Source organism: Schistocerca piceifrons, chromosome 2 (genome assembly GCF_021461385.2).
Source record: "Schistocerca piceifrons isolate TAMUIC-IGC-003096 chromosome 2, iqSchPice1.1, whole genome shotgun sequence".
In the NCBI taxonomy this organism is placed as follows: domain Eukaryota; kingdom Metazoa; phylum Arthropoda; class Insecta; order Orthoptera; family Acrididae; genus Schistocerca; species Schistocerca piceifrons.
Window position 1 is genome coordinate 501474370 of NC_060139.1, and position 72089 is coordinate 501546458.

Here is a 72089-nt window from a genome sequence, read left to right on the forward strand (position 1 = left end):
ACAATTTAGGAGAATTGCTTTACACCGCACGGCAGCGGTTTCATAGCGTTGAAACTTAGTTTTATTTATTTCTGTCCGTGAGTTAATTAGGTAATATTTCTTCGTGAGTCTTCACATTCAGGTTAAATGGCAGCAGAAGTCCATTTGACAGCCTTCCTGTACTAAGTATATCAGATAAGTACAACTGTATTTTAATATAAAGGCCTAAACCTGGCGTTGACGAAATGCTGGATCAGTTCACGAAAGCTGTGTATCACAATCTTAAAACTATGACGTGTATCCTATGGGCATACTAATTGTTTAGAAGCGTATGGCGAGAATGTCTGGGACTGAATTACGCTGTATGACGTCTCTGGCACAGGTGTTGCTGGTCCACTATGACTTCTATGTCCGTAAAATTTTTAATTAGTCACTTTACACACAGGTGTCCTTAGTAAAAATACATTTTCCATGGTAAATTTGTAACTTATTGTTTTAAGTCTTTTTTTCCAACACTCAACCTTGTGAGCCACTTTGTACAGTCACTGTGATGAGAGGTAGCACCATATTAACCCTGTTAGCCGACGTAGTATGTTTGATAACACCTGTTCTCATTTGTAAACTATTTTAACAAATACCATGTTCTTTAACGGCACTACTACAGTAAGATCCACAAAACAGCGTCTAGGTGACGTGAAACATGGTCAGGACACACAAAAGAACGGCACATGATCAAAGCACTAGTGCTGTAATGTCATTACATTACAGTCACAAATATAGTACGTACGAGTACAAGAATGGTGTATCTCGTCTTGCGCATAGGAATGATACTGACTCAATCAACATAAGGTAATTTTTGCATGGTTCATTTATACTGGTTCTTCATCCAATAATAGTGACACCAAACAAAATGTAACAATTCTTCCACAATTTATTATGTCCAGCGATGTTCAAGTTAACATCGACGTACCTGCCAGACAGTGACGGCTAGCACAAGGGCGTAATTCCCTTGGAAACACCGGAAGAGAAATTATGTGTCATGTAGAGGATACAGATGCTAAACAGCCTCACGAGACAACAGGAGGAGGCAGCGTCAGAGCGACTATTGTCAAAAACACGTGTGGGGTAGTTAATTCAGGTTCACTGGCTGAAACGGATTTGGTCCACGCCGAATAGTCAGCCAGCTGTAGGTACAGATTCTTTCGGGACGCCAAACACCACCAGTAGACGAACAAGGGCTCTTGAGAGGACTGTTGTCGCTCCCCCAAAAGACGACGGCACAGATAAAACTGACGCAGTTTCGTGTCACTTTGACAGCTGAAAGTGACGTCCACCTCTCACTGATCTTCCTAGGGTCTTCAGTTGCTGTCTAAAAAACAGCTGTCCGCAGCGGTCCCTACGTTTTGCAGCCGTCGCCTGCACCACCGCCAGCACCGACACCGCCGTTCATGAAGGTGGTGACGGTGATGTCATCGGTGTGGTGGGGCTGGGTACCCACGACCTGGCCGCTGAGCTGCCGCAGGCTGCCGAAGTTGGCGAGGGATGTGGTCGTGTCCCAGGTGGACTTGCAGTAGTAGCGCTCCTTGCGGGACGATCCTAGTGAGGTCGTGAAGGTGCCGCCGTGCTGCAGGCGGCTGCGGCCCGACGCGCTCGTTGTCGTGGTCGTGCCCCTGACGACAGATGAACGAATAGCTCAGTACCCTGGCATGCTATGGTATCCAGTGGTCGTGCCACAGAAGTAGAACACACACCTTATGTACACACATCAAAAAAAGTTTTGCATCACACCGGTTCCCAGAACTCCTAAAGATATACGTTGACTGGGGATACTATATCACACAGTCTCCTTCACTGTCCAGAGATGTCACTAAACCCGTCCAATGAGCAACGCCTCTTAGACGGAGGGTGTCTAACAGCCAATCAGTTCCAGTCATTCCACCACGAAGGAGGTACACGGCTCGTGTTGTCTGTAGTTCAACTGTGCCTAGACGGTCAACACCGCGTTTCGATCGCGTCTGCATTGTTACTTTGCGCCAAGAAGGGCTCTCAACAAGGGAAATGTCCAGGCGTCTCCGAGCGAACCAAAGCGATGTAGTTCGGACATGGAGGAGATACAGAGAGACAGGAACTGTCGATGACATGCCTCGCTCAGGCGCCCAAGTGCTACTACTGCAGTGGAACACTGCTACCTACGGATTACGGCTCGGAGGAACCCCGGCAGCAACACCGCCGTGTTGAATAATGCTTTCCGTGAAGCCACAGGACGTCATGTTAGACTCAAACTGTGCGCAATAGGCTGCACGATACCCAACTTTACTCCCTTCTTTGCAACCACGACACTATGCAGCGCGGTACAGAAGAGCCCAACAACATGCTGAATGGCAACACGTTCTCTTCACCGATGAGTGTCGCATATGCCTTCAACCAGACATCCTCGGAGACGTGTTTGAAGGCAACCTGGTCACGTTGAACGCCTTAGACACACAGCCAGCGAGTGCGGCAAGATGGAGGTTTCCTGGTGTTTTGGGGTGGCATTATGTGGGGCCGACGTACGTCGCTGGTGGTCATGGAAGGGGCCGTAACGGTTATACGATACGTAGATGCTATCCTCCGTCAGATAGTGCAACCATATTGGCAACATGTTGACGGGGCATTCGTTTTCATGGACGAAATTTCGCGCCCCCGTCGTTTGTGAATGACTTCCTTCAGGATAACGACATCTCTCGACTAGAGTGGTTAGCACGTTCTCCTGACATGACACCTATCGAACATATCTGGGATAGATTGAAAAGGCCTGTTTATGGGGACGACGTGACCCACCAACCACACTGAGGAATCACCGTTGAGGAGTGGGACAATCTGGACCAAAAGTGCCTTGATGAAGTTGTGGATACTATGCCACGACGGATACAGGCATGCATCAATGCAAAAGGACGTTGTACTGGGTACTAGAGGTACCGGTGTTTACAGCAAGCTGGACCACCACCTTTGAAAGTCTCGCTGTATGGTGGTACACAATGCAATGTGTGGTTTTCATGAGCAATAAAAAGGCTGGAATGATGTTTATGTTGATTTCTATTCCAATTTTCCGTACGGGTTCCGGAACTGTCGGAACCGAGGTGATGCAAAACTTTTTTTGATGTGTGTAGTTTGTGACACTTGCAACTGCGCTATGAGGTAACCACTGTAATCTGCTCATCGCGTGAGGGGTCATTAGAAGTTAGGTGTGCTTTACAGCTACCTTAACGTCTTACATTATTCACCAGATGAAGGCAAGTCAAATTTTTTTAGGTGAACTTCAGCGTGGCTCATCACCACACATACGAAAAGGAAAGTGTTGGCTTATGCCCATAGGAGCAGGTTCAGCTGCCTCATTTGTAAGACTTTTTCTATCATTTGTGCACACTGGTATTTTTGCTTCTTGAAATGTAAGACTTGGGTTAAGTGTATAGAACACATGTAGGTGACTGTGTGTGTGTGTGTGTGTGTGTGTGTGTGTGTGTGTGTGTGTGTGTGTGTGTGCGTGCCATAAAGCCTACTTTTCTAGAATAGCAACAAGGGGGCCGGCGGACTTAAAGTCCCTATCTGACGGATGGATCACCACCAACAGTCACATGCGCTCACTCCACGAGACATTGGGAAAGCTGCCAACAGCGTGTACCGTACCAGGGCAACACCATCCATGCATGAACAGTCCGTGCACGCCCTTGCTTAACACCACTGATCTGACGGGGATCAATATATTGCACAAGGCATAACCGTTTGTGCTCACACAAAAAATACGATACACTAAGGGTGTTTCCCACTTAATAGCAATGAATGTCACGAATCATCTAATAAACCATTACATCTTTGGTGATTTTTTGTTCCATGCACATTAGGCCGTGTTTTAAGGCATGTTTCTGTGCCGAAACTTTCGCCACCTGAAGCTGATATCATAATCAGTAGCTATTACATTGCAGTTAGTATTTTCAAACTTAAATATGCTCAGAAAGCCGAATCCGCACATATTAGAAAACAGGATGTACGTATATCTGTACATAAGTATGTACTCATATAGCTATTTCTATGCAGTTAGTATTTTTAAACTTAAATAAGCTCAGAAAGCGGAATCCGCACATATTAGAAAACTGGATGTACGTGTATGTGTGCATATGTATGTATGTATGTATCTTGCACGTCTCCTCGCAAACCACTGGTCAGATTTCAACGAAACTTGATTCACATATCACTTACTGTCTGGAAAAAATCGGTTACAAACTAAATATGAAAAAGCAGGCGGTGAAAAAGCAGTGTAGCCCAAGTCGTGCGAATGCGGACACTACAGTCATCAAGAATTTGAGAATCAAAACACTTAGTGACTTGCCGGCCGCGGTGGTCTAGAGGTTCTAGGCGCTCAGTCCGGAACCGCGCGACTGCCACGGTCGCAGGTTCGAATCCTGCTTTGGGCATGGATGTGTGTGATATCCTTAGCTTAGTTAGGTTTAAGTAGTTCTAAGTTCTAGGGAACTGATGACCACAGCTGTAAAGTCCCATAGTGCTCAGAGCCATTTGAACCATTTTGAACTTAGTGACTTGCAACAAACTTTACACATACTAGACTTCTTATTGCTGGTAACCGCCGCAAAATGATGAAAGGAGGAACGTTTATCGCTTATTTCGTTTTCACTGTTTACGCAGTAATGTTGTTGTTGTTGGGGTCTTCAGTCCTGAGACTGGTTTGATGCAGCTCTCCATGCTAATCTATCATGTGCAAGCTCCTTCATCTCCCAGTACCTACTGCAACCTACATCCTTCTGAATCTGCTTAGTGTATCCATCTCTTGGTCTCCCTCTACGATTTTTACCCTCCACGCTGCCCTCCAATGCTAAATTTGTGATCCCCTGATGCCTCAGGATATGTCCTGTCAACCGATCCCTTCTTCTAGTCAAGTCGTGCCACAAATTTCTCTTCTCCCCAATCCTATTCAACATCTCCTCATTAGTTACGTGATCTACCCACCTAATCTTCAAAATTCTTCTGTAGCACCACATTTCGAAAGCTTCTATTCTCTTCCTGTCCTAACTATTTATTGTCCATGTTTCACTTCCATGCATGGCTACACTCCATACAAATACTTTCAGAAACGACTTCCTGACACTTAAATCTATACTCGATGTTAACAAATACCTCTTCTTCAGAAACGCTTTCCTTGTCATTGCTAGTCAACATTTTATATCCTCTCTACTTCGACCATCATCAGTTATTTTGCTCCCCAAATAGCAAAACTCCTTTACTGCTTTAAGTGTCTCATTTCCTAATCTAATTCCCTCAGCATCACCCGACTTAATTCGACTACATTCCATTATCCTCTTTTTGCTTTTGTTGATGTTCATCTTATATCCTCCTTTCAAGACACTGTCCATTCCGTTAAACTGCTCTTCCAAGTCCTTTGCTGTCTCTGACAGAATTACAATGTCATCAGCGAACCTCAAAAATTTTATTTCTTCTCTATGGATTCTAATATCTACTCCGAACATTTCTTTTATTTCCTTTATTGCTTGCTCAATATAACATTGAATAACATCGGGGATAGGCTACAACCCTGTCTCACTCCCTTCCCAACGACACCTTCCCTTTCATACTCCTCGCCTCATATAACTGCCATCTGGTTTCTGTACAAATTGTAAATAGCCTTTCGCTCCCTGTCTTTTACCCCTGCCACCTTTAGAATTTGAAAGAGAGTATTCCAGTCAACATTGTCAAAAGCTTTCTCTAAGTCTACAAATGCTAGAAACGTAGGTTTGCCTTTCATTAATCTTCCTTCTACGATAAGTCGTAAGGTCAGTATTGCCTCACGTGTTCCAACATTTCTACGGAATCAAAACTGATCTTCCCCGAGGTCGGCTTCTACCAGTTTTTCCATTCCTCTGTAAATAATTTGCGTTAGTATTTTGCAGCTGTAGCATATTAAACTCATAGTTCGGTAATTGTCACATCTGTCAACACCTGCTTTCTTGGGATTGGAATTATTATATTCTTCTTGAAGTCTGAGGGTATTTCGCCTGTCTCATACATCTTGCTCACCAGATGATAGAGTTTTGTTAGGACTGGCTCTCCCAAGGCTGTTAGTAGTTCTAATGGAATGTTGTCTATTCTGGGGGCATTGATTCGACTCAGGTCCTTCAGTGCTCTGTCAAACTCTTCACGCAGTATCATATCTCCCATTTCATCTTCATCTACATCCTTTTCCATTTCCATAATATTGTCCACAAGTACATCGCCCTTGTATAGACCCTCTATATACTCCTTCCACCTTTCTGCTTTCCCTTCTTTGCTTAGAACTTGGTTTCCATCTGAGCTCTTGATATTCATACAAGTGGCTCTCTTTTCTCCATAGGTCTCTTTAATTTTCCTGTAGGCTGTATCTATCTTACCCCTAGTGAGATAAGCCTCTACATCCTTACATCTATCCTCTAGCCATGCCTGCCTAACAATTTTGCACTTCCTGTAGATCTCATTTTTGAGACGTTTGTATTCCTTTTTGCCTGCTTCATTTACTGCATTTTTATATTTTGTCCTTTCATCAATTAAATTCAGTATCTCTTCTGTTACCCAAGGATTTCTACTATACCTCGTCTTTTTACCTACTTGATCCTCTGCTGCCTTCACTACTTCATCCCTCAGAGCTACCCATTCGCCTTGTACTGTATTTCCTTCCCCCAATCCGGTCAATTGTTCCCTTATGCTCTCCCTGAAACTCTGTACAACCTCTGGTTTAGTCAGTTTTTCCAAGTCCCATCTCCTTAAATTCCCACCTTTTTGCAATTTCTTCAGTTTTAATCTACAGTTCATAACCAATAGACTGTGGTCAGAGTCCACATCTGCCCCTGGAAATGTCCTACAATTTAAATCCTGGTTCCTAATTCTCTGTCTTACCATTATATAATCTATCTGATACCTTCTAGTATCTCCAGGATTCTTCCATGTATACAACCTTTTTTTAATATTCTTGAGCCAAGTGTTAGCTATGATTAAGTAATGCTCTGTGCAAAATTCTACCAGACGGCTTCCTCTTTCATTTCTTAGCCCCAATCCATATTCACCTACTATGTTTCCTTCTCTCCCTTTTCCTACTCTCGGATTCCAATTACCCATGACTACTAAATTTTCGTCTCCCTTCACTACCTAAATAATTTCTTTTATCTCATCATACATTTCTTCAATTTCTTCGTCATCTGCAGAGCTAGTTGGCATATAAACTTGTACTACCGTAGTAGGCAGGGGCCTCGTGTCTACACTCCTGGAAATTGAAATAAGAACACCGTGTATTCATTGTCCCAGGAAGGGGAAACTTTATTGACACATTCCTGGGGTCAGATACATCACATGATCACACTGACAGAACCACAGGCACATAGACACAGGCAACAGAGCATGCACAATGTCGGCACTAGTACAGTGTATATCCACCTTTCGCAGCAATGCAGGCTGCTATTCTCCCATGGAGACGATCGTAGAGATGCTGGATGTAGTCTTGTGGAACGGCTTGCCGTGCCATTTCCACCTGGCGCCTCAGTTGGACCAGCGTTCGTGCTGGACATGCAGACCGCGTGAGACGACGCTTCATCCAGTCCCAAACATGCTCAATGGGGGACAGATCCGGAGATCTTGCTGGCCAGGGTAGTTGACTTACACCTTCTAGGGCACGTTGGGTGGCACGGGATACATGCGGACGTGCATTGTCCTGTTGGAACAGCAAGTTCCCTTGCCGGTCTAGGAATGGTAGAACGATGGGTTCGATGACGGTTTGGATGTACCGTGCACTATTCAGTGTCCCCTCGACGATCACCAGTGGTGTACGGCCAGTGTAGGAGATCGCTCCCCACACCATGATGCCGGGTGTTGGCCCTGTGTGCCTCGGTCGTATGCAGTCCTGATTGTGGCGCTCACCTGCACGGCGCCAAACACGCATACGACCATCATTGGCACCAAGGCAGAAGCGACTCTCATCGCTGAAGACGACACGTCTCCATTCGGTTCTCCATTCACGCCTGTCGTGACACCACTGGAGGCGGGCTGCACGATGTTGGGGCGTGAGCGGAAGACGGCCTAACGGTGTGCGGGACCGTAGCCCAGCTTCATAGAGGCGGTTGCGAATGGTCCTCGCCGATACCCCAGGAGCAACAGTGTCCCTAATTTGCTGGGAAGTGGCGGTGCGGTCCCCTACGGCACTGCGTAGGATCCTACGGTCTTGGCGTGCATCCGTGCGTCGCTGCGGTCCGGTCCCAGGTCGACGGGCACGTGCACCTTCCGCCGACCCCTGGCGACAACATCGATGTACTGTGGAGACCTCACGCCCCACGTGTTGAGCAATTCGGCGGTACGTCCACCCGGCCTCCCGCATGCCCACTATACGCCCTCGCTCAAAGTCCGTCAACTGCACATACGGTTCACGTCCACGCTGTCGCGCCATGCTACCAGTGTTAAAGACTGCGATGGAGCTCCGTATGCCACGGCAAACTGGCTGACACTGACGGCGGCGGTGCACAAATGCTGCGCAGCTAGCGCCATTCGACGGCCGCGGTTCCTGGTGTGTCCGCTGTGCCGTGCGTGTGATCATTGCTTGTACAGCCCTCTCGCAGTGTCCGGAGCAAGTATGGTGGGTCTGACACACCGGTGTCAATGTGTTCTTTTTTCCATTTCCAGGAGTGTATCTTGCCCACTATAATACGTTCACTATGCTGTTTGTAGTAGCTTACCCGCACTCCTATTTTTTTATTCATTATTAAACCTACTCCTGCATTACCCCTATTTAATTTTGTATTTATAACCCTGTATTTACCTGCCAGAAGTCTTGTTCCTTTTGCCACCGAACTTCACTAATTCCCACTATATCTAACTTTAACCTATCCCTTTTTCTTTTGAAATTTTCTAATCTACCTGCCCGATTAAGGGATCTGACATTCCACGCTCCGATCCGTAGAATGCCAGTTTTCTTTCTCCTGATAACGACGTCCTCCTGAGTAGTCCCCGCCCGGAGATCCGAATGGGGGACTATTTTACCTCCGGACTATTTTACCCAAGAGGACGCCATCATCATTTAACCATACGGTAAAGCTGCATGCCCTCGGGAAAAATTACGGCTGTAGTTTCCCCTTGCTTTCAGCCGTTCGCAGTACCACAACAGCAAGGCCGTTTTGGTTAGTGTTACAAGGCCAGATCAGTCAATCATCCAGACTGTCGCCCCTGCAACTACTGAAAAGGCTGCTGCTCCTCTTCAGGAACCACACGTTTGTCTGGCCTCTCAACAGATACCCCTCCGTTGTGGTTGCACCTACGGTACGGCTATCTGTATCGTTGAGGCACGCAAGCCTCCCCGCCACGTGCAAGGTCCATGGTTCATGGGGGGGGGGGGGGGGTGGAGCATAAAACGTGACGTTTTAATTCATTACTGCCTTAGTACTAACTGTCACAACACATTTTTTAGACAATATTAACATACACCACTGACTGTACCAGCGAAATTATTTTATTGTACGACACATAGTTTAGGAGATTTGATGTCATAAACACTGAAATGCGTGAAAAACTGCCGCATCATGCATGACGTTTTACTTTATGACTTCTTTACTACTATTCTGTAACACCCAAAATGCAGATAAAATACCTTCTGCATTATCCAAATTTTTCGCCGTTTAATATTCGTTGATAACTTGTACTGTACTGCTAATTATGAATCTCTAAGCTTTCTTACAGAAACTATATGTAATATGTAATAGATGTAGTGTAACTGATTGTTATTATAATGTAAATATTGTAAATTGCTTGCTAATTGCCAAGGGATCTTTATTTAAATGTAACGATAGCAACGATGGAATGACAGTAGCTGTGCCGTTGTTTATATTTACGTATGGAGAGTCTCTGTCTCTCTGCGAGCAGAGGGGAGGCAGAACAGCTTGAGTCATTAGAGTGCGCAAGTGTTCGTTGGGCGCTCCTGCAGGCGTGGTGTGCAGCTTTGATCGCGCCAGTTTGGGTGCTACTTTGTTAACCCGCGAGTATTGAGAGAACGGTAGGAGTGAACCGGCGGAGTAAGCCGCATCTCTAACTACTGCCAGTCCAACATTTATCCGTGGCTCTGGAGACGGCTTGTGGTTCTCAATAAGCAGCAGCAACAGCGGCAGCTCAGAATTGTCGTCGGCAACTTTTTTCGTTGTCCGGACAGCTATAACAACGTAAGACTGTTAACTGACAAGGTGTGATTAATATTGTACAGGTACTACGTCTGCTAACTTTCTTGAATAATGACCTGCAATTGTTAAAACTTATAGGGAACGTGTGTCGTCATTTTCCTCATACATTATTACCAAGAAGAGTCTCTTTCCTTTCCATGCAATCATCAAGTGTCGTAAAAATATGAAAATTGATTAACTACTTAGTGGCAGTTTTGTTTGTTTGCTAATGACGAGCTTCATTCTAAATTTTACTGCCTTAGTAACTGTTTACTCTGCTGTTGCATTGCAGAGGCTTAAAGAATTTGCTGTTTTAAGTATTAACTTCACTCACTTAAAGTAACGTAAAATCTCACAGGCAAAACTAAAAACTAAAGATACAGCACAGATTAAGAAAGCGCAATTTCATTTATTCAGTATTTAGCTTCGCGAGTGACTTCTTCCAGCTTGTCAAGTGCCATATTTACTTAAATTCAATTCAATCTTTCAATAATTAATAGTAAATTACTTGCTGTTTTCCAAATTTTACATTAGGTTACGCTGAGGGTTCTAAAAATAACTTTTTTTACGCAAAAGGGTGTCACTTGCAATCAGTCATTTATTTAACCAGCAACTTCATTTAACTTTGCTTTCAAAACTTAGTATTTCAAACTAAGTAACTGCGAACTCAGTGCTATTCGATTCATTTATTTTCTTGTGAACTGTTCTATTGTGGAAAAGCGTGACAACCTGCTGTTGTCACGCCACTAATTATTTGCTTGATTTTCTTTGCCATTAGCTTTCTTACGATTCTGGATATTCATTGCCCTAGTAGGGTGGCGACCGTTTAATTGTCCTTTTTTTGCTAATCAGTATTTTTGTATTAAATATTACGTGGTACCCTGTTTCCTCTGTGTGGTTAGTGAGTGTTGCACTAAATTTCATTCATTTCAAAATTACACTGAACCACAAAAGAAACTGTTCTAAGCATGCGTGTTCAAGTACAGAGATGTTTAAACAGGTAGAATACGGCACTGCACGTATGTAAGATAACAAGTGTCTGGTGCAGTTGTTAGATCAGTTACTGCTGCTACAATGGCGGGTTACCAAGATTTAAGTGAGTTTGAACATAGTCGGCGCACGAGCAAAGGTACACAGTGTCTTCGGGATAGCGATGAAGTAGGGATTTTCCCGTATACCATTTCACGAGTGAACCGTGAATGTAAGGAATCCGGTAATACATCTAATCTCCGACATCCCTGCGGCCGGAAAAAGATCCAGCAAGAACGGGACCAACGACAACTGACAGAAGTGCAACCATTCCGTAAGTTGCAGCAGATTTCAATGGTGGGCCATCAACATGTAGCTTTACGCCTCGCCGGGGTCCTTCAACTCCAATACTATACTGTTGAAGACTGGAAACATGTTGCCTGCCATGCAACGTGCTGTTCAGAAGAAATCTTCACTCCCTCGACTCTTACGGATTTATGAACAGCCCTGCAGGATTCATGGTGTCGATTCTCTCCAGCAGTGCTTCAGACATTAGTCGAGCCCATGTCACGTTGTGTTGCGGGGGCGTCACACGATATCCAGCAGGTATACGAGATTCTTTGGCTCTTCAGTTTATCTAAGCATGATCATTGCCTGCACAACGTTACAAGTTTCACCATGTACACCATAGTCAGCTGAAGTCACTCACTGACGATACAGACCCGCGGGGCTACCAAATTGCTGATATTTTGTTTGCTACGTATCAAGAGCGGGCTTAAGATTCATGGTATCTTTACGCTAGCCCTGGGACCGTCAACACCGACATTGGGCTTTTGGATGACTGAAAGCATGTTAAGTGGTCGGACGAGTCTCGTTTCAGATTGTGTCGAGTGGATGGACGCGTACGGGTATGGAGACGTTGCATGTCAGTAGGACTGTTCAAGCTGGTGGAGGCTCTATAATGACGTGGAGCGCGTGCAGTTAGAGTGATCTGGAACCCCTGATACCTCTAGATACGACTCTGACAGGTGACACGAACGTAAACATCCCGTTTGATCAGTTGCATACATTCATCTCCATTCTGCATTCCGACGGACTTGGGCAATTTCAGCGGGACAATGCGACACTCCACACGTGCAGAATTACTACAGAGTTGCTCCAGAAACACTCTTCTGAGTTTCAATACTTCCGCTGGCCACCTAACCCCCAGACGTGAACGTTATTGAGCGTATCTGGGATGCCTTGCAAGGTCCTGTTCAGAAGAGATCTCCATCCCCCCCCTGTCTTACTCTTACGGACTCAGGGACAGCTCTGTAGGATTCCTGATGTCAGTTTCCTCCAGAACTACTTCAGACATTAGTCGAGTCCACACCACGTCACGCTGCGGCACTTCCGCGTGCTCACTTCTTCTTAACGTCTGAGGTCATCAGTCCACTAGAAGTTGGAACTACTTAATCCTAACTAACCTAAGTCCGCAGCTCGTGGTCGTGCGGTAGCGTTCTCGCTCCCCGCGACCGGATTCCCGGGTTCGATTCCCGGCGGGATCAGGGATTTTCTCTGCTTCGTGACGACTGGGTGTTGTGTGATGTCCTTAGGTTAGTTAGGTTTAAGTAGTTCTAAGTTTTTGGGGACTGATGACCATAGCTGTTAAGTCCCATAGTGTTCAGAGCCATTTTTTTAAACTAACCTAAGGACATCACACGCATCCATGCCAGAGGCATGAGACGTACCTGCGACCGTAGCGGTCGCGCGGTTCCAGACTGTAGCGCCTAGAACCGCTCGGCCACCTCGGCCGGCTTCTCATTTGTCACATTCGGTTAACCAATACTGTTTCTCGAAAACGGTAACTTTCAGAGTTCCCTAATTTTCTTTTTTTGCATTTTCATTATGACTTTACTGACAAGTCACGATCTTAGCCGCCACCCTTAACATTAATTCTACATCAGCTGCTCCGTACTTTTAATAAGGTCCCTAAACAATTGAGCCGCTTACGGCAATGGATTGCCTTAGCATTTCTGTAACATAAGCACTGCGATTTTCCAGTACACTTCCAACAAATCTGTCCTCCGTCCACGACCCAATTACTTGTTTCATATGTTCGGTCTGTTTCATATTGCTCGAACCTGTTTCGGCCAGAGTACTACATTATTTTTAAAGGATTATTACTATCGTCACCATTTTGTAAGACTGTAATACTGACTACGTAAGATGATTTCATTTAACAAAAAATAGCTTGTCGCGCAATGAGGTGCAAGTTATATCTTGTGAAAGTCATGTCGGAACATCTTCTTCCTCACATAGTCCACCCACTACACATACACTTGGTACTTCGTACCATGCATCTGTGACAGTAAAACTGAGATGCACGTTCTTAAATATCTCGTGAAAATGACTTCTACGAGTTGTAGGTAGGTCCCACAATTGACCGGGAATTACTTCATTATTCACTTCGCAGTGAATGATCAAATGATTGACAACATAACATATCGGTCACTACTTAATGACTACTACACTGCTGTGGTTACTACATACTATCATTATTATTATTATTACTGGTACACCTCCCCAGGTGGCACCAACTTAACAAAGCACTGTCAGTGCGGGTGGAGAAGTTTGCGTGCTCCGATGAGGCTGGGGTCAAAGTCGGCAGTAGTTTAGCTGCTGATATGGTCACCCTTGCTGAACAGGCCCTGGCTGAGGAGCCAGACGAAGTGCGTCCTGCAACGACCTGTAATTCCTTTTCCTTCCCTCTCCTTTCCTTAAACGCAAGAGCGGATGGTTGAATTGAGTAACTCAGAATCTGTTGCTATCCTTAGTTATTCCATTCCCATCTTCTTCATCAGAGGATAGGAAAAACTCTGACGCGTGATGAAGTCAATCTCCCTTGGGGAAGGAAGCACTGATGACAAATATTCTGGTCCTCCAAACTGAAGGTTGTGCGATGGACCAGTCACCCTTCCCCCCCCCCCCCCCCCCCCTCCATCCATAGAAAAAGACAGCCAACTAAAGAACCTAATAATATGCCTCGGCTTTCGGATAGTTTTAAAGGAATTCCACAATGGTAGTGAAAATGGACCTTGCACAGGACATCCAAACAAGAAGAAGATCTAATGGATATAACACATCACATGTAGCAGTACTTAAAGGTACTGTTTGTGAATATATGCTAGAGTTCATGCATTATTTTAGTAAAAAGGGTGAGCTTATGAGTATCTATCATTCTAAACTCACAGCCGTCAAACTATGTAACTTCGTGAAAAGCAGTTAATGAAATGTTCATAAAGCTCAGTCTAAGAACTAAAGCCATCAATATAGAGATAGTGGGACTGTATGAAACTACTGAAGTAAAAGAAGATTTAAAATAGGTGCTGATAGAGACTACAGAAGCTGTACCAGGTGGCCAAGAAGTGATACTGGAACAAGATTTTAATAGCAGAATGGGGAAAGAGAGGAATAGTAAGGGTATTGGAACGTATGGGGAGGATGTTAAGAATGAGAATGAGAAAAGACTGGTGATTTATTGGAGCAGTATGAATTATGAATAGAAAATACATTCTTTGCTCACAAAGATATACATAAATTTATATGGTATAACTATAAAAGATCGTTGAAATCAGTTATTATCTAATCTTGAGTCAAAAGGCCAATTTAAAAAATTCTGGATATCAGAGTTAAAAGAGGGGCGGATTGTGGCAGTGACCATCGTTTGGTGGAATGTAAAATTTATATTCTCTATACTTTCTGAAGTAGTGGCGAAGAGAAGAGGAGGCAACATGTTGACCTGCCTGAGAGCAAAAGGTATAACTTGCACAGCTTAAAAGTACGTATACCACTAGCGGCTGGAGTATTAACTGCAGAGCCCAGAGAGAACACATAAATGAAGCAGCGAAAGAAGCCCTTTGAGAATATGAGGAGAAGATGATATCAGTTTGGTGCAATGCAGAAATCGCAGATATGATTCGAAGGACAAAAAAATAAGCTTATTTGACGTTCCTGAATAGAAGTGGCAGTCATAGTACATATACGTCACTAAACAGAGAAGTATTAAAAGGAATGAATAGGGCCTGGTAAGAAAGATGTGAATATATAGAGACGGTGACTGGTGGGGTTCGTAGTGCTGAAGCATGGAGAACAATCACGTCAATGGGAGTGTTAACTAGTGATCAGTATCTTATGGATTTATTCCAGGAAAATCGACATTTTTCACGTAGTCGTGAGGTGAGGATGCAATAGGACGAGTAAGCCGTTCAGACGTAAAAGTTCTTCAGAAGCTGTGAGGGCTCTAAGATGAAACAGGCACTAGGATACGGATCAATATATCCAGCGCTGGTGAAGCTTGTTGGAGATGCTAATGCGGCTGTATGAAAGAGTATTAAATGGAAAATGGAAAACATGTTACATATACCAGTGCATAAGAAAGAGTTATGTAATTACAGAAATAATTGTAGTGGACTGGCACTGATCCCTTTCGTTGGTAGACTAGTTGAAGGCACTGAAAGATCTGGTACATAAAGAAACAACTAAAAAGCAGCAAGAGTAGGAAGCTGGATTCCAGACAGGAAAATCAGTAATGGACAACATCTTCACAATGGAGCTAATATGTAAAAAACTCACAAACACCGGACTAGAGACGCGTGTTGCATTGACTGACCTCCAGAAATCATATGTATCCACCAAGAAACCGTCGGAAAAGTTGAAATCGTTAAAGTTTGATCAAAGCTTGCTAAAGTCCGTTATGAAATTATGTGAAACTTACACAGTGAGAGTAAGGATTTGAAACAGTTGGGCAGAAGAATTCGGAGTGAATAAAGGTCTGCAGCAGGGATGAGGGCTGTCACCGACCCTCTTTAGGCTGTATCTAGGAGCAGTCGTACAGTCTTGGCATAGAAAATATTAGATTACGGTAGTGACAGTAGAGGGCAGCAAAATATTTAGTCTGTATTTTGCAGATGATCAGATTGTACTAACAGAAGCTGAACATGATCTGAGCTGTGTGATACGGAAGATTGAAGAGGAGTACAGTAAGGATAGCCTAAAAATGAACATGAAAGGAATGAGTACTTGGCTGTTTGAACGGAAAACGTAAATAATTTGGAGGTAGATGGAGATGTAATGGTAGGTATGGAAAACGCAAAGTATCTTGGGATATTATTGAATAAACAGGGCACAAGTAATGACGAAATCAGTAGTAGGATTAATAAAGGATGAGCTGTAACAAGGGCAATAAATTCTGTTCTATGGAACAAAAGGATAAGAACAACGAAACATGGAATATATAAGACTATGGCACAGAGTGTAGTTTTGTATGGAGCAGAAGCCTGGGACGTTAACAAAAGAAATAAGAATAAACTGCTTGCCTCTGGGATGGATTACTTAAGACGAAGCGCAAGCTGTACAGGGGTGGATAAAATACAAAATGGTGTAACCCGATAAAGGATGAAAATGGATAGGGATATCTGTGACGACATCCAACAAGAATAGCTGATATCGTTTGGCCATGTGAATAGGATGAATGAAGACAGAATACGAAATTGGATACTACGATAGATACCATCCTAGCGAAGAAAAGGGGGCGCCCATTATGCAACTGCCAAAATGATGTAGATAGAAGAGGCAAGGGAAGATAGGAGTATGAACGTCCAGGAAAGCCAAGAGAGAAGAAGGTGGTGACTGGTGGCGGAGAAGCGGCTCCAGCGGTGCATAATCCGCAAGAATTATGTTACTGCCACAATGCATTTGCAACCTGAAATTTCCGTCAGTTCAGAAATAAAGAATCAAGGAATCAAGTGATTTACAAGAGAGGTACAGTGCACATCATTTTACTTGGATAATTTTAAGCTGAGGTGCTGGGTGTGGGTCGCTAAGGAGACTGCCGGTGCAGAAGACGTATGTTTTGTAACAAATGTCTACCCTCATAATTGGTAGCTAGCTTTCTTTTGCGAGAAGGTGTTGTAGGTAGCACTCGTTAAGCACTCAGAATTCCTTCATTTTTCCGTAGTTAGAAATCAATAGTCTCATTGACTCATCATTTCATGGTTTAATAAAAGACCTGCAAAAACTTAATATTTATCTTTCATCATTTTAAAAATAAAAATATTCAACGAAAATCCGTTCTCATTCTAAACTTTAGTTTAGTTACGTGCAAACGTTCATGGCAGCGCGCGGGGAGTGTACTAATATCTAAATCTCACTGTACTTAGTGCTAATGGTCTTGGAAAAGCTGATAACCAATGATCCAGATATTTAAACAACCTGGAAATTAAAAAAATATTCTGTTAAATGGGAAAACTGGTAAAATATACGTAAGTGTATCTACACTAATGGGAAATGAAAGTGGTACACCAAAACACCTTGACCGAATGATATGAAATCGTTTCTCCAGTATTTAGATGCCTGCAAGATATGTGCTTGTGCCAAGTTACTGCTCAGTACAGAAACTATCCATTTGTCTAGGTGTGAGTTCATGGCGACTATACAGTGTATCTAATGTTATTGGAACTCTTCACATGGAGTGTTGTTATAGAACTGTATTGTAAGGAGTAGAGATCAGAAAAAATCATTGAAACTCATTCACATAGACATAGATAAACTCAAGTCATGCCTGAGACAGAGACAGAAGCAGGAAGCGAGCCATCATGTATGACATAAGTGGGTCAGGTTTTCTACACATTTCAGCACTGTCAGTCGATTGGGGATATGCTTTCAGAAGAAAGGAGACGGTGACAGGAAACCAAAGAAAGCGAGACAAACATATTCATTAGCTCGTAAGACATTGCAAGAAACTCTATCTCTTTCACAAGAGCAGATAGCAAGACACAGATAAGTGAATGTACCAGAATAAGAAGGACACATGTGGTCATTACAAACTGAGCCTCACTTTATGGTCTCACACCAACTTTCCACTGATTACAGTATTGTAATCATGTACTCAAGTGGTATTACTGATAAAGTCATTGATCCCAATGATCAACTCACGACAGGAGCCAGCTCTCCAACTCCTGTAATGAGCTGACAATTGGGATCAATGATATTATCAGTAATACCACTTCATTCCATGATTACAATACTGTAATGAACCTATGTCCTTCATGCTGTGTGAACTAGCCAAATACGCACTCCACGTGATGGCCTTCCTGCTTCTCACTGCCTACCATCTACTGATAGAAAAATTGTCGTCTTCTGACATCACATTGTAGATTACTGCTAGCACTGAACTTCAACGTGAAAACCACAAACACAACCTCTTGGAGTCCTCATTCACGTTCAATACTCAGGTGCCTTCAGGTGCTAAAACCTACTAGGGGTTCACAGGAGATCAACTGACCACATGATTACCGACACCACATATGTTACAGGTGGGTCATTAAAGGTCATCGTAGAATTCAGAGTGAGACTGAAGAGACTCCAGCAGCCATCCTGAGTACACTTTGCATTTGTTAACGGAAATACCTACTCGCCAGCAACTTGCCCTGGCACGGGATCGCTAAACCTCACCAGAGCGTGCAGTCTTGTAGCTACTGGACAGACACCAGCTAGAATTCAACATCCAGCTGAATGAGCAACAACCAAAGGTGGTGCAGAAGAACGACGATTTGTAAACATTGGCACTAAATGATTGCAATATAATCTTATATCAACTGTAGTTGACACTTCACGGGTTCCCAAAAGCTATCCTGACTTCACACAGAGGTGTCTCCATTGAGCCCTCTGTAGTATACAATACTGCCCGCTCAGAGGACGTGCATGGGTGAGTCGTTATCTTTTGGAGTCTCCTAAAGGTCGAAACACGGGCATGAGGGACATAGGAGCAAAATAATGGCAGATCGAACAGAAACTGTGGGGCAATGAGTGCGGAATGAGTCGTGTCGTGAGGGACTACGGACGACAGTGTGGCAAAGAAAATAGGCAAAGACACTTCTGTAAAGACTACACCATGAAGGTGATTCGACTGGCTCTCACCAACAGAAGGCGACAGCTGAACACCAGGTAGAAGCTACAGGCAGAATGTAACCACGAACCGTCGAGGTTTACTGAAAGCTGAGTTGAGATCTCGACTTGCTATGCGTTGTTTAGCATAATCACAATACTATATACAATGGATACTTGCATGATGAAAACTAGATGTAAGTTTGACCCTGAGTGGCATTATGTTATGTTCGGTGCTGAGTTTCGCTTCAGTTTGTGGCTTTCACACGGACGCCATCGTGTCCGTAGAAAACCTGCTGAAAGGTCACAGGAAGCAGCGATTGTCAAGATGCACACTTACCAAACTTTTGGAATTGTATTGCCAAAACATTCTGTGGTTTACGTAGCTTTCATCATGTTTTAGGAAGGAAAAAAACACTGATAATGCTGTAATTAAAATGGTTCAAATGGCTCTGAGCACTATGGGACTCAACTGCTGAGGTCATTAGTCCCCTAGAACTTAGAACTAGTTAAACCTAACTAACCTAAGGACATCACAGACATCCATGCCCGAGGCAGGGTTCGAACCTGCGACCGTAGCGGTCTTGCGGGTCCAGACTGCAGCGCCTTTAACCGCACGGCCACTTCGGCCGGCTGCTGTAACTCCAGCTGAACATGTCTGGCTAGAAAGAATAAAAATTGGGTTTGCTCAAGAGATATTTGTAGGGAAATACAGACAAAAGAGTAAACTTCAACCTCAAGATGAGTAAACAACAGGAGTGATTCCGTAGTTGTTGAACGCTTGCTAGTATGTTGTAAGAATGGTGAAACCTATTCTTATAATTTTCTTGATCTGTGTACCAAAGAGGATATTATAGCAGGATTAAAGAAATCTCCACACTCTAATTCGCACGACAAACGCACTGAGTAATATGGAGATTCTTGTCTGACCTGTCCAGCACCTTAATTTGTCACTTACTGAGCACGCCTCAAATGGGATGGAGGACGTATAAGAGGGGCGTTCAGTAAGTAATGCAGCACTTTTCTTTCACGGCTAGTTTCGGTCGAAAAAATGTAGAATTTTTCAGGGACATCGTGGAATATTCCCGCTTCACCTTCTACAGTTTCATGAAGTTCCGAAACATGACGACGCTATACCTATACTTCAAATGCTTCAAAATGCCGCCTTTAAGGCAGGTGCGTTCCGAGCAGCGAGCTGTCATTGAGTTTCTTTTGGCGGTAAACCAGTGCATCCCAGATATTCATAGACCCTTTTAGAATGTCTAGGGTGACCTGGCATTCAGCAAAAGCATTGTGATTCGTTGGACGAGGCGTCTGTCTTAATTGCAAGGACCACTAAGCTGTCCTATCTCTGACGTGCAGGCCGACCGCACATGGCTGTGACTCTAATTTGAGGTAATCGACGGATCACAATCAAACGCCTCGCTGCCCAACAGGACCCAAGAGGAACGCACAAATCTTCATTGGATTGTTCTTCTTCATCGGCCCTACAGCCTGGTTCTTGCATCTTCCGATTTCTGTCTGTTTTGTCCAATGAAGCAGTACATTGACAACCGGTAGAATGGTACTGTACCGACGTACAATCCCTGCCAGTAAGGAGGCGTATGGGTGCCGCATTGAATGGATATTGTGTTGAAAAATGCTGTTTTTAGCGAAAAGAAAAAATGGTTCAAGTGGCTCTGAGCACTATGGGACTTAAGTTCTGAGGTCATCAGTCCCCTAGAACTTAGAACTACTTAAACCTAACTAACCTAAGGACATCACACACATCCATGCCCGAGGCAGGCTTCGAACCTGCGACCGTAGCGGTCGCACGGTTCCAGACTGTAGCCCCTAGAACCGTTCGGCCACCTCGGCCGACCCGTAGCGAAAAGAATGGGGAATAATATGGTGAATAAAATCAAACTGCTATCAGAAAACAAAGATGTGTAGCATTACTTCAACGCACCTCGTACTTCTGGTCCAGCCTGCAATCTTTATAGCATGACACAGAATTTGTACGTGGAAAGGTGTGAAATTCCTTAAGATGACATGTCACTTCGAATATAAGAGTGTATATGGGTCCAGGAGTGTCACGCCTAATAGAGTCGTTGATAACTGACATCATATCCGTAGGTAATGAAAGTTAAATAATTTAATGACCATTGTGTGATGAACATCTCTAGAGAGTTTGATAAATATCGGCAGTGTTTCACGGTGTAACACTTTTCGTTTCCCTTAGTATATATCTCTCGCTATTTTGACAACATTAGTTAGAATGCCTTGGAAGCACCACCCATTTAGTAATGATACCGGGATCGGAGCACTTTGTGCCCAAGGAAGATTAATCGAAGACGAAAACATGCGACCTATTTGAAGCTTGTTTGGTGTCCTCGGTTAAACTAAATATACATGCAACAGAATATCCAGACGAGGGACCACAAAGACCGTACCTGCGGTGGTAGTAGCCGGAGAGACCGATGCTCCTACTGACGCTTCCCCCACTTGCCGGGGCGCGGCGCCACCGGCACATAAGGTAGCGGCGGAAGTGCTTCCGGAAGGCTCCCGACACGCAGTACAGAGCCACCGGGTTCACGCACGAGTTGGCGAACGACAGGCAGAAGCCCAGGATGCGCAGCGTGTGCCACCAGTCGTTGTACTTTTTGTCCGCGTCCTCCGTCATGTAGAACCTGGAATGATAGAACAACTAATGAGTTTCTTCCGTGAGGTACCAGTTCCCTCGTAAATCCATGATGTCCGTAAGACTAAATGATTTACAGCAACACAATAGTGAATAGTTGCTGTAAATATGTCCTCAGTAATTCACATGTATGTTTTTACAAACAATATTCAACGCCTGATTTGCCACAACTTTTAAAACACATGCTAAAATCGTGACAATGCGAAAATGTTCGCTCCTTACGTTACCCAGTCAACTAGTAGGACTATTCACAGATTTGAAAAATAAAGTGTCCGTCCTAAGGCTACGCACATTTTCCGTAAATCTCTTGTGTATCAATCATGGTTAAATTTGGAAAACATACCTCTATGTAAATGATAAAGCGTTATAAATACCTGTACACTTAGGGTCAAAATTCATGGAATACGTACTAATATCGTGTCGGACTTCCTTTAGCCCGGAATAATGAAGAAATTCTATGTTGCATAGTTTCAGGAAGTCGATGGAAGTCCCCTGTAGAAATATGACACTCTGTCTTCAGGTCACAAGTGGCCTACCGGGACCATCCGTCCGCCGTGTCATCCTCAGATGAGGATGAGGATGTGAGGGGCGTGGGGTCAGCACACCGCTCTCCCGGTCGTTACGATGGTATTCTTGACCGAATCCGCTACTAATCGGTCGAGTAGCTCCTCAATTAGCATCACGAGGCTGAGTGCACCCCGAAAAATGGCAACAGTGCATGGCGGCCTGGATGGTGCCAACTTCGGTGATCTGACGGGAACCGGTGTATCCACTGCCGCAAGGCCGTTGCCCAGAAATATGATACAGTGCTTCTAAGGCTGTCCATAATTGCGAAAGTGTTGCCGGTGCTGGACTCTGTGCACGAACTGACCTCTTGGTGAAATGAAGTTCTACGACATTCATGTCAGACGATCTGGGTGACCAAATCATTCACTCGAACCGTCCAGAATGTTGTTCGAGCCACTCGCGATTAATTGTGGCCCGGTGACATGGCGTATTTTCATCCATTGTCTCCAAGTGAACGATCGAATCAGTTGCAGCAGTGGACCCAGTTCAGTGCACTATGGAGCTACTACCAGCTTGCACAGTGCCATGTTGACAACTTGGTTCCATGACTTCTTTTGGTCTGAACCATATTCGAGCTATACTATCAGCACTTACCAACTGAAATTGGGACTAATTAGACCTAGCCACGATTTTTCCGTCATCTAGGATCGAAGCGATGTGTTGACGATCTAGGAGAGGCGCTGCAGGCCGTGTTATGCTGTTAGCAAAGTTACTTGCGTCGGTCGTCTGCTGCCACATCCCATTCACGTCAAAATTCGCCACGCTCTCCTAACGGACATGTTCGTCGTACGGCCCACACTGATTTCTGAAGTTATTTCACGCAATATTCTTGGCACATTCTTGACACTGTATATATCGGAATATTGAATTCCCTAACGATTTCCAATATGGAATATCCCTAGCGTGTAGTTCCAACTATTATATCATTCACTGTTGGAAGTCTGTTAACTCCTTTTATTCCGCCACAATCATGTCGGCAATATTTTCAAACAAATCACCTGGATACAAATGACAGCACCGCCTATGCACTGTGTACACATTGCTATCTTACGGCTTTTGTCACCTGAGTGTGTATCACTTGCACATGAAAAAAGAACTATCAAGATCCACCACAGGAACATAGAACACACTCATCGGAAACGGAATTTGCCTGATGTCCCATAGGTGCAGTGGGTGTCGCAGCTAGCGCCACAGAACAACACTTAAACATCATGTTCGAAATAATGGAAAGCCACGAGATTTTGTGAAGTGCCCGTATAACAGAAGCTGTGAGAAGTGCTTAGAACCGATGTAAATCCGTGCGAGAACGAAAGGTAACGGTTGGTGTTACGCTATGTTTGGCGCTGTGAACAATCGCGAAGAAAGATTAAACTAAGCACTAGAAATGTAAATGGTGATTCGGGCGCCCGTCAACATAGACGAAGACAGACTACGTTGTGACAGACGCCACAATAATTGAATAATATTGAAAGAGTAGCACAGGATTAGTAAGTAAATCTTAACGCCATAACAACAAATTCATTGTAGCAAAAGGACCTGAGTACCTTTGTTGAAAACTTTTTTTCGTCAGATTATATCGGTGTTGAGATAAGATGCCTGATTTTCTGTAACGAACAAGTACAGCTCCTTATAAGCTGTCTGTCGTGGTATTTGGAAATTTGTGATAAGGTCTTATGGGACCAAATTGCTGAGGTCATCGGTCCCTAAGCCTACACGCTACTTAACTACTTAATCTAACATAAACTAACTTACGCTATGGACAACATATGCACACAGACCCATGCCCGAGGGAGGACCCGAACCTCCGACGGGGTAGGAGGAGGGGGGGGGGGGGGGCGGTGGGAGCCGCACGGACCGTGACATGGCGCGACAGGCCACGCGGCTACCCAGCGCGGCGTCAGTCGTGGTACAGAAATCTAACAGTGACATTGTTCACTAGTCTACATTTCTTGAAGGGTAGAATTGGTTGTACTGCTTTAAGATTTGATTTTTCTGAGCAATTTATACGTTCTGTGTATTGTATTTCTCTGTCTAGTTCTTTTTATTTATGAAGAATCGGATGGAACATTCGGTATGTCGAATGTGTTTTCTAATTGAACTACATCTCCTCAGTCCATTATCCCATTTTATTAGACTGCACGATATCTGGTACTGATGTTATTAGCAAAAGTCTCTTAATTTATATATCGAAGTGCCTGATAATGATTAGTTGCTGTCGAAACTGCTACCTCTAATAATAGCTTTTATATAACGTTACAGGGTTTTTTAATAGTCTATTGGCTATGTTGTGTGTCATAGACACGAAAGTCCAGTCACAGTAACGTGACCATCACCTATGTTCGACGACAACGTGCAATAACCACTCGCAGCCGGTAGGCGGCAACGCTAACAGTGGAGGGCATATAAAGACTGTCGAGCGGTTGAGGAAAACAGTTAAACAGATGTCGTAATGTGGAGACTTATGTACCGTCCAAAAGGGCATGATCATTGGCTTTCGGGTCAATAGTGCAAACATTTCCGAAAAAGCGAGGTTTTTAAACTGTTCGCGCGCCATTGTGGTTAAAGAATACCATGCACGGTAAAATGACGTTGTCCGAAACCGGCGCCGAGGCAACTACGATGCACCACATTCCATGACAAGCGTGAACGACGGTTGCGACGATGTCTACGGGTGAACGGGGGTGGAGGTGTTGAACAACAGACCACCCAGATGAGTGAAGGGGCTACCCACACTATGTGATCAAAAGTATCCGGACACCGCTAAAAACATACATTTTTACTATTAGGTGCATTGTTCTGCCACCTACTGCCAGGTACTCCATGTCAGCGACCTTAGTAGTCATTATACATCGTGAGAGAGCAGAATGGGGCCCTCCGCGGAACTCACGGACTTCGAACGTGGACAGGTGATTGGGTGTCACTTGTGTCACACGTCTGTACGCGAGATTTCCACACTTCTAATCATCCCTAGGTCCACTGTTTTCGATGTGATAGTGAAGTGGAAACGTGAAGGGACACGTACAGCACAAAAGCGTACAGGCCGACCTCGTCTGTTGACTGACACAGACCGCCGACAGTTGAAGAGGGTCGTAATGTGTAACTGGCACACATCTATCCAGACTATCACACAGGAATTCCAAACTGCATCAGATCCACTGCAAGTAATATGACAGTTAGGAGGGAGATGAGAAAACTTCATGGTCGAGCGGCTGCTCATAAGCCACACGTCAAGCCGGTAAGTGCCAAACGACGCCTCGCTTGGTGTAAGAGGCGTACACATTGGACGATTGAACGGTGGAAAAAGTTCTGTGGAGTGATGAATCACGGATCGCAATGTAGCAATGAGATGGCAGGATGTGGGTATGACGAATGCCTGGTGAACGTCATCTGCCAGCGTTTGTAGTGCCAATAGTAAAATTCGGAAGCGGTGGTGTTATGGTGTGGTCGTGTTTTTCATGGGGTGGGGGGGATGGAGGAAGGATGGGGCTTGCTCCCCTTATTGTTTTGCGTGGCACTATCACAGCACAGGCCTACATTTATGTTTTAAACAACTTCTTGCTTCCCACTGGTGAAGAGCAATTCGTGGGTCGCGATAACGTCTTTCAACACGCTCGAGCACTTGTTCATAAAGCACGACTTGTGGCGGAATGGTTACACGACAATAACATCCCTGTAATGGACTGACCTGAATCCTATAGAACACCTTTGGGATGCTTTGGAACGCCGATTTCGTGCCAGACCTCACCGACCGACATCGATACCTCTCCTCAGTGCAGCACCCCGTGAAGTATGGGCTGCCATTCCCCAAGAAACCTTCCAGCACCTGATTGAACGTATGCCTGCGAGAGTGGAAGCTGTCATCAAGACTGAGGGTGAGCCAACACCATATTGAATTCCAGCATTACCGATGGAGAGCGCCATATCTTGTAAGTCATTTTCAGCCAAGTGTCCGGATACTTTTGATCACACTGTCTCCTCAATGATCGTTCAGCTAACGTTGCTGCACATGGGCCTCCGCAGAAGGCACCTGGTACATGGACCCATGCGACTGCTGTTCGTCACCGACGAAGTCTGCAATTGCATGCCAATACCTTGTGCACTGGGAGATGACAGGTGGCCTTTTCAGGTGATTAGTTATACGCTCCATCTGTCATATGGTCTTTGGAATGCACTACGTGAAAATTCGAAAAGCAAACACTCCACTCATATGTCAGAAGGGAACATTATGGCCTAGGGAATGTTTTTACTTAGCATTCCCTCAGAGATCTTGTCATTCCGGAAGGCACAAAGTATCAGCATAAGTAACATCTTGTAGGGCCACCTCATTCGAGCTGTTCACGCTATGGACCGTGAAACCTAGCGCAACTGGCCACGTTTTTGGAGTCGGCATGGCTCCACACTCATACCGATACCTTTCAGAACCTTACTGGCTCTCTTCCTGCACGTCTCGCAGCGGTCCACGCTACAAACGGTGGTTATTCAGGCTTTTGACATGAATGGATAGTGTATTAACACGTGATTTTTTGACCAATGTTTAAACCCTTTGTACAGTATTCTGTGGTCCAGCTCCTTTTTTTTTTAAGTTAGAAAGAGTCGGGTGGAATTTGGTATGTCACATGTATACTCTAATTGAGTTACTTATTCTAGGTGGATTTTTCCAATTTATTAGATTATACAATGTCCGTCAGTGATACATTTTGTAAAAGTCTTTTCCTATATGTATCCAAGTGAATGATGGTGACTAGTTGCAGTCGCAAATGCTAGCACTAATACTGGGTTCTAAAGGCCATGATAGTAGTTATGAAGGTATTACCATATTTGAAATACTGATGAAAAATAGCAACAAGAACGAGACAGAGATGATTAGACAGTTAAACCATTAAATACGCTAATATTTCCCTTTATTCGTACAAAAATTGTTTCCCCGTTCACTCTGCCATTGCTTTCTAGCAAAAGAAGAAGAAAAAATAGAGACAGTAGGTGCATCCGAAAAATATCGTTATTTTGTCGTCATTGTCAAGGGAGAAATAGTGGCAGCTACTAACGGTCTAATGATGAAAGATAGATAGAAAATCAGTCCATTGTCGGAAGAGTGAGGACGGGTGAACGAGACGACAAACGTGTAACCAGAAACGAACGTGAGCCTCAGTGCACAACTGTTTATGGAACTGTTAGACATTGACTGGGTGGTTGGAAATCGACAGGTTCGATAGTATCACTTGTTTTGTGTTATCGACATTGAAAAGACGCTTTTTCCTTATTTCGTCGATAGATGAAGTTTTCATACTGTATTTTCAACAGCTCTGTTAACAAATATTCACGAAAATGTTCCTGAATATTAATAAATAATTAGTTTCGTTCTCTGGTGTCACAATCTGTGGACAAATCTCAAATTAATAAAAGCATTTACACTTAAAGAAATCGCCAACAGCGTTGGTAAATACCTCAGAAACGGGGAAACTTCAGCTACTGTGTTCAAGAGAGTGGAAATGACCACAAAAAAGAAAAAAGAAAAGAAAGATTATTTAAACATTAGCCGGCCGGAGTGGCCGTGTGGTTCTAGGCGCTACAGTCTGGAACCGAGCGACCGCTACGGTCGCAGGTTCGAATCCTGCCTCGGGCATGGATGTGTGTGATGTCCTTAGGTTAGTTAGGTTTAACTAGTTCTAGGCGACTGATGACCTCAGAAGTTAAGTCGCATAGTGCTCAGAGCCATTTGAACCATTTAAACATTAGAAAAGCTATCTTGGAAATATACATATAAATACTCGAAACAGCTAAATGACGAACTTCTCGTTCACACACATCAGGCTATTGAGAAAATTATGAATTTCTCAGTGAAGGCAGACTTCACCCAAATTTTATTGTAAGGAGGGTCAGTTATGTATATAGTGGCTTGCGTACAATATAAATTTTTGTCAGACACGTTTGGAAAGCAAAACCTTTTCCTTCCGTTGATCGATGACATGAACACTCGACCCTTCTGTCTCGACAGAACCGACAAGGACTTGTTTGAGCATATCGAGGATATTTTCTTCGCCATTCCTCAGCGCAGCTTGGCTTATTGGTTCGTTTGATTAGAAGAGAAATATTATGCCATTCAGTCGACACAGACTAATATTGTCTTAATTTTACATTTTTGCGGCCTCTCAGCGTGTTCTTAATGTGTCTTGGCATTTTAAAAATGTGTAAAGCGAAACAACAAGTACGGGAATAAACTTACCGTTTCCATGAAGTATGGTGGGACAACAGTGCCAAGTAAAATCTAAATTCAGCGTAGTACGTGCTTCTAAAACTGATTCTGACTCACAGTTATAAGCTCAAGCTCAAACGTCAAATGAAGGATCAGGGCTAGATACTTGGAGAGTACCATGCAAATTATGTAACAAGACTAAAAACACTGATAAAGACTCTTTAGCAGTTGACAAAGTTTAAAACACTCAGAAGGGCAGTTGCTAAATGTTTTTTCGTGTGATAGAAATAGTGGTGCCTTTATTGACGAAGCGCCAGTTATAATCATTTTCAAAAGCTGGTAAAGCTCTAACCAAATTGTTCCCGTTGACGATTCCTAATAATGGACAGTGAATGGAATGGAGTCTCCCGGATAGCCGAGAGCTTTAACGCTCCACTTCGGGGATCCCAGGAGGCGAAACTGCCGAGGTTCGTACCTGCCTCCCACGTTGAAGACGAAGGCTGGTGAGTCAAACTGGATGTTTCTTTTCAGGCGATTTCCCATGAGCAGTTAGAGAAATAGCGTGGTGGAATACTCTTCCCTTCTCGGATACGAGCTGCACAAACACTTAGAGAAGGTTCTCAAATTCGAACATGCGATGTTCTCTGGATGCAGACGGATGGAGTACAAGGATCCCGTAGCGCCGGAAAGGACGTCGGGCCACCCACAGTGACCAACATTGTCTCAACCAATGCTGTCCCTGTAGAACAGTGAATCCTCACCCTTGTTGAATCCATTACCCCAGAGTGCCATCAGAATTTAGCTATTACCCCTCCTCCCTCCCCCCCTCCCACCCCCTCCCACACCATCAACATTAACGTCCTTCTTGGTCAAACAGATGGAAGTCGGAAGATGCGTGATCCGGGCTGTAGGCTGGATGAGGAAGAACAAGCCAATGAAGTTTTGTGAGCTCTCCTCGGGTTCGCAGATTTGCGTGCGGCTTCACATCGGCATGGAGAAGGATAAGTTCGTCAGCATTTTTGTAGCGACGAACAACCAAAAGTCGTTTGTTCAGTTTCCTGTGGGCAGCACACAATACAGAAAGCTGACAACTGTTACGAGGTTGTCAGCACTACCTCTTCTCTTTTTCTTAAATTCTTGTCATTCATTTACATTTCGCCAATTTTAAGATTTTCGTTTCCTAATTACTTTTAAGTTTATAAGTATTTGAAGTTGCAATATTATTAATCCTTCTTAAAAATAAGAAATAATAAATATCATAGCCTGCCGGGGTGGCCGAGCGTTTCTAGGAGCTTCAGTCTAGAACCGCGCGACCGCTGCAGTCGCAGGTTCGAATCCTGCCTCGGGCATAGATGTGTGTGATGTCCTTAGGTTAGTTAGGTTTAAGTACTTCTGACTTCTAGTGGACTGATGACTTAAGATGTTAAGTGCCATAGTGGTCAGAGCCATTTGAACCAATAATATCATATTCTGTACATCGTATGGTGAAAGTACGATCTGCCTTAGTAACAAGGTGGCAGGTCATTTGTAAATGGCAGAAAAAAAACAACTAAAGACAGAGAACTCCAGATGTACAGCGAGGTATTTGATTGCAATCTGTCGACCTCGAATGACAATGTCCGCATGTTCCAGTGTTGCAGGAGTCACACAACTGTGCGGGAGATCCGACAGGTAGGCACAACCATGTTGCGATGATGAGAGACGCCTCGCCCAACGAATTACCTTGCTTTTGTTGACTACCAGGTCACCGTAGACATCCTACAACCGCCTATGAACATCTGTGATTCCCACCCAAAATAAACTCAGTGACAACTTTCTGCTTGGAACGCACCTCCATTACAGACGCCATTTTGAGGGCTACGTATAGCGCCGCCAACTACGAGAATTTCAAGAAACTTGAAGAGGGGCTGCAGCCTTTCCAGTAGTTGCAGGTGCAACAGTCTGGATGATGCAGTGCTGGTACTGCGAACGGATGAAAGCAAGGGGAAACTACAGCCGTAATTTTTCCCGAGGGCATGCAGCTTTACTGTATGGTTAAATGATTATGGCGTCCTCTTGGGTAAAATATTCCGGAGGTAAAATAGTCCCCCGTTCGGATCTCCGGGCGGGGACTACACAAGAGGACGTCGTTATCAGGAGAAAGAAAACTGGCGTTCTACGGATCGGAGCCATGGAATGTCTGATCCCTTAATCGGGCAGGAAGGTTAGAAAATTTAAAAAGGGAAATGGATAGGTTGAACTTAGATATAGTGGGAATTAGTGACGTTCGGTGACAGGAGGAACAAGACTTTTGGTCAGGTGAATACAGGGTTATAAATACAAAATCAAATAGGGGTAATGCAGGAGTAGGTTTAATAATGAATAAAAAAATAGGAGTGCGGGTCAGCTGCTACCAACAGCATGGTGAACGCATTATTGTGGCCAAGATAGACACGAAGCCCATGCCTACTACAGTAGTACAAATTTATATGCCAACTAGCTCTGCAGATGATGAAGAAATTGATGAAATGTATGATGAGACACAAGAAATTATTCAGATAGTGAAGAGAGACGAAAATTTAATAGTCATGGGTAAGAGAAGGTAACATAGTGGGTGAATATAGATTGGGGGAGAGAAATGAAAGATGAAGCCGTCTGGTAGAATTTTGCACAGAGCATAACTTAATCATAGCCAACACTTGGTTCAAGAATAATAAAAGAAGGTTGTATACATGGAAGAATCCTGGAGATACTAGAAGGTATCAGACAGATTACATAATGGTAAGACAGAGATTTAGGAACCAGGTTTTAAATTGTAAGACATTCCCAGGGGCCGATGTGGACTCTGACCACAATCTATTGGTTATGAACTGTAGATAAAAACTGAAGAAACTGCAAAAAGGTGGGAATGTAAGGAGATGGGACCTGGATAAACTGACTAAACCGGAGGTTGTACACAGTTTCAGGGAGAGCATAAGGCAACAATGGACAGGAATGGGGGAAAGAAATACAGTAGAAGAGGAATGGGTAGCCCTGAGTGATGAAGTAGTGAAGGCAGCAGAGGATCAAGTAGGTAAAAAGACGAGGGCTAATAGAAATCATTGGGTAACAGAAGAAGTATTGAATTTAATTGATGAAAGGAGAAAATATAAAAACGCAGTAAATGAAGCAGCCGAAAAGGAATACAAACGTCTCAAAAATGAGATAGACAGGAAGTGCAAAATGGCTACGCAGGGTTGGCTTGAGGACAAATGTAAGGATGTAGAGGTTCAAATGGCTCTGAGCACTATGGGACTCAACTGCTGTGGTCATAAGTCCCCTAGAACTTAGAACTACTTAAACCAAACTAACCTAAGGACATCACTCACATCCAAGCCCGAGGCAGGATTCGAACCTGCGACCGTAGCGGTCGTGCGGTTCCAGACTGTAGCACCTTCAACCGCTCGGCCACTCCGGCCAGCCTAAGGATGTAGAGGCTTATCTCACTAGGGGTAAGATAGATACTGCCTACAGGAAAATTAAAGAGACCTTTGGAGAAAAGAGAGCCGCTTGTATGAATATCAAGAGCTCAGATGGAAACACAGTTCTAAGCAAAGAAGGGAAAGCAGAAAGGTGGAAGGAGTATATAGAGCGTCTATACAAGGGCGATGTACTTGAGGACAATATTATGGAAATGGAAGAGGATGTAGATGAAAATGAAATGGGAGATACGATACTGCGTGAAGAGTTTGACAGAGCACTGAAAGACCTCAGTCGACACAAGGCCCCGGGAGTAGACAACATTCCATTGGAACTACTGCCGGTCTTGGGAGAGCCAGGCCTGACAAAACTATACCATCTGGTGAACAAGATGTATGAGACAGGCGAAATACCCTCAGACTTCTAGAAAAATTTAATAATTCCAATCCCAAAGAAAGCAGGTGTTGACAGATGTGAAAATTACCGAACTATCAGTTTAATAAGTCACAGCTGCAAAATACTAACGCGAATTATTTACAGACGAATGGAAAAACTGGTAGAAGCCGACCTCGGAGAAGATCAGTTTGGATTCCGTAGAAATGTTGGAACACGTGAGGCAATACTGACGTTTCGACTTATCTTAGAAAATAGATTAAGAAAAGGCAAACCTACATTTCTTGTATTTTCAGACTTAGAGAAAGCTTTTGACAATGTTGACTGGAATACTCTCTTTCAAATTCTGAAGGTGCCAGGGGTAAAATGCAGAGAGCGAAAAGCTATTTTCAATTTGTACAGAAACCAGACGGCAATTATAAGAGTCGAGGGGCATGAAAGGGAAGCAGCGGTTGGGAAGGGAGTGAGACAGGGTTTTAGCCTCTCCCCGATGTTATTCAATCTGTTTATTGAGCAAGCAGTAAAGGAAACAAAAGAAAAATTCGGAGCAGGTATTAAAGTCAATGGAGAAGAAATAAAAACATTGAGGTTCGCCGATGACATTGTAGTTCTGTCAGAGACAGCAAAGGACTTGGAAGAGCAGTTGAACGGAATGGACAGTGTCTTGAAAGGAGCGTATAAGATGAACATCAACAAAAGCAAAACGAGGATAATGGAATGTAGTCGAATTAAGTCGGGTGATGCTGAGGGAATTAGATTAGGAAATGAGAAACTTAAAGTAGTAAAGGAGTTTTGCTATTTGGGGAGCAAAATAACTGATAATGGTCGAAGTAGAGAGGATATAAAATGTAGACTGGCAATGGCAAGGAAAGCGTTTCTGAAGAAGAGGTATTTGTTAACATCGAGTATAGTTTTAAGCGTCAGGAAGTCGTTTCTGAAAGTATTTGTATGGAGTGTAACCACGTATGGAAGTGAAGCAGGGACGTTAAATAGTTTGGACAAGAAGAGAATAGAAGCTTTCGAAATGTGGTGCTACAGAAGATATTTGAAGATTAGGTGGGTAGATCACGTAGCTAATGAGGAGGTATTGAATAGGATTGGGGAGAAGAGAAGTTTGTGGCACAACTTGACTAGAAGAAGGGATCGGTTGGTAGGACATGTTCAGAGGCATCAAGGGATCACAAATTTAGCATTGGAAGCCAGCGTGGAGGGTAAAAATCGTAGAGGGAGACCAAGAGATGAATACACTAAGCAGATTCAGAAGGATGTAGGTTGTAGTAAGTACTGGGGGATGAATAAGCTTGCACAGGATAGAGTAACATGGAGAGCTGCATCAAACCAGTCTCAGGACTGAAGACAACAACAACAACAACAACATTGGGGCTGAAGCCTTTTCTGATCCATATTACCGTCTCAAGAGATAGTGATAATAGTAATGACCTTTTAGACATACTTTGGTGTCACTGACTGAAACACAGTCGAACCCTTCCGTTTTTACCGCACATAAAATGGCGTCTCTCTCTTTCTCTCTCTCCTTTCGCTTTATGTGCCCCTGCCGCTCCCCCCCCCCCCCCCCCCCCCCCTCACGAAGACACACAAACACACTGCAGTCGACTGGAACCGCGTGACCACTACGGTCACAGGTTCGAATCCTGCCTCGAGCATGGTTGTGTGTGATGTCCTTAGGTTAGTTAGGTTTAAGTAGTTCTAAGTTCTAGGGGACTGATGACCTAAGCTGTTAAGTCTCATAGTGCTTAGAGCCATTTGAACCATTTGAACACTGCAGTAAAAAGATTAAATTTCTTTGTCGAAAAATGATAAAATTGTTGTTTGGGGCAGAAAGCGAAAACGTCGTAAGAACCGTATCGGATATGAAAAGTCGCAAGGCATAACGTGGATGCAGGTGATCTGCCCGCGAGACGACATCGCTCGTCCGAATAGTGCCGTTGTCACGTATTAAAAGCTACAGTACTGGCCATTAAAATTGCTACACCAAGAGGAAATGAAGATGATAAACGGATATTCATTCGACAAGTATATTATACTAGAACTGACATGCGATTACATTTTCGCGCAGTTTGGGTGCATAGATCCTGACAAATCAGTACCCAGAACAACCACCTCTGGCCGTGATATAGGCCTTGATACGCCTGGCCATTGAGCCAAACAGAGCCTGGATGGCGTGTACAGGTACAGCTGCCCATGCAGCTTCAACACGATACCACAGTTCATCAAGAGTAGTGGCTGGCGTATTGTAACGAGCCAGTTGCTCGGTCACCATCGACCAGACGTTTTCAATTGGTGAGAGATCTGGAGAATGTGCGGGCCAGGGCAGCAGTCGAACATTTTATGTATCCAGAAAGGCCCGTACAGGACCTGCAACATGCGGTCGTGCATTATCCTGCTAATATGTAGGGTTTCGCAGGGATCGAATGAGGGGTAGAGCCACGGGTCGTAACACATCTGAAATGTAACGTCCGCTGTTCAAAGTGCAGTCAATGCGAACAAGAGGTGACCGAGACGTGTAACCAATGGCACCCCATACCATCACGCCGGGTGGTACGCCAGTATGGCGATGACGAATACACGCTTCCAATGTGCGTTCACCGCGATGTCGCCAAACACGGATGCGGCCATCATGATGCTGTAAACAGAACCTGGATTCATCCGAAAAAATGACGTTTTGCCATTCGTGCACCCAGGTTCTTCATTGAGTACACCATCGCAGACGCTCCTGTCTGTGATGCAGCATCAAGTGTAACCACAGCCATGGTCTCCGAGCTGATAGTCCATGCGGCTGCAAACGTCGTCGAACTGTTCGTGCAGATGTTTGTTGTCTTGCAAACGTCCCCATCCGTTGACTCAGGGATCGAGACGAGGCTGCACGATCCGTTACAGCCATGCGGATAAGATTCCTGTTATCTCGACTGCTAGTGACACGAGGCCGTTGGGATCCAGCACCGCGTTCCGTATTACCCTCCTGAACCCATCGATTCCATATTCTGCCAACTGTCATTGGATCTCAACCAACGCGAGCAGCAATGTCGCGATACGATAAACCGCAGTGGCGATGTGCTACAATCCGACCTTTATCAAAATCGGAAACGTGATGGTACGCATTTCTCCTCCTTACACGAGGCATCACAACAACATTTCACCATTTCACCTAGCAACGCCCGTCAACTACTGTTTGTGTATGAGAAATCGGTTGGAAACTTTCTTCATGTCGCACGTTGTAGGAGTCGCCACCGGCGCCAACCTTGTGTGAATACTCTGAAAAGCTAATCATTTGCATATCACAGCATGCTCTTCCTGTCGGTTAAATTTCGCGTCTGTAGCAAGTGATCTTCGTGGTGTAGCAATTTTAAAGGCCAGTAGTGTAAATGAGAAGCTGTGGGGCCACCTTCCAGCGAGGCCGACTGTACTGACCATATCATGAAGACGTGCAGCGGGAAGAAGCAGACGGCGAAGACGGCGACGAAGGCGAGCACGACCTTGGCGACCTTGCGCCGGGCCCGCACCTGGCGCGCCTGGCTGCAGTGCTGCGGCATGTCGCGCGTCGAGCGCAGCAGGTGGCGCGCCATCAGCGCGTAGAAGACGGCGATCACCGCCAGCGGCAGCACGTAGTACACCACCATCTTAGCCAGCACCACGACGCGCGCGTACGCCAGGTCAGGGAACGGGTAGCAGATCTCGATGCTCACCTTCGGGTTCACGACCTGCACATAAACACAAGCGTCGTACGTTATTACTGGTACATTTTGTGTGGCAAGATGTCGACGTTCTTCCGCCATAGTCAAACTTCACGAGATACTAATACCGTTAGTCCAATCTAAATCAGTGTAAAATGAGTAGTATTCAATGTATAGTGGACAATGTACGAAGTACTGTGAAATGGTCCCACATTAATGACCCTTCATTCACTCATGAAACACATTATACAGGGTGGTACAACGATTGTGATCGGGCCAAATATCTCACGAATAAGTGTCAAACGAAAAAACTACAAAGAACGAAACTTGTCTAGTTTGAGAGGGGGCAACAGATGGCGCTATGGTTGGCCCGCTAGATATCGCTGCCATGGGTCAAACGGATATCAACTGCGTTTTTTTAAATAGGAACCCCATTTTTAATTACATATTCGTATAGTACGAAAAGAAATATGAATGTTTTAATTGGACCACTTTCTTCGTTTTGTGATAGATGGCGCTATAATAGTCACAAACATATGACTCACAATTTTAGACGAACAGTTGGCAACAGGTAGGTTTTTTAAATTAAAGTACAGAACGTAGGTTCGTTTGAACATTTTATTTCGGTTGTTCCAATGTGACACATGTACCTTTGTGAACTTATCATTTCTGAGAACGCATGCTGTTACAGCGTGATTACCTGTAAATACCACGTTAGTGCAATAAATGCTCAAAATGATGTACGTCAAGCTCAATGGATTTGGCAATACGTGTAACGACATTCCTCTCAACAGCAAGTAGTTCACATACCGTAATGTTCGCACATACATTGACGCATGTTGTCAGGCGTTGTTGGTGGATCACGATAGCAAATATCCTTCAACTTTCCCCACAGGAAGAAATCCGGGGACGTCAGATCCGGTGAACGTGCGGGCAATGGTACGGTGCTTCGACGACCAATCCACTTGTCATGAAATATGCTATTCAATACAGCTTCAACCGCTCGCGGTCTATGTCCCGGACATCGATCATGTTGAAAGTACATCCCCAATCTGTCATGTAGTAAAACGTCTTGTAGTAACATCGGCATAATATTACGTAGGAAATCAGCATACATTGCACCATTTAGATTGCCATCGATAAAATGGGGGCCAATTCTCCTTCCTCCCATAATGCCGCACTATACATCAACCCGCCAAGGTCGCTGATGTTCCACTTGTCGCAGCCATCGTGGATTTTCCGTTGCCCAATAGTGCATATTACGCCGGTTTACGTTACCGCTGTTGGCGAATGACGCTTCCTCGCTAAACAGAACGCCTTCAAAAAATCTGTCATCGTCCCGTAACTTCTCTTGTGCCCAGTGGCAGAACTGTACACGACGTTCAAAGTCGTCGCCATGCAATTCCTGGTCCATAGAAATATGGTACGGGTGCAATCGATGTTGATGTAGCATTCTCATCACCGACGTTTTTGAGCTCCCCGATTCTAGCGCAATTTGTCTGCTACTGATGTGCGTATTTGCCGCGACAGCAGCTAAAACACCTACTTGGGCATCATCATTTGTTGCAGGTCGTGGTTGACGTTTCACATGTGGCTGAACACTTTCTGTTTCCTTAAATAACGTAACTATCCGGCGAACGGTCCGGACACTTGGCTGCAGCATACATAGCACACGCCCGTTGGGTATTTTGATCACAATACCCAAACATCAACACGATATCAACCTTTTCCGCAATTGGTAAACGGTCCATTCTAACATGGGTAACGTATCACGAAGCAAATACTGTCCGCACTGGCGGAATGTTACGTGATACCACGTACTTATACGTTTGTGACTATTACAGCGCGATCTGTCACAAAGCGAAAAAAGTGGTCCAACTAAAACATTCATATTTCTTTACGCACTATACGAATATGTAATGAAAAATGGGGGTTCCTATTTAAAAAAAAAACGCAGTTGATATCAGTTTGACTTATGGCAGCACCATCTAGCGGGCCAGTCATAGCGCCATCTGGTTTTCCCTTCAAGCTACACGAGTTTTGTTCTTTGTAGTTTTTTTCGTTTGATGCTTATTTCGTGAGATATTTGGCCCGGTCACTATCAATGGAGCACCATGTAGAATGTGTAAAGGATAACAATCGTAGTGTCCTACCTCTATTGGCTGAATATTTTAGACAATAGTTCCTGAAAATAAGTGTCCCATCTTGTTACGCTGTCATCAAAAGGATGATCAGAGATGCGTCAAATGTCATCTCTACTACTACTGGTTTTGCCCGTAGTGCCGATTTTAGCAGAGATGGTTCAATGCTAACTCAAGTGTGATCAAAGGAAAGACATGTATTGGTCAGCAGAAATGACTAACATATTGGAGAGCCTGTTGCGTAATGTGAGAATCGCATAACCTGGCATATCCTACTGGAAGTGGTTACCTCTCTAATAACACAGGACTGCCAAAACAGACTAGGTGTCGTTCTTAAAATATATTGACGTATTCAGTGTTGCATTAACAAACGTCAAAAGCACATAGGCACTGTGGGATGTGGCTTATGATACCATGATAGTCGTGTATGCAGCTGTACTCTAAAGGTTGGTCATAAACAGCCTGAAAATTTTGTAAGGAGTGTGAGAAATAATTGTTAAGCCTTGCGTGCGCGAATTAAAGCAACGTGCCAGAGACAGTCTCCCCAAACGGGTTCTTCGTTTGATTCCCTCGAACTGAACGAACGTAGCTTTTACTCACCTAGCTTAACTTCATCACTTCGAAAAACTGCACACTTAAACAGGTAATGAGCATACGAATAAGTGGTAACTTACGGATCCACACGAGTCTGTGCATTACTGTATTGTAGCTATCTGATGTCTGTGCGTTACTGCATGTTAGCACGTGCAAGCTTTCCAACTGCTCGCACAATGACCTGATTGGCTAAAGTGAATGCTAATTAAATTGGAAACGGTGCGACGTATCGAACTTTTTTCTGAACAGTTACTTCTCAACACAACGTATCGTGCAACACCCTTACAAGCATTGCAGACTGCTTCTGATCATCCTGTATGTTCTTGCTCCACGTCCCAATTCTCATAAGAAAGAACGCCTAATCTGCTGAAGCGTGCATATCGCATCCACAATGTCATTTTATGCTCAACATAATGTAGAAGTACGACGTTCGAAACCAAGAGATGGAAGGAAATTGCAGCGGCAGACCATCTATGTCCAATGCAGAGGCTTCATCAGAGAAAAGAGTACTCGAACCAAGTACATCAAGTCTCCACAGTACATAATCTCTCAGTCGTTTTGCAGTAGTATTCTATTTATATTCATGTTTTGCCTCCATTACTAAATTTCAAGCGATACTTATTCTAATTTTTTGATTCAGTCTTCTCGTAGTTTCGTTATGGTGATGCAATTAGAACTGATACGAGAATGTTGATATGTCTGAATTTAGATAAAAGTACCCTAGTTAATGAACAACAGAATCCCTTCACAGTTTTATTTCCCTTCCTTGGGTCATAAGCCTGACGAGGCCCACCACTGTTCAGTCACTTATACCGCGCCTGATTCCAGAGTAGCACTATACGAAGTTCATCTCAGGGTGGCACTTACACCAAATAGTCTCACTTGCTTGTTTAACATACATCAATATCTTTCTTTCCCTATAGTTTGCGCCCTCGAGTGCTGTCTCTAAATCCCTGATATTCTAGCGCATGTCCAAGAATCCTGGTCCTTCTTTTATTTAGTGTTACACACGTATATCTTTGTTCAACGATCTGTGAATATCCTCCTCGTTCAACTTACTAGTCCGCTTAAGTTTTTGCATCCTTCTCTACCGCCATCTCTCAAAGACTTCCATTCTCTTTTCTAGTTTTCCGACAGTAAGTGATTCACATCCAAACTGTGTCATGCTCGAGACAAACAATCTCAGAAATGTATTCCTCAAAGTTAGCCTATATTTCATACTAGAATATTTCTTCTATGGTGGAATCTCCTGTTTCCGTTAGCTGACCCATTTACATCCGTCTTCATTCCTCCATCACGCGTCTTTTGCTTTCAAGAGAGAAGAATTCCGTAAGCTAGACTATTATGAATTTGCCTACACTGTGACCGTCTTTTACGGAGGCCTCATTTGAAATTGAACAGGATCTCCATAACAGAAAGTTGCAGTGCTGATATCGGCAAGTGCTACAATATCCAATCACATTAACGTGACCACCTGTCAAAAGCCTGAATGACCAAGTTTCCAGGGCGGACCACTGCGAAACATGCAGTAAGAGGGTCAGTGGGGTTCTAAAGGTACCGGCAGGGATTTGGTGTCATGACGACTCCTGTGCAGTGGGCAGCTGCACTAGGTTTCTCGGCTGAGGATCCATGTGGTCACACAAAGTTTCCATTAGGGTTAAATCCGGGGTGTTTGGTGGCCAGGGAAATACAGGAAACTCGTCCTGGTGCTCTTAGAACCACGCAAGTGCACTGCAAACTGTGTGACACAGTTGCCCTGCTGGTAGATGCCATCGTGCCGAGGAAGAACAAACTACATGTAGTGGTGGACATGGTCCTTATGGATAGATGCATAGCTGCGTTGATCCATCGTGTCTTTCAGAATGACATCACCCAGGGAATGCCACAAAAACATCCCCACACCATAACGCTCCCTCCTGCGTCATGGACCCTTGCAAGGTGTGTGCTTTCAGACGGTTCACGCATTTCACTGCGAACGGTCACTTGTCCGATAGAGCATAAAAGGTGAATCATCAGAAAATTCCGCCTCTCGTTACTGAGTGAGCGTCCAGTTGCGGCATTGGCGTGCATATTCCAGGCTTCATCGCCGATGAACAGCAGTCAGCTGTGGCGTGTGAACCAGGCGCCTGCTGCTGTGCCCCATAAGCAGCACCATCCACTGAACGGTCCTTGACGAGACACTGTTAGTAGCCTTTTGGTTGATTTGGGCGGTCAGTTGCTCAAATGTTGCAGGTCTATTCGCCAGTACACGTCGTCGCCGTCGTTCACCCCTTTCATGTATGGACCGTGATGCACCACCCTTGACTTGGGGCCGATTTTGGATAGTGCCATTCTTCCGTTCTCTGTATGCTCTAACTATGGCGGCTTGCCAACAGCTTGTCAGTTTAGCCGTTTCGGAAATGCTTCCACCATGTCAATGATCACGCCCTTTTGGATTACTGATATGTCTCACCATTTCCACATTCCGACAAGGAATGTATTTCTTTCTGTGAGCCGTGCGTGGCTCGTGTTCCCGCCATCATGTATTTTACATCCTGTTTTTAACGTGCTTCCACCTCACTACGTTAATTTAAGTTACTACTGTCACTGAATTGCTGCTTTGCCTGACCGTGAGCGGCGTTAGCAGCGCGTATCGATATATCCCCTCTCGTAGTATCTTTGCTTGACTGCTATTACTTCCTAGTTGTCGTCTGTCGTGCAATGAGTTCGAACGTGCGAGGAGGGCGGTTCGGAGCTGTCAGTCGGTTGGAACGCGTCAGGAGGGCAGTCCGGACCTGCCAGTCGGAGATTTGAAATGCAGCACTGGTGCAATCGGGTTGGAGCAGTGACGTCTGCCTCGACATGGCTTGCCCGACCATTGCCACCACGCATCACTTGAGCTGCGCCACGGTCTTGGTGGATCGTCGTTCGGTCGTCCAACCGGACGACGCGTTTTGGCTCGCTGATCGCTCATGAGTCGGCTGTGGGTGTGTGCATCGACTCTGGATTTGTCTTTATGTGTGCTTAGTTACTGTTGAGTATCGTTCAGGTCTTCGTGCAGTGGTGTCACGTTGTGTGTGTAGTTGCCGTTGTTTCCACTGACGACGATTTTAGATGTTGCCAGCATTCTGAAAGGAGTCGGTCGGTTGCGGCGGACTAGGGCAGTTATCTCCGAGCGGTGCAGTCCGCTGCCGGTCTTGGGCATAGTCGGAGCGTGTGTGGAGCTGTCCGATCGTTACGAGCTTCGTCGTTCACCGATCGAGGACGTCAAAGTTGAGTAGTGGTTTCAACTACCAAAGCCACATCCATTCAGGTTGTGTTGGTTCGTTTCGGTGGTTCGTTGTGGGAGAAGTTTTCCTATGAGCAACACCCAGTGTTTCTATTGCTTAAATTTATCCACCATGCGGTGAAATTAACTATATTTGTTGACTACAAGTCAAGGGCACCAGCGGGTTTTCTGCCTTGTGGCCGTTAGAGTTCTGGTTACCTGCCCTGACCGCTAACGTAGTTTTTAGACAGTGTCTTTTCCTCACCTGTAGTTGCTGCCCAACACAGTGTGTAGTTTTGGCAGCTTAGTTCACATACGCATTTGTTTGGGGATAGTGATGCTTGTAATTTTTTGGGGCTTTCAATTCCCGTGTACTCCGTCGTGGCAAGCAAGCGGTTTATCGGTCGGTCCGTGACTGTGCCTTTGTTGGGTTCGCATGAATTAAGTGTAGTTGGACTCACCACCTCTCTTGCCTAAGTGAACGACGGCAGACCGATCCACTGGAGACTCCTGAGTGCCCTTTTCTTAATTATCTGTATTTATGTTGTTGTGATTTAACTGTATTTTATGTTTTTAATTTGGCAAGGTTAATTGTGGGCCTTCAGCCCTGGAAACGTGTTCTCAGAGTTTCCTTCAAGTCCAAACATTATCCCTTCTGCTTTTGAAAGGTTATTGTAATTTCCTCTGAAAGATTTTAGAAGTTATTGTGGGCCTTCTGCCGTTGGTGTTACTAAAAGGAAATTTTTAAACTTAATGTATTGTTTTACCGATTGTTGCTTTATATATTTCCTTAATTTGCAGAATTTAACTTTGCGGCCTTCAGCCATCTTATTCCGTTTGTTTATCTCTTTCTGTGCACCTTGTGAGTCATTAGCCCTGTCAGCATCTTAAAACACCGTGGCGTTATGGCTTCAGTAATCATCATTGTATATTTGGAATTTTGAAGATTTTATCCTGCGGCCTTCAGCCACTCCCCATGCTGATCGCATATATGTATACGATTTATCTTATTCATAAATTTAACCGTGTGCCATGTCTTTTCATAATTGAATTTATTTTAAAGCATCTGTTTGGAGGCCCTCAGCCACGAAGCAAATTTAATTCTTTCAAAAGTGTATTTGTGAACTAAATGATGATAAATTACAATTGTGAAATGAATCCTAGAGCAACTCCCTTCGCCGTTTCTGCAATCCTAACTACATGTTAGCCCTGCGTGATTTAGCGGGCCTTTCATTTTGCATCCACCCGACTCGCTTCGTGTATCCTCCTATGCTAGTGCTACCACTGCCGTCTGTGAGTGGTTACTGGACGTTGACGTCGAACATAAGTTGTGGTAACATTAATGCGACAGAACTGTGTATTTGCCAGCCAGCCAGATGCCTCGAGGAGATATCGTAGAATTTTCAGAACTTAATTCGGCAGTCGACCCGAGAGCTATGGTGATTGACGATTCTTACATTAGTTCTGGCCCCTCTTGGTTGTTGGACAAATTATTCGGTAACGGCGACTGTTGACGCCGATGCAGCGATATACCAAGCCATTCTGCCGAAGGTATGGTAACAGTAATGTTTTCAAACCCGTGCTGTAGCTCGTGCGTTGTTTAGGTGTGAGTACGTCTGATCTTTCAACTCTTTACCTGCTCGTGCAGAGCAGAGTATGCTACTGCACCATCTCACTGAAAATTGTGCGTCTGTGTGGATATCTGTCCATAATGCTGTTTTTGGAGTTAGAGTACATTGTTGCCAGTTTCGTTTTATTGTCGTGAGGAGATGCTCAGTAGGGATTATTGCCTGGACCACCGCTCCCGCGTCGGCACCGCCGCGACTTACCATGTAGTTGATGTGCGTGTTGACGGCGGCGGGCGTGGCGCAGGCGACGGCGAGCAGCCAGATGACGGCGGTGACGAGCAGCGTGGAGCGCAGCCCCTCGGCCCCCGAGCCGCCCGCCCCCCTGCCGGCGGCGCCGCCCAGCCGGTGCAGCGGGTCCACGATGGCGAAGAAGCGGTCCGCGCTCAGCGCCGTCAGCGTGAACACCGACACGCCCACCGACACGTCCTTCGTAAACTCCTGCACCTTGCACACCACCGGCCCGTACGGCCACGACTCGAACTGCAACACAGTCGCACTGCGCATTTAGCTGCGACCAGTGTAACGCACCGACATTCAAATCTCCATCCACGCAACTTTCACTACACGAATTGCCAAGTGAATCTAAGAAGGTTTGATAAACGGAAAGACAGATTAAACATAACGTGTGGATGAGTGTATATACGTGAGGTATTAATTTTCTAATTTAAAAAAAAACTCCGACGGAACAGGCCTCGGAGGGCCCATCAGTAGTGACTGACCGCCGTCTCCTCCTCAGCCAAGAGACGTCGCTGGATGCATTTATGGAGGGGCAAGTGGTCAGCACACCACTCTCCGGACCGTTACCAATTTTCGTGACTTCAGCCGGTTCTCCGACTAGTATCTCCTCGTTGACCTCACATGACCTGAGTGAACCCTGCTTGCCAACAGCGCTCGGCACACCCGGACGGTCACCTATCCAAGTGCTATCCAAGTCTGACAACACAACTTCGATATTGCAGTGGCGTTATTCTGATTACTTTGCAAAGTTTCTTTGGACATGCATGCATGTCGAAAGGAGCAAGCACTGCCGCGACCACAGCCGTTACAAAAAACATCAAAGGAATTCGCAGTTGAGAATAATAACTACCATCAGCTGTAGAATGGAATGACGACAATGAATATTTCTGCCGGAATGGGTCTCGAATCCGGATTTCTCGTATATTGGGAGCGGTCACCTCACCATTTGGATATTGGTGCATGACTCATGGCCAGTCCCATGGCTGATGGCGGCAGCTGTGGCCAAGTGGTTGTAGGCCATTCAGTCCGGAACCACGCGACTGCTACGGTCGCAGGCTCGAATCCTGCCTCTGACATGGATGTGTGTAATGTCCTTAGGCTAGTTAGGTTTAAGTAGTTCTAAGTCCTAGGGCACTGATGACCTCAGATGTTAAGTCCCATAGTACCCAGAGCCATTTGAACTCATGGCTGATGACATAAGGGAGTTTCGGTCTGCCCGTGAGTTGTGCACGGATATTCAAATGGTATGGCGACCGCTACCAATAAGCGGGAAATCCGGATTCGAGACCCAGTCCGGCAGAAATTTTCATTGTCGTCATTCCATTCTGCAGCCGATGGTAGCTGTTATTCAGAACTGCGAACTCATTTAATGTGATACTTAGTTTCGGTGATCTGACAACAACCGATGTTACCATTGCGACAGAAAAATATTGTCACATAGTTATCTTTTGTTTGCAGCTACATATATGCAGTCTGTTTGTATCGGGAATTACTAGCGGATAACACACAAACTGCAAAGTCTAAGTAAAAATTTCCATATGTGGAAGGGGGAATGATAACGTGTGAAACAATAAATGCATGCGCATCTACGAAGGGCGGTCATACGCTGTTAACGATTACCTCGAAGAAATAAACTACATGTTTGATTTTTGTTTACAGGTAATTGTTTGACGACCACCTGCGCCGCAGCACCACCAAATACCTCTATACGAGCATACACAAAATATCCCAGCCCATTGCTGACATGAGTATCGTCTGCCATTTCGTTTTCGACAGAAGCAATGGAAATGTCACAGCTGTGTCAGCTCAGTCCAGAAGGCTATAGATGTCGGTAAAGTAGTATTCTAAGGTGTTAACCGGACGTTCAGGGAGGTTATAAACCTGCTTTGAAGATGTCCTCCTATGACAGCACTCGAAATAAATCAACTTGATCACGGCGTAATAGCCCGGGATATTTTTAATTACTGAAATATTTACAGCTGTGAAAGTTTATATTGTGTAAAGACTGTACTATGTGAAACACTATATATGAGATGATTTATGCAGTATTTACATACAAACAGAAAAATATGTGCAAGATACAGAACTTATGAAGACCATAAGAGATACGACTGCTTTGACTGAATGTATCCTCATTTTATTTCAAGCAGTATGGGCTATATTATTTGAGGACGATACTGTTACCTAAAGACCAAATTTTTGAAAGCAGACATAACGTGCCATGTCAATGGTAATGTTAGACAAGAAGTTAGTTGCAGCTGATAACGTTCACCACTGATGCTCACAACGTTTCAAAAAGCACTGTCACAGTATGATTGTGAGTACAACGAACAGGTATCCTTACATGGGGCGTAGCTTTTTGTTGATAAATGGTAATGTTAAATTGAGGGAATAAGGTGCAACCACCAGCAGAGTATGGGGCACGTTGGAACAAATGGTGCCTGTTGTCTGGGCTCCGAAATTGTGAATTCCTAAGGGACCAAACTACTGGGGTCATAGGTCCTTAGAGTTACACGCTAGTTAAACTAACTTATGCTAAGAACAATACACACTCCCATGACTGAGGGAGGACTCGAACCTCCGGCGGGAGGGGCTGCGCAAACCGTCACATGGCGCCTCAAACCGCGCGGCCAATCTGTGCGGCGTCTGTGCTCCGAGATCATACTTGGGTCATTCCAAGGACTTGCAGGGAGAGGTTGAGAAACCAGCTTTGCACATGGAGTTTCAACGATGCCCATGATTTTCAACAGTGTCCTCAGAACTGATTGTGTTCCTTTGGTTCTGAGTAGAGATGAAGGAATGAGACAGAGACTTCTGTGACAGACTAGGCTGCGACTTCCTGGACCTGCGCCATAGGGCTGAGAACTGTAGGGTCTTCCTAATTGTGTCAGGTGAACACAAGATACCAGAGACTGCTACTCAGGTAGCTGACTGTGTGTGGGGTGCACACAAGGGCTTCTAGAAGAGGCAACTATCCACCCAGTCCAGTTTACGTTCGCTGTAGGAAACCCTGAAGTATCAGTATGTAATATCGAAGGAAATGTCTCCCACAGGTGAGAATATTAAAATTCTAATGGTACACTGCCGAAGCATTCACAACAATGTGCCAGAGTTTGCAGCGCACGTGAGAAAGCAGTGAACTCACATGATACTAGGTACAGAAAGCTTGATGAAACCTGAAATTAATAGCAGTGAGATTTTTGGGGAAAATTTAAGTGTATATCGAAAAGGTAGGTATATGGATAATGCAGGTGGCGCACTGGTCACATTAAACAAGAAACTCAGATCCACCGACATAAAAATTGAAGCAGCATGTGAGATTGTGTGGGCAAGATTCAGTAGCAGACGTGCGCATAAAATCATAATTGGATCCCTCTACCACCCACCAGAGTCATCTGTTGATGTAACCGAAAACTTCAGTGAATACCTCAGTTCACTTGTACGTAAGTTCCCCAATCATCCTGTAATCATCGGTGATGGCTTTAGTCATCCAACAATCAGTTGGGTAAATTAGGAGTTTTGTTAGTGGAAGGCGGACAGGACATCTTATGGAAAGCTGCTAAATGCCTTCCCTGAAAACTTTCTAGAACAGATACTTAGGAACCACACTGGTGGTGGACATACATCGGATCTAATGGCAATCAATATATCTGACCTCTTTGAGGAAGTCCACATCGAAACTGGTGTCAGTGACCATGACACGCTTGTGGCAGAAATGATCGACAAAGTGCAAAGGACACCTAAAACATGCAGAAGGTTATATATGTTCAGAAAACTGGATAAAAATTCAGCAGTGACATATCTGAATGAGGAACTGAAACTTTCAGCACAGGGCAGGAGTATGTAGAGGAACTATGGCTTAAGTTTAAAAGAATATGTGACCATGCACTGAGTAGATATGTACCCAGCAGAACAGTTAATAAGGGAAATGAACCTCCATGGTGTACAGTCACTGAAAGAAACTTCTACAGAAACAGAGATTACAGCATAATAGGTAAAATTAATGTCGTGTGACTAGGGCCTCCCGTCGGGTAGAGCGTTCGCCGGGCGCAAGTCTTTCGAGTTGACGCCAATTCGGCAACTGGCGCGTCATTGCGGATGAAATGATGATGATGAGGACAACACATCATCTAGTCCCTGAGTGGAGAAAATCTCCGACCCCGACGGGAATCGAACCCAGGTCCTTAGGATTATGAGTCTGTTGCGCTGACCACTTTTTTTTTTTTTTAAATCTCATTTTCTTCGCTTTTGTTCGTTGTATCTGGTTGGTGCGGACGTCGCAAGACAACCGTTTCAGTTCGTCGTTGATCCACTAACGCAGTTTTTTATTACAGAGGGCAGCTAACCCTCTGACCGAACACGCTGAGCTACCGTGCCGGCAGCCACTTGGCTTGATGCTTTTAGTGAGTACCGTGGCAGAATATTGTCAAATGATATTTCACAAAAATCAAATAAGTTTTGTTCATATTTAAACGCTGTTGGTGGAACCAATGTTAGTGTCCAGCCCCTAGCGAATGAGATAGGAACTGAAATTGAGGTTAGCGAAGCAAAATCTGAAATCTTTAACTCCGTTTTCCAATGTTCCTTTACAAAGGAAAAACGCAGGAGAATTCTCGAAATTTAATCTTCGTATTACTGAAAAGATGAATGGTATAAGTATTAGTGTCAGAGGTGTTGAAAAACAGTTGAAATCGTTAAAGCTGAACAAAGGTGTCTACAAGAAGTGTAGTACGAGTGGAAGTGATCCACAAAACTACTCTCCAATATCCTTGACATCGATTTGTGGTAGAGTCTTAGAACATATTCTGAGCTCAAACATAATGAGGTATCTTGAACAGGGTGACGTCTTCAGTGCCAACCAGCATGGATTCGTGAAACACAGATAGTGAAAACCAACACTCTGTTTTCTCACATCATCTGCTATGTATCAAGGCAGTCAGGAAGATGCAGTATTTCTTGGTTTCCAAACAGCATTTGACTCAGTACCACATGCATGCTTATTGTCTAAAGTACGATTGTGTGGAGTATCATGTGAAATTTGCGGCAGGACTGAGGAGTTTTTGGTAAGGATGAGGCATCATTTTATCTTGTATGGATAACCTTCGTCAGATGTGTAAGTAACTTCAGGTGTGCCCCAAAGAAGTGTGTTGGAACACTTGATGTTCATTGTATATTAACTGCCTTGCAGACAATGTTAATAGCAACCTCAGACTTTTTTCAGATGATGAAGTTATCTATATTGGGATACTGTCTGCAAGAGGCTGCATAGATATTCAGTCAGATGGCTCCGAGCACTATGGGACTTAACTACTAAGGTCATCAGTCCCCTAGAACTTAGAACTACTTAAACCTAACTAACCTAAGGAAATCACACACATCCATGCCCGAGGCAGGATTCGAACCTGCGACCGTAGCGGTCGCGCGGTTCCAGACTGTAGCGCCTAGAACCGCTCGGCCACTCCGGTCGGCTTCAGTCAGATCTTGATAAGATTTCAAAGTCGTGCAAAGATTGGCAAATTGCTTACATTTTCGGAAATGTAAAGTTTTGCACTTCACAAAACGAAAAAAACTAGAATCCTGTGACTATAATATAATTGAGTCACTGTTTGAATGAGCCGACTTATACAAGTAGATGCGAGTAACACTTCGTAGCGAAATGAAATGGAATGATAATATAGGCCCAGTTGTAGATGCAGAAGTTGGTAGGCTTCGGTGTATTGGTGAAAATCTGGGGAAAAGCAATAATTCTGCAAAGGAGATCGCTCACACATCACTCGTGCGACCGATTATAGAATATTGCTCTACTCCTTGGGACCCGTACCAAATAGGACTAGCAGGGGATACTGAAATATATAGAGAAGGGCAGTAAGAATGGTCATAGGTTTGTTTGGTCCGTGGGAGTGCTGGAAGACTCTTGGGAATAGACGAAAACTATCTCAAGAAAGTCAGTTAACATAATTTCAAGAGTCGGCTTTTAATGATTAGTCTAAGAATACACTACAACCCCTTATGTAGGATGGTGCGGGAAGAAACCCCACTAACTGGCACAACCGGACATACTCTCTGCCACGCACTTCTCTGTAGTTTTGAGTGTGTAGATGAAAATGTAGATGTAGAAGTGAAGACAGCAGTTACCCACTTAGGCTATTTCTGTTTAGACTTCTTCGTTCCACATCTATTTTAAGTTTTTAAGCCATTAATGATTGTTTAGCTGTATATATGTCTATAACACACACTATATTTTCGCCACGGAACAAAAGCATAAATGTGTAAATGTAACGGAAAGACCGTTGCCTATAACACGAAGCCATACGTACAAAAGTGTCAGCAAATTCATATGTTGAGCTTTCGCTCGTTTTGGTTTACAAATTGTAGTGTTGTTGATGGTTGACAGATAGTCGACGTACTTTAAGCGGCACGTGCGGGAAGAGCAACTGTCTCTAGATTCTGAATGTCCACGTGCAGAAAAAAATCGTGACGGTACTCTTGGGGAGTTGGGTATACACAAACCTACATATACAACCATTTATGTGCCAGCGAAGGGCTACCATAATCAAGGACAGCTGTTTTCTTGCATGACTTCACTGAGACAGGCGATTATATGAGACGAGGATAAACTGCTGATGGAGCTGGGTTGTCAGTAAAAGACTTTTGCTGCCGACGGCTGCAAAAGGGGAGGTCTTGAGAGGCCATTAGGACACCGTGCCGTAGAAACAAGAGATCAGAGTCGCCGTCTCGCCAGATGCTGCTGCAGTCTCTGCAAGAATCGGCTGAGCTCTAAACAAGAAAGAAATCAAACCTGCAGTGCGACCACCAGCAAGGAAACTCTCGCACAGAGTGAAAGAAAACGTAGGCCATCGGACGTTGGCAGTACATCGAATTCATTGAGAGTGTGGCACTCGCCTATACAAGATGGTCAGAAATAGTCTACAAAGCTAGTAAAGTTATTGCAGAGTAGATTGTTCTGACAAATAATTGTTGTAAATGAATTTCTCATAACGTAGATGATAGCGTTGGAGACTGCTCAGCCTTTCGCTCGGGTTAGATCCATACTACCATCCCATATCCAATTTTTGTATCGTTCCCTTCCTCGGTTTTAGGAAACCAACAAAGAACACGTTTGCCGACACTATTTCTGTCTGGTGTCTTGAACTTCGTGCACAACGACCTAATTGGATATTTACAACGGCCGCGCAAGATTAGCCGAGCGGTCTCAGGCGCTGCAGTCATGGACTGTGCGGCTGGTCCCGGAGGAGGTTCGAGTCCTCCTTCGGGCATGGGTGTGTGGGTTTATCCTTAGGATAATTTAGGTTAAGCAGTGTGTAAGCTTAGGAACTGATGACCTTAGCAGTTAAGTCCCATAAGATTTCACACGCATTTGAACTTTTTTTTATCTACAACGCTAATTAACTCAGAAACGGCGCATTGTATCGAATTTCTTTCAGTCAGTTATCTCTCAGCACAATCTACTCTGCAACATCCTTACAAACTTTTCATACTGCTTCTGATCATCCTGTACATGCAACATAAGACTAAGCGACGAAGGGAAATTAGCATTGGCTGATTACCGCTTCACAGAGGCGCATACCGTCAACTCCGAAAACACTTGTGTTATCTGGCTGGCCTGTGGCTTTTAGGACGATGTTACTGAGGAAGCACTTGAGGTACGACCTGTCATTCCCGAACAGCCAAGCACGTCACAGCGCCGCTTCGGGGATACGCGGAGGTGACCCTTCCCCGGATGGAATCTCCATCGCAGATTAATAACGAGGGCTGTTGAGCTGGCTAACCTGCATAGCTGGTGTCCCACATTCAACTATGCGCACACCTTGGTGGCTTTAGAAAGTTTTCTCACACTTGAATACGAACTACTCTAGACCCAGACAGATGGAGCGCACAGATTCCGTCCCGAGTGAGTGGTGCCGCCAGAATGTGGAGGAAGCAACTAATTACCACGAACATTGACTCAAGCCATACAGCAATACCGACAACTATAAATCTGGGATATGGCATAAGAAGAAGGAAAAGAAGAAGAAGAAGAATAGAGATGCAATTACATCGAATCTCCTTTATCGGGATAAGTGATTTGCTCTTATTGTTGCTTGACAACCTTTATTCGTAGCAATTACACAGGAGTGACAACACTCTGCATTTTGTAAGACGGCAGAGGGCCAGCTGCAGATCACGTGTACACAGGACCAGGAGGTGACGTTCTATGTACCTCCAGCACTTAGCCTGAGGGTGAACAGAGGGACCATGTCTTCTGTAACGTCAAGGACACACTGAGGAACGACGCATCGAGAAAACCGTGAAGATTTTATTGTAAAACTGTGTAAAGATATAAAGCAGAAAAACGAGTAAAAGTGAGCACGGACTAGTAATTTTAGAGATCTGTGATCCGTGAGCCATGGACCTTGCCGTTTGTAGCGTTACTTGCGTGCCTCAGCGATAAGATATTCGTACCATCGATGCACCCTCAGCGGTGTGGTGTGTGTTGAAAGGCCAGACAAAAGTGTGGTAACTGGAGAGGGGCAGCAGTCTTCTCATTAGTTGCAAGGACAACAGTTTGGATGATTGACTGATCTGGTCTCGTAACAACAACAACGCGCTTGGAATAAAAGAAATTCCGTCAAAACTACCGACAGCCCTCGGAGAGCCACCCACGATAAAAGTATTTCATCTGATGTGCAAGATGAATCAGACAGGTGAAATAAACTCACATTGAAGAAGAATGTAATAATTCCAGTAACTAAGAAAACAGCTACTAACATGTGTGAATATCACCGAACTATCAGTTTAATAGTTCTCGGTTGGAAGATATTAAGACGAATTATTTACAAAATAATGGGAAAACTCGTAGACGCCAATCTCGGGAAAGAAAAATTTGGATTTCGGAGGAGTGTAGGAACACGCGAAGCTATACTGATTCCTTGGTTTATCTTAGAAGACAGGCTAATGAAAGGCAAATCTATGTTTATAGCTTTTGTAGGTTTAGAGAAAGTTTTTGACAAAGTCGACTGAAATACATTGTTTGGAACTCTGAAGGTATCAGGGGTCAAATTCAGGGAGCGCAGGCTGTCAATAACTTGTACGAAAGCCTGACAGCTGTTTGAGAGTCGAGGGACATGAAAGTAAAGCACTGGTCGAGAAGGGAATGAGAAAGGGTTGTACCCTAGCGCCCGTGTTATTCATCCTGTACAATGAGAAAGCAGTGAAGGTAGCCAAAGAAAAATTGGCAGTAGGAATTAAAGTTCAGGATCAAGGAATGAAACCTTTGAGGTTTGTCTAATGCATTAACAAATTCAAAAGAAGGAAAAGCAATGTAGTCGAATTAAATACCGTCATGCCGAACGAATTATACTAGGAAGCAACACAGCAAATACAGTAGATGAGTTTTGCTCTTTGGATGGCAAAATGACTGATGATGACCGAAGTAGAGAGGATATAACATGTACACTGGAAATGACAAGAAAAGCGTTTCAGAAGAAGTGGAATCTGTTAACATCGAATATAGACAAGTGTGGATGATAATACAGTTCAGACAATAAGAGAATAGAATCTTTCGGAATGTGGTGCTACAGAAGAATACTGAAGATTAAATGTGTAGATCACGTAAGTTATAAGCAGGTAACGGATAGAGTCGCCGAGATAAGAAATTTGTGGCATAACTTGACTAAAAGAAGGGATCAGTTGATACGACACTTTCTGAGACAAAAAGGGCTCGCCAGTTTATCATTGGAATGATGTGAGGGTGGGGCGCAAACATCGCAGAGGGTGAAAAGAGATGAATACAGTAAGCTGATTCACAAGGATGTGGGTTTGCAGCAGTTATCCGGAGATAAGCAGTCCTGCACAGGATAGAGTAGCACGAAGAACTTTATTAAACCATCTTCGTACTGAAAACGAAGAGAGCAACAACATACACATATAAACTGACGGAAAATATCACAACACCAAAAAATAATTGATACAAGGTAATGACATTTGGAATATGTTTTTATAGGTAACATTATTAACATTGCACAGGATAACGCAAGCGCGAGATAAGCCACTGAAAATGTGTAATGCTGGTACATTAATAACCAGGATGTTGAATTTAGGCATTTAAACGTGCATGCCTTGTCTTTTACGGGTACCGAATGTCAGTTTGTTGGATGGGGTTCCATGCCTGTTGCAATACAGGGACGGTTAATGCTGTTCGTGGATGACGTAGCTGTTGTCGTCTGATGACGTCCCATATGTGCTCGACTGCAGACGGATCTGCTGATCGAGCAGGCCAAGGCAACACTTCGACAATCTGCTGAGCATGTTGGGTTAAATGAGCGGTATGTGGGCGACCGTTTTCCTGATCGGCACCTCCTCTAGAATGGTGTTCACGAACAGGAGCTTAGCAAGTCCAGTCACCAAATTGACGGACAAATTTGTAGTCAGTGCGTGGGATAACCACGAGACTGCTCATGCTGTCACACGAATCCTCATCCCAGACCATAACTGCTGGTGTAGGTTTATTGTGTCCAGCACGCAGACAGGATGGTTGCAGACACTCAACTTCATCACTGGCATCAAGGCAGAGCCAGATTTTATCAGAAAACGTAACAGACTTTTCCACCCTGCCCTGTAATGTGCTCTCGTTCGACACCCGTGAAGTCGCAAACGGCTGTGGTTTGGCGTCAGTGGAATAGACGCTAGAAGGCTTCTGCCTCGGAGCTGTCCTTGAAGTAACCGATTTGTAACATTTCGTTGTGTCACTGTCGGGCCAACTGCTGCTCAAAGTGTTGCTTCACCTGCAGTACGATGCGCAAAAGACACATGCCGAACATGACGGTCTTGCCTATCGGCCGTGACAGTACATTCTCGCGATCAAAACTGCCAACAATATTGTACAGTGGCTACAATCCTTTCAAGACTTTCTGCAGTATGACTGGTAGAACGTCCAGCCTCTCGTAGCTCTATCACACGGTCTCGTTCAAACTCAGTGAAGTGTTGATAATGGTATTTTTGTCGCCTTAAAGGCGTTGTTGACTAACATCAACTCAGCACGTCCAATTTCAAAGTAAGGCTCACGACCGTTACGCCGTGCATTTCAAGCAAACCCGGTTCGCATCTTTATAGTGGCGCTACTGGCGCCACTTTTTTGCGACTGGCGTGAAACTCGAACCGATATCATCTTTCACACGTAAAGAGGAGGATGGAAGGATGATTGGGCTTAACTTCCCGTCGACATCGACGTCATTAGTGCAGAACACCGGCTAGGATTGCGTGAAAAATGCGCAGGGAAATGAGCCGTGCCTTTTCAGAGGAACCCTCCAGACATTTTCCCTACTGACAATTAAAATTGCTACACCAAGAAGAAATGCAGACGATAAACGGGTATTCATTGGACAAATATATTATACTACAACTGACATGCGATTACATTTTCACCCAATTTGGATGGATAGATCCTGAGAAATCAGTACCCAGAACAACGACCTCTGGCCGTATTAACGACCTTCATACGCCTAGGCATTGAGTCAAACAGAGCTTGAATGGCGTGTACAGGTACAGCTGTCCGTGCAGCTTCAACATGATTCCACACTTCACAAGAGTAGTGACTGGCGTATTGTGGCGAGCCAGTTGCTCGGCCACCATTCACCAGACGTTTTCAATTGGTGAGAGATCAGGAGAATGTGCTGGCCAGGGCAGCAGTCGAACATTTTCTGTATCCAGAAAGGCGGTGTGCGTTATCCTGCTGAAATGTAGGGTTTCGCAGGGATCAAATGAAGGGTGGAGCCACGGGTCGTAACACATCTGAAATGTAACGTCCGCTGTTCGAAGTGCCGTCAATGAGAACAAGAGGTGATCGAGACGTGTAACCAATGGCACCCCATACCATCACGTCGGGTGATACGCCAGTATGGCGATAACGAATACACTCTTCCAATGTGCGTTCACCGCGATGTCGCCAAACACGGATGTGACCATCATGATGCTGTAATCAGGTGCACCCAGGTTCGTCGTTGAGTACACCATCGCAGGCGCTCCTGTCTGTGATGCTGCGTCAGTGGTAATCGCAGCCATGGTATCGGATCTGACAGTCCATGCTGCTGAAAACGTCGTCGAATTATTCGTGCAGATGGATGTTGTCTTGCAAACGTCCCCATCTGTTGACTCAGGGATCGAGACGTGGCTGCACGATCCGTTACAGCGCGAAAGCGGATAAGATGGCAGTTATATCGACTGCTAGTGAAACGAGGCCCTTGGGATCCAGCACGGCGTTCCGTATTACCCTCCTGAACCGACCGATTCCATATTCTGCTAACAGTCATTGGATCTCGACCAAAGCAAGCAGCAATGTCGCGAATCAATAAACCGCAATCACGATAGCCTACAATCCGACCTTTATCAAAGTCAGAAACGTGATGGTACGCATTTCTCCTCCTTACACGAGGCATCACAACAACATTTCATTAGGCAACGCCGGTCAGCTGCTGTTTTTATATGAGAAATCGGTTGGAAACTTTCCTCATGTCAGCACGTTGTAGGTGTCGCCACCGGTGACAACCTTGTGTAAATGCTCTGGAAAGCTAATCATTTGCATATCACAGCATCTTCTTCCTGCCGGTTTAATTTCGCGTCTGTAGTACGTCATGTTCGTGGTGTAACAATTTTAATGGCCAGTAGTGTACTTGAAGCGATTTAGGGAAATCACGGAAAACCTAAATCTGAGTACGAAGAATACTGACTTGCTTATAAAGCTGGCTTCACAATTTTGTCTTTGCTGTGGCAGTGGCTTTGTCGGGATGATTAGGATGGAATACTAGCAACACAATGTACGGTGTTCAGCATGGGTGCAGTACTCACCGTGTAGACGGTCCCCGTGAACGGGACGCAGGTGATGATGACCAGGAGGTCGCCGAGCGCCAGCGACAGGATGTAGGTGTTGGGCGCGCTGCGCATGTTGCGGTGGCGCGCGAAGATGAGCACCAGGGTGCCGTTGCCCAGCACGCCGGCCACGAAGATGAGCGAGAAGATGATGGGCACCAGGTAGGTTTCGGGCCGCAGGTGGTACGGCAGGTACGTCTCGTTGGGCATGGCGGTCGTGCTGGCCGCAGACAGCGTCACGTTGGCCCACGCCGCCCACGACCAGTTCCCGCCGTCCTCCACCTCAGCCTGCGCCTCTTGCGTCATTGTGTGCAGCTCACTCCCCTCTCTACCAGCTCCACTTCATTCCTATTGTTGCATCATGTGTTTCTAAGTTCACTAGCAGTGAGCAAAGTTTCCGTCTAACTGGTCACCAGTGGTCAATATAGAGCACCACTATAGACTAAAACTGAGAAATTAATAATTTCACGTGACAAAAGAGATTTCTGGCGCTCGTCTGTTAATGCCACACTTTTTCAAAATTCTGGGACATTTCTTCTGTAAATGTTCATGTGCAAGAAACAAATGTAGATCAGTGTCTTGGTATGAAGATGTAGTAGCTGATAAAGACACAAAATGTTGTTTTGAAATTTAAATACCAAAGGGCTCGTCAAATTTCGTTGATACTTCGTGAAAGAGGAAAGGTAATTTAGCTCACTTAAGGCAGTTCCGAACAATATCTGCTGAGATTGTTCAACTGAAGCCCCCATGAATAGTGGAGAGAGCACCGTTTTATTAACTCCACGGTGGAAAACTCAGCCATCGCTGCTGAACGGCGCTGATGGATTCCGGTTCTGCAACAGAAAAGGAAATTTGTTTACCACACACGCAGAATAGAAATTGACTGGAAAATAAATGTAAGGAATGCTTCAAAAGAAAGCTGCACTACTGAAAAAAGAAGATGTAGCCAAATAAATATTTACAGTAATGTAAAAGTTTGTGAATTTCGGTAGCAAATATTCAAATAATTTCATTCCTAGGTTTTAATTTCTTCCTCTTAGAACAAATTTTGATCGCTTATCACATTTGTTTGTAAATTATCAATTATTTATTTACGTACAAAAACCATGAGGCGTCTCAAGACGTAGAAAAAAATTGCTACAAATGTATACGATTTTTTGGAGCAAAAAGTTAAGTAAAATAATGTGTGTTGACACACTGGATAGTTTTCAACAAACGACAAAATTTGGATACCAGTTTCCCTTCCTTCACTTCTTATTTCTTCTCCAATCCTATCACCTCTCTTTTCTTTTATTCGCCGGCCGCTGTGACCGATCGGTTCCAGGTGCTTCAGTCACGAACCGTGCGACCGCTACGGTCGCAGGTCCGAATCCTGCCTCGGGGATGAATGTGTGTGATGTCCTTAGGTTAGCTAGGTTTAAGTAGTTCTAAGTTCTAGGGAACTGATGACCTCAGATGTTAAGTCCCACAGTGCTCAGAGCCATTTGAACCATTTTTCTTTTATTCCTTTCCTTCTGCTTCTCTCTCGCTTCATTCAGACTATTTCTTCCACTTTTGCTCTTTTCTTTTATTCTGTTACCTTTTCTGTTTCCTCGTCCTATGGTCGTTCTTTTTTTTGTTTTTAGTTTTCTGTTTAGCCTCCTACATTGTTATTTATGTTGTTCTCTTTCTCATCGCAGTCTTATTTTCCCACTCTCTAGATTCAGTATCTGTCAGAATTATTTTGCGATAATTAAGAAAAAAATTACAGTTAGTTTCCTTTTGTCTGTGGAGTTTCATTATTCTGATTTGATAAGAATTTGTATTTGTTTTCCTTTTCCGTCAAATATAGCTGATATCCGCGCTTTTGGCACCTTTTGAACTGCATTATTTATCAGCACACATTCCTCCAAAATGACTAGTTATATCTAACTAACTGTCTCTGATGAACAGCCATAGCTATCTCTCTTTAGAGTTTTAATGGACATTTTAATTACAGCTACTGCAGGTGAGTTGAGGTGGTTAGCTCGTGACTCATGTAACATGTTTTAAAATTACCATTGCAATAACATGTGTTTCTGGATAAGATACTTATAGTAGTATCAAAACCTAGGTCAGGTTTAAATAAATAGACTTCTTGCAACTGGGTGGCTATTTATCAAGTGAAGGAACTCATAATTGCTGTTAGCAGATATACTCTAGATTGTGTCATCTATAGAAGGAGTCGTGGGGAATGAGTCACCTGCATACAGTAGCTAACTGCTGCACACCTCTGTCCATCTAAAGAGAACCACGCACACGGCCAGTTTCCGCGTTGCTGTTACGAGGGAACGGCCTCCCGAGCAATCGGTGAGAGGGTGGGGGGAGGCGATAGGTGATTGCTTGCTCCACGGAGCGCGCCTATCTACTACATGCCGCACTTGTCGCTCAGATTAAAAGCCTCGCGCGCTACCGCTAAGGCCTCTACCGAAAACGTCGCCTGCTCCTCTGTGCACGCTCTCAGACACTGCAGCAACACATCCGTCTCATCTGAAAGACACGGAGAACGTGAACACCACCGACAATATCTCGAAAGTTATTCACTTTGGTAAAAAGGACCCGTGATCTCCAGTAACGTGTCGCAGAGCCATAATGTAGATATGATTTATTCGGTCTGTTACCCAAAAGGAAGGAAAAAATATTGAGCTTTCTATTCAGATGGAACGTAATATCAACAGAAGCAGTTAATGGAATGAGCAGAATGAGTTACTTGAAGAGTTCAGTGAGAGGGGACTAGTTCAGGTATACATGCCAAGTTCACAAGCAGAATATGAAGAGACACAGAAAGTATAGGAGAATACTGAATCGGTAATTTGGTATGTAAAGCGAGATGGTTAGCACGGCGGGCGTTCAATAAGTAATGCAGCACATACTTTTCTGACAGCGGGTTGGTTTTCTTCAAGACTTCAATACACCATATTAATCTCCATTTTTTTGGATAGAAAAACCTATTTTTCAGCATAATGTCCGTCCAGTGCGACGAGATCTAGGCTGCATGGTCGATGAGGAAGAACAGTCCAATACAGTTCTGTGAGCTCCTCTCGGGTGCCTCACACAAGGCATTGCGTTGTCATGGAGAAGGAGAAACTCTTTACGTTATTGTGGCGACGTGCACATTGAAGTCTTTTCTGAGGGTAGCACAGAACACTTCAGAACTGACCATTCCACCATGAGGGACGACGTCAAACAGAATAACCCCTTCAGAGTCCATGACTTTACGGACTGGCATGTCGTGTGACAATGTTCGACAAATAACTGTCACGATCAGCCTCGTAACGCGCAAGCAGTTCTGCACAGATGGTGCTTCATTGGTCTTTATGGTCGTCTGTTAGGTGACGAGGATCCCAGCGGCACACACCTTTGAGTATCCAGACTGGTGAACGAGTGTGTCAGCACTTCCAAAAGAGACGTGCAGCTATGCAGCAACGTGTTTCGTTGCGGTCTGTCGATCACCTCGAATGAGAGTTTCCGCACCATACAAATGGTTCAAATGGCTCTAGGCACTATGAGACTTAAAATCTGAGGTCATCAGTCCCCTGGCTTAGAATTACTTAAACCTAACGAACCTAAGGACATCACACATGTCTATGCCCGAGGCAGGATTCTAACCTGCGACTGTAGCACCAGCGCGTTTCCAGACTGAAGCGCTTAGAACCGCTAGGCCACAGCGGCCGGCCCACACGATACCACATTATAGGAGCCACTGTGATGTGCGGGCGGCCGTCACGCCGGGGAATGGACAGGTCTGCGTGACCTGGTTGCGATAATGACAGATGTCTCGCGCAAGGACTCGCCGCGCTTTTGTTCACTGACCGATCTCCGTAGACATTCCGCAAGTGCCTCTGAATATATACAATGCTCCGGTTTTCCGCCAAAATAAACCCCTGTGGCAGCTCTATGCTTTGAACGCGCCTCCGTTGTAGACGCTATTTTGAAAGCTAGGTATAGCGCCGCCACCTATTGAAGCTTCATGAAAGTATAGGGTTTGAAGCGCGAATATTCCACCACGTCCAGCAACAAATTCTGCAGTTTTCCACTGAAACTGGCCGAGAAAAAAATGTGTTGCGTTACTTATTCAACGACCTCGTGGTAATGGGGACTGGAACGCAATAGAGGAATAGAAGGTATAGTTCCACCGATACAACTGTTTCATTAAAACAATGAAACGCTGTATCAACTAAAGACCTTCGCGTCTGCTGTCGTAAGTATTCAAAAGTTCAAATTTTATGTCGGTTCATCTTCTCAGAGAAGGTGCAGATTTCACGCCTGAAAAACAAAGACAGTTCGTAAATATTACGATGGAAAGCTTACCCAACAGAATATAAATAAAATAAAGACGAATATTGTAAGCAGTTGTAGAGGAAAGAGTGAAAACTAGTAGAAAACAGAATCGGTCAGATTACGTTGAAGCAATGAGCGTACCGTATTATTTAATATAGAGATCAAAATAAATAAAAATATTGAAAAAGCAAGCTTGGCAAGAAAATGATCTACCAGAGGAATATTTATTATCTTATTACTGCTTTCGTGCCTCAAGAAAGTAGTAAAGGAAATCAAAGAAAGCTTCTGAACCAGAATTACAGGAGAAGGGGTCATGTAACAGGGCAAAATCAACGAAGACTTATGTGCTAAACGGTCCGTATGCACAGTATTTAATTCATCTGACGATATAGAAAATTAATACATAGATGATAAGGAATATGATGAAGTGCAGGTGTAGTCATTTGAACGTACAAATTTGGGGATTCATACAGTGATTAAGTAAGAGCGTTAAAAGCCTCTGAATGCCAATGGATTACTAAAGAGCTGAAAATGAATGCGACGTAACTTACCACTTAAGCGACGCTAAAATAACACTGAATATTTGCTAATAACTGAACATAAACTGAGAAGGCAGTCTAAGTGCAGAAAAAAAGCAACGGTAAATTTACTGGCAGCACTAAATAACATCAAATGCTGGCTGCTACCTTTACCGAAATCTTAAAATATCCTTGCTGTCTCGAGTACTCAAAATAATAAGATAAAGGTTAACGTACTAGTGTTCAACTACATCTTCCTGTTCCGTTTTCTAATTATCACCCATAATACTTGATGAGAGAGAAGCTTTTAGCTGCATCTTAGACTACGGGATCTCTAATGCAGGCCATTGCCGAGGCGAAGTATTTCATAACTCTTCTGACACTATACCTACAATATCAATCAACCTTAGGAAGTTCATCTCCCTACCTCACAGAATTGTTTTTAAATCGAAAATTATGAAGAGAAGTAAACACACCTGTGCCACGTCGATTTAAAAATATTAATTTATCTCTGCTCGACATTTCTCCATACAATGAACCCGGGTGAATAACATCAGTTCAGGTTACCCCCTGGAATAAGGACAGGCGTCATTGATAAAAAGTACCCTTCTGCTGTGAAAATAACAATTAGGAATATTTTTGGAAATTAGATTTTATATTTACGACCTAGAAGAAATTTCAGAGTGTTGTATATACAAGGTGACGTGCCTGACTCATCTACTTCTAACTACTTTTGACCCGTTAAAGACATTTCTAATCTGATTTCATCTAGAGGAACAACAACCACGTTTTCATGAAACGGAACACCCGTACGTTCTCGTAACTTCATGAATAACCGAGATATATGCATCAAGTAGGCTTTTTAAAGGGAACTTTGCTATTTTTGACGCCAGAGTAGCTGATTTCATTGTTCATATTAAGTAACTCTTTTATAGAGTCATCAAGAAATCAACGAGCAAAAATGCATTGTACATAGTGATTTTTGTTCTGTTGCTGCAGCCGTTTAATGTCCCGACACCCGAAAGTTTACGCCACCGATGCAGTAGCTACGTGATGCTTCCGTTACTCTGAACGGAAACCTGTGTCATCTAGATGTTAGACGTCGTTATTTGTGTGTGGCCTCTTAGAGGAATTAGCCGAACTGAGTGGAATCACTGTCTACGTAGACCAAATTTGTCATAGGGAGTGGTTCAATTCATTAAAGCGTGTTGCTAATGAAACTTCAACACAATCGACTCGTTAGCAAAGAGTTAGGAGTACAGTGCCATTTATTGACGAAGAATTGGTCGACGTGCTCTTAATTCATGGCGACAGTTAACAAAATGCATTAAAAGGAGCGGAATTGCATGCAGGACGGTTCTCAGGTAGGCCCCTCCAACTTGCCCCACCTTCGTGAAAGAGGTTCGTTGTCAAAAGAGGAGAAGGCCCTAATCAGCACGATCACCCGACTTGAAGCCGCTGTAATTTGTAAAGCATGTCCTCTATAAATAAGTTCCAATGACTGCGGAGCAGATGATACACTGGATACAGGTGCGTGTCAAGCGATTACTCTAGGTGTATTGACAGTACTGAGGTTACCAGTGGCGCACCATGTACTTAAGTGGCGTGATGCAAGTGCTTCTCTGTTGAAACATTCCTTATAGAAAAATACTCCAAGAGAGAAGTGGCGTCACATAAGAATATCTCAGTTGTGATTCTTCAGTTTATCCCTGCCTATTTCAAATGTTGAAATGTGTGTGAAATCTTATGGGACTTAACTCCTAAGGTCATCAGTCCATAAGCTTACACCCTACTTAAACTAAATTATCCTAAGGACAAACACACACACCCATGCCTGAGGGAGGACTCGAACCTCCGTCGGGACCAGCCGCACAGTCCATGACTGCAGCGACTGACCACTCGGCTAATCCCAAGCGGCCCTGCCTAGTTATTGATACAACAGACCACGGATGTAATGACGATCCATAGTGTCCAACAGACACAATATTTCAGCGAACAGACATGACACCATCGTCAGGTGAGCTGACGAACTGGCTGTACGCCTTTGATCAGCTCTATCAGTGTCTGAATTGATTATGTCACTATTTGTGGTTTATTTATCTCATGTATTAATTTAATGTAAGATTTTTGTCGGTGTAAATGACACAGGATATGTAAAACAGGGAAGAAATAACAAGAATTTTAATTGGAATAATAAATATTCTCCTGAAGGTTCAAACAATTTACGTTATTAACAGATATAACAGAATACCCTCAGACTTCAAGAAGAATATAGTAATTCCAATCCCAAAGAAAGCGCGTGTTGACAGATGTGAAAATTACCGAACAATCTGTTTCATAAGCCACAGCTGCAGAATACTAACGCGAATTCTTTACAGACGAATGGATATACTAGTAGAAGCCGACCTCGGGGAAGATCAGTTTGGATTCCGTAGAAATGTAGAAACCAGATGGGAGTTATAAGAGTCGAGGGACATGAAAGGGAAGCAGTGGTTGGGAAGGGAGTGAGACAGGGTTGCAGCCTATCCCTGATGTTATTCAATCTGTATATTGAGCAAAGAGTGAAGGACACAAAAGAAAATTTCGGAGTAGGTATTAAAATCCATGGAGAAGAAGTAAAATCTTTAAAGTCTGCCGATGACATTGTAATTCTGTCAGAGACAGCAAAGGACTTGGAAGAGCAGTTGAACGGAATGGATAGTGTCTTGAAAGAAGGCTATAAGATAAACATCAACAAATGCAAAACGAGGATAATGGAATGTTGTCGAATTAAGTCGGGTGATGCTGAGGGAATTAGATTAGGAAATCAGACAAAGTAGTAAAGGAGTTTTGCTATTTGGGGAGCAAAATAACCGATGATGGTCGAAGTAGAGAGGATATAAAATGTAGACTGCCAATGGCAAGGAAAGCGTTTCTGAAGAAGAGAAATTTGTTAACATTAAGTACAGATTTAAGTGTCAGGAAGTCGTTTCTGAAAGTATTTGTATGGAGTGTAGTCATGCATGGTAGTGAAACGTGGACGATAAATAGTCTCGATGAGAAGAGAATAGAAGCTTTCGAAATGTGGTGCTACAGAAGAATGCTGAAGATTAGACGGGTAGATCACATAAGTAATGAGGTGGTATTGAATACGATTGGGGAGTTGAGAAGTTTGTGACACAACTTGACTAGAAGAAGGGATCGGTTGGCAGGACATGTTCTGAGGCATCAAGGTATCACTAATTTAGTATTGGAGGGCAGATTGGAGGGTAAAAATCGTAGAGGGAGACCAAGAGATGAATACACTAAGCAGATTCAGAAGGATGTAGGTTGCAGTAGGTACTGGGAGATGAAGGAGCTTGCACAGGATAGAGTAGCATTGAGAGCTGCATCAAACCAGTCTCAGGGCTTAAGACCACAACAACAACAACAGATATTCCTCTGGAAGTATCGCGTCTTCTCATAGATATCTGAAATGACTCATTTTAATTGTCTCATTTTAGCCTGGTGGAGACGTGCAGGTGATGACCTCTGCTGTGGAGGGTACAGTGGAGCGGTGAGTGGATGCCCGGTATGGGTACGACTTGTTGCCATGAAATATCGTTGTCAAAGCAATTATTTATTGTTCGGAAACTGCAACAATAGTGAAGATACTCGGAGAAGTGAACGCCCCAGTTCATAAGCTGTACACAGTCTGCGAGGTGGCGTGGGGTTGCAGCGTCAAGCTGCCGATTGGTGACGACGGCAATGGTTCTGCAAAGACGCTTCCCTCAGCACCGGCTCGCGGCTGGAAATGCAGACTACAGATACCTGGAAGCACAGGACGGGGCACGCAGAATGGTGCCATGGTATAAGCATGAATGAGATGGCGCATGGCACCGCCAAAGTCTGCCCACACGAGCGGGCAGAGAACACCACATAAGCGATAACGGATGTTTGTGCCCAGGCTCTAAAGGTAGATCTCGATTGTAGGAGGCCAACAGATAACCAGTTGGCTAGGCGCCAAGTCCACAGCACTGGACTCAGCAGCAGGGACACAGGCAGCAGTGGCCGAGTCCAGAGGTGGAGACTGGTTGAGCCATGTAGACCCTTTTTGGCTCGCAGACCGTTGCAGATACCCCGTCAGAGTTGGTTGTTGGTTGACTGCGATACCCCTTACTAAAATTGAGGAGTGCCAGGTGGTTGTAATTAAAGTGCAGCTACTCACGGGCGTCTAGTGTGGGTTGTAATTATCGTGTGACTGCGAAACGTGGTAGATTTGCTAATGCTTTAATGCAGAACCGACATGCGCTCGGAAAAAGTCAGTTATAATTTCGGCCACTAGGTGCAAACCTCGCACTGTACAGCATCACGTCGATGTCTTCCTTATTTATATTGAACAAACTGTATAATGAACTGCGTGACGAAGCTAACATTATGCCATTCTCACTAGTTTGATACATTCTGCCCGTTTCCCATTCCTAATCCATTGCATATGCAAACATATCTATGTGTTTCTTGGATTTACAGAGCCCGATTTTGCCAAAACTGGAAATAATTTATTTGCAGCGTAAATCGATTCCGAATTTACGCGTTAGAATGTCTACCAAGTTCCACTGTCATACGATAATTACAGCCCACACTGGACCTCTGTGAGTAGCTGCACTTTAATGATAGCCACCCTGTATTTGTAAAGGTTTGGGCCGTGTTTGTTTTACTAAAGCATTAGTTTCTTTCACGTAAGTCACATGAGGACCATGGATGAGCTGTGAAGCAATCAGGTCTCCTACGAAAAAACGGTACTGCATTTACATTGCGTTGACGATGTCACAACTCTGATCCCTCTTCAATGCCGCTTTATGTCGTAATGGTTCAGTGCCTCCGGGACAGAACCCTTCAAATCAGCAACTGTGATGTAACTTTTATGACTGTCCGGTCGGAAATGATCCTCTTCCGCTGCCCTTTGCTTTACCTGTGAGAGGTGTTTCAGTTTTACTCAGCCGTCTCTGGTGAATTATTCGCGGCGCCATATTGTCTAAATGATTCCTGTAGTAGGAAACAAGTTTAAACCTTCTTAACCTGTAAACCATAAGCGTGACCCTACATTGTAACCCGGCGGCATGAGACAGTGGTGCAAGCTTCCGGGTGGTTAGTCATTCAACGGCTGTAAAAACAGAATAAAAAAATTTTCAGTGCATTTTTACCCTGCGATTTCGTGATAGACATACAAAAGAGTTACATCACTCCAGTCTTCTCATCGACGTTTGTTATACTGGCGGCAAAAAATCTTAGTTTAATTTAATATGACAAAATTAGTTCATCATGGTTGTGAATGATGTTGCGAGTACGCATTTCTGTTTGTCTCGTGAGCACCTGGACACTATTCGTCTAGGTAAAAATAGATTACAAACGTCTTTCACGGCTAAAAAGTAATTTAAGGTGAAAAGGGCAGGCACCTCAAGTTGCGTGTGTAAGAATTAGATGTTAAAGGATAAAATTTTCTTGGTGTTATGGTTGCGTACGATCGGTGGAAAATCATAGAACCCAATGGTTTACATGCTCAATGGTCATTACCAGATAAGTAAGAAACCTGAACAGATAGCGGCATGACTTTCCACAAAAATGGGCTAACTTTACATGCCGCCGTCCACGCGCTGCTTTTGTTCATGGCATACGGAATTATTTAAGTAAGATGTTCACTGCAAATACTCCTGAAACACGTCACAAAACTGTTCGAAATGCCCATCGTTTACTGCAATACACGTTTTCAGCCTGATCAAGATAAACCTGAACCGGCAGAAAACACTTCTTTGGTTGTGTTACTGGTTGTGTTACAAGTGCTGTTACGATAAGATTTTTAGATCCCCATGGATCGTCGGAATTTTTGAATAGACTTCGACTTTACCCAAGACAAAATGATCCAGTAAGGCTAAATTAGGCAAACGTGCAGACACAATGCTGACGCATTCTCGTTTTATCCAGCGACCAGAAAAGAGCCGTGTGATGCATTGCATAGTCATAAGCACCCGTCCTGCTGGCACCACATACGAGCATGTCTATGTAACTCAAGTGACACTTCCTCTAGTAGAGTCGATAGCACTTCGGTAAGATGTCGTCTGTGTATGTGAGTGTGTGTGTGTGTGTGTGTGTGTGTGTGTGTGTGTGTGTGTGTGTATGTGTGTGTATTTAACCCGTTTAAGAAGATCTAAGGCCCTGCAACCATGGACTGTGCGGCTGGTCCCGGCAGAGGTTCGAGTCCTCCCTCGTGCATGGGTGTGCGTGTTTGTCCTTAGGATAATTTAGGTTAAGTAGTGTGTAATCTTAGGGACTGATGACCTTAGCAGTTAAGTCCTATAAGATTTCATATACATTTGAATTTTTTTTTTAGGTTTCGTCAGTGACCAATCACGTAGTCACCAATAATCCCGCAACAGACGTTCACACTACGCTGCCTGTGACTTTTAGCCCGTATCAGCAAAAGCAGGTTCTCAGCGGCGCAGTTTCTTAAACTCAGATTTCCATGAGATCTAAAGGTAGCTTCATAGGCAAAGATAATCCTTTGAAGAAGTACGTGTTGACGTGATGATACACAAGAACCGAGTAACAAAGTTCCATACATCTTCAGCAACCCCCGGTGGTATTCTCCTAATGATACGGATAGAAGCTTTTTGCGCGCAAAATGTGAGCGGCGCTAGGCGTCTTATTCCAGAGGCACTCATAATTCCGCTGGAGCAAACATGTGGATTATGTGCAGCAGCTGCCAGAACATCTGTTACCTTCGCTCGGCTTCCTTGCTCTCTACGCTATGCGTATTATTCCCGTGCCGGTCCGCAAACTACTTTTTGCACGTAGTTAGAAAGTCATTTTTGTTGAACACCACCTCTCGAGATACCTGTTTGTTTCGCCTTCCTTCCGCATAGAGTACGCTTGGTTTGTGAACGACATTTATTTTTTTAAAATTAAACAGCACCCGATCAAGTCAAGCACACAGACAATTTGGAGATGCTGCATTTCCTCTGTTCCCCATGTACATCGATGCAACACACTGTTTCTTCCTTATCCAGAGTGACGTATTTCTTTATTTGGGTGTGAAATCACTAACTCCCGCATCAGACAGCACTCGATTTCTTGTTCAAAACCTATGAATGTTCAGTTTTAAACACCCAAATTACTCCGAAAGGAATGCCCTTTTGGAGGCACGATAACAGCAGCAGGAATTACCATAATTCTGTTTGAAAAATCGAAGCTGATGCAGTTATTTCTGTAATTAATATAGACATGAAAAGAAATTATACGTCGTTTAGTGAGGACTTTCTCAGATTTCATGTGTGTGAAAAAGAATTATGATGTTTCAAAAGGTTCCAGAAATGTTTAAGGTGAACAGCTTAGTTGAATTACTCTCCATAATTTTTCTAGGCTTTATCGGTATTCATACGACAGCATGCACTAACAATATATTCCAAAACGCCACGTATGAAAAAGGGATTTTTTCGGCGCTCATAACTCGAGTACTACTAGTGATAGAAAATAGTGGGTCAATTGTCTGTACAGTCCTTGACCTAGGGAACATCGTACAACCAACAAAACGAAACTATACTATAGTTCAGAGTCAAAATTTGAATATTATACACTTGCTCCAGCCTAAGCAAATGGAGCAAATCGGATGGTTCTTTTTTTGGATGTGGTGTACGGTGCGTCTTAAGGGGCTCATGCAGGCACCATTTCGTTCATCGGTGGATCCCGAGAAAACCTGACAAAAGTGCTTTTCACCATTTTTTCGCTGTCAGCAGCGAATGAGTAACTAACAGCCGCAAATTGCTCAAATTTCAACAGTACATTATCTAGGAATTTTTCTAGAAGTTTCTATTTCCGGTTTTCAAAATTTTTTATCTGTTATCGAGAAACACTCCAAAAACATAGTTTTGGGAACCAAAACCGAGCCACGGATTCCAAGACGTTCACGCAAAACAATGCCTGTAATTTTTACTGTATGTTCATAAGATCCCGATCTCGAAAAACCTCGAAAACTTTTTTCATACCCGTTTCCGAGATGGAGAGGTTCAAAGTTATCCTACTTGCAAACGAAAATTATGCACTTAAAATCTGGTGCGAGGCGAAAACGTAATTTATAAAGTGACACAGCATCGAGAAATGCGCCGCAAAGTGTCTCTGTCATCATGAAAAGTACATGAAAAATTTTTGTGCACGTAAAATCCGTTTTGAGGTGTAAAATTAGTTCTGCATTATTTCAATTTCACTTTAGTAAACTACCAAAATTCACTGACCTATAAATTCCTTTTCATATCAGTGTCACGCCCTGCTTTAGAAGGAAACAAAACAGCGAAAAAATGCTCCTGTCGGAGCAAAAAAACTCGCGAATATGCTCATGTTTATTGGAAGTGTGTTATTAGCTGCCTTATTCTGTCTTCCTCAACACCTTTAAAAATGTTCCCAAAAATTTTCATATGAGAACATATACGAGTGTTTTATGCTGAGAGGAATGGAGACAGTCGCATCGGCGAATAGAGGGAAAGGTAATAATTATCGGAAGGTAGTAGACAGTGGTCGCGCTACAGAAAGAGCGATGGAGACAGTGACATTGCTAGAGACAGGAAGGGACACAGTGGCAGTGGAACAGAGTTGACAGTGACACAACAACGTTAGGATAAGAGAGAAGTAGAAAGTGGCAATGGGAGAGGAATAAAGAGAAGCAGAAAATGAAATTGGCTGAGAGCCAGTGATACCGAGAGAAGTGATATGAATGAAGAGAGAGACAGTGACAGTGAGAAGATACAGCAGCAGTAGGAAGGAATGAATACGACAGTAACAACTAGAGAGAGCAAGTGGGAGACAATGCTAGTGAGAGGGGGCAGTAGTAGGAAGACAGAGCGAAGAGGATTGTGGCTGTCGGACAGGTGACATTCACAGTCAGAGAGACACAGTGAGATAATGACATTGAGTTGGTTTGAGTGAATGGGTGAGAATTGGCATATAGGACTGGATAGTTATGACCACCTTGCACTGATAGACTAGTGGGGGTGAGCGAGTTACAGTTACGAGAGATGATCTGCATGTTAAAAAAGGCATATACCAAAATTTGTGGGAAAATTTTTAAAGGTGCTGAAGAATGTCGGATGTGGCAGCTCATACCCTACTTTTCAGTCAGAATCTTTTAAGCAGGAGCAAATTCGCCTTTTTGTGTACCAACAGGAGTAGTTTTCCGCTAATTTGTCTTTGATAGAGAAATGTAGTCTTTCTACTTTCTCCCTGTTAGAAGTGTGCTTAGAGTGAATGAGCAAGCACAAAACTCTTTATAAATTACGTCAGAGATACCGTATACATTAATTGCAAATTTCTATATTGTAATGCTGTCGTAATTCACTCATACCGGGTGTCCCACCTAACTCTGCCATATCATATATTTTCGGAACGAAACAAAATGTGAAAAATGTAATTGGCTAGGGATGTATCTATGTCAAGGACTCATACGACGGGCTGGAATGCACAGTCCATAAATGAAAAAAAAAACGTCGCTTTCAACACAAAGTCAGCTTGTTTTAATGGCACATGTATGTTTTTTCTAATGCAATTTAAGTTTGAGGTACGAATAGTGAAGTCAGTCTTGTTTTCATTGGTATAAACCTCACATCGTCTGAAGTACGTAGACCTTAAAGGATGACAACGACGTCACAGTTTCTGCTGCAATATGCAGAGCAAGGGTTGGGTTGCCTACAGCGGGCTTCGGAACATTTCAGGCAGCTCACAGCACAGTATTATAGCATTGCGCTAGAAACTGCGGCACCGTTTCGATTATTTAAAGTCTAAGTATTCCAGAAGTTACAAGGCTTAGAGCAGTGAAACCAAGTCTGCTGTCACTAATTAAACCTCCACTTTTCATTTCGGTAGAAAAAAGAATACATGTGCCATAAAAAAGTTATTTATGTTGAAAGTGACGTTTGTTTACTTGCAAGGGTTGTACATTCCTTCCCGTTGTGTTAGCCCCTGCTATAGGTGCATCCATGGACAATTCCTTTTTTTTACGTTTTGTTTCATTTTGAAAGTATTTGAGGTGGTCGAGGTAGGTGGGACGTCCTGTATATTAAGGCGCAGTATTTTAGTATTGTCCACCAAAATAAACTATATGCATCTGTTCAGAGAAAAAAATTAAATTTTAAAAACACAACATGCATCTCACCTTCCTTATGATAACTCCCGCACTGAAGAAAGAGCACGATTATACAACAGTACCAATACATTCTAGTCGGAAAGTTGAAGGATATTATTAAAATCTTAGTAGGTAGAGGTTATTTCGGGGAAACAAATACATTTATATTTTACTTTCTGATAAATTTGTGGGGTATTGGGTATTCCTTTGTCAAAAAAATGTTCAAATGGCTCTGAGCACTATGGGACTTAACTCCTAAGGTCATCAGTCCCCTAGAACTTAGAACTACTTAAACCTAACTAACCTAAGGACATCACACACATCCATGCCCGAGGCAGGATTCGAACCTGCGACCGTAGCGGTCGCGCGGTTCCAAACTGTAGCGCCTAG

At 44.0% G+C, this 72089-nt stretch overlaps 1 protein-coding gene across 1 annotated transcript; it reads right to left on the reverse strand.

Annotated features, from left to right (window-relative positions):
- Positions 1-1375: 1375 nt before the first annotated feature.
- Positions 1376-57065, reverse strand: LOC124775517 (neuropeptide CCHamide-1 receptor-like). Its single transcript, XM_047250350.1, has 5 exons — positions 56739-57065; positions 43860-44138; positions 35786-36075; positions 21518-21754; positions 1376-1649 (listed from the first exon to the last, which is right to left on the reverse strand). The coding sequence occupies exons 1-5, from the start codon at positions 57063-57065 to the stop codon at positions 1376-1378; spliced, it is 1407 nt and encodes a 468-aa protein (XP_047106306.1).
- Positions 57066-72089: the final 15024 nt, after the last annotated feature.

What these genes read in the sequence shown, in the direction of transcription:
- LOC124775517 (XM_047250350.1), bottom strand. Translation starts at nt 57,065, where the DNA reads ATGACGCAAGAGGCGCAGGCTGAGGTGGAGGACGGCGGGAACTGGTCG. An exon ending in ACACGCACATCAACTACATG is followed by an intron (nt 36,076 to 43,859) that starts GTAAGTCGCGGC and finishes GTTTATGTGCAG; the next exon opens with GTCGTGAACCCGAAGGTGAG. An exon ending in CTGCACGTCTTCATGATATG is followed by an intron (nt 21,755 to 35,785) that starts GTCAGTACAGTC and finishes CTATCATTCCAG; the next exon opens with GTTCTACATGACGGAGGACG.